This window comes from Podarcis pityusensis (genome assembly GCF_964106645.2).
Source record: "Podarcis pityusensis genome assembly, chromosome: 15".
Classification (NCBI taxonomy): Eukaryota; Metazoa; Chordata; class Lepidosauria; order Squamata; family Lacertidae; genus Podarcis; species Podarcis pityusensis.
The window spans coordinates 28,534,576-28,606,401 of record NC_138040.1 but is presented as its reverse complement, the minus strand read 5'-3'; the positions used below and the strand labels follow the sequence as shown (position 1 = coordinate 28,606,401).

Here is a 71,826-nt window from a genome sequence, read left to right as displayed (position 1 = left end):
CCAGTGGTCAGCATTCTTTTTAAAAAATTGCACAAAATAGGATGGAACAATCTATAATGGAGCACCCGTGAAATTATAATTCAGTGGAATTAGGCCTTTGGAAGGGCCATGTTTTGCATGGAGAAGATTCCAGCTTCAATCCTAAGCATCTTCAGCTACGGCTGGGAGCAGCTCCTGCTGAGAGAGCTATCCTGGAGAGCTGTTGCCAGTCAGTGTGGGTAGCAGTGAGCTAGATGAACCAATGGTCTGATTTCATATAAGCAGCTTTCTAGTTCTGATACTCCTATGTTCACTCCATCTCTATCGCTGAAAAGTTTCCTTCTCCAACTGTGCTGAGGATATAAAACAATGGTGGTCTGATCCATGCATGCATGCTCAATCATCACATGATGACTGCAGCATTCGGCGATGCCCTCTTTGTGCAAATGTGCCATCTTCATGTGGTGCACCAACACCGTTTGAAGAATTTCTATACCACCTCATATGGACTGCTTTTCTGGGTCATGGTCTCACACAATCTGCTCACACATTCAGCTGCCAGCGTCCAAGTGTAGTGAGACTGAGTTAGGTATGTGTGAATCAGTCCTCCATCAAGGTTCAAATGGCTAAGATGAGATGTGGTAATTGCAGTGATCATGGTCGTCTGGATTTACACAATTTATTTGCTTATTGAAGACACACACACACACACTCTTTTCTCCAAGGAGGTCCTTCTCATTTACTACAACCTTGTGAGATAGGTTAGGCTGAGAGGCAGTGGTTAGCTCAAAGTGAACTTCATGGCTGAATTGGGATTTGAACATTGGTCTCCCAGGTCGAAGTCTGACACTCTAACCAGTATGCCACACTAATGTTCCACTTTCCATGCAGACCTCACATGGCAATTTTATTACAAGAAGCACTGATTTTTTTAAAAAAAGTTACAGTAAATCTGAAAGATGAATGTTTGTTTGGGAGATGCTGTAACAGTGTCTTCTCCCCTTCCCTTGGAGCAAGACCATCTTTTATGTGTCCCTTAAACATCCAGGCCACCAAGAGACAACTGCAAGCCCAGGTTCTGCAGCATCTCCAGGCTGAAATGTGTTGGCTTGGCATTGATTCTGACACACAGGCTAGACTCACTCCCTTCCACCTTACCACAGTTGGAATGGCTGTGCTCCTAAGACTGGCAGGTGCCAATCAGTTTGCCATCACCTGGAAACATAATTTGAGGGACGAGGTTTTGGCCTGACATTGTTTCAGCAAAAATGAAAACCAGTATCTTAAGCATCTCCCTTTGCAACTGCAAGACTATCAGTGTAATTTTGCAGGAGAGAGGGTGGGAGGGAAACAAAATCCTGGGTTTTGAAATGGTACTCCCTCCCCCTTGCACACACATCAAAGGTTCACTCGCCAATCAATTTCAAGCTGTCTCTCAGCTAATCTTCCTCTCATGCATGTGGCGTTACCCCAAGAGCTCCTCCTCAGAAGCTTCTATCTGGCAATCCCAAAGATAATCTCCACAGATGGTGGATACACACCACCTTGTTTTCTCTCTGTCCCGCCTGCCTGCCTTCTCCTCTTCTCAGCAGACAGGGCCGAGCCCCATGAATCTCTCCTAAAAGCTTATCTGCAGCCAAAATGTGCCCTTCCTTCACCCCACCGTGAAGAGGTCTGCTCCTGATGCCAACAAAATTTATAGTTACCGAAAGATTTTTGCAGAGCTAGTTCGGTATCAATTTCTCTCGCATGACCTGTGCTTTACAGAATGACTAGGTCAAAACAATTCATTATATCACACAGAGGCAAGTTGCCAGCTTGGGATGGGGTGGAGAAAGAGGAGGCACTTTGGAGCTCACTAATTTCTAGCAGCCTGGGGGCCCGGGGGCCCAAACAGAAACAACATGCTCACAGAGCAGCCCATGCAAGCAGCAGCAGCAGCAGAAGCAAGTAACTGATACTTTCCTGAGGAATGGAAGACCAACTTTTAGATGGCGAAAGGGCTAGGAGGCTATGCTTACTTTGCAGTGTTTCGCAAACTCGGGTCTCAAACTGCTTTTGGACTACAATTCCCATCATCCTTGACCACTGGTCTTGCTAGCTAGGGAGTTGTAGTCCAGAAACAGCTGGAGATCCAAGTTTAGGGAACACTGTTCTAAAGGAAAGGGGCTCAGTTCTGCATTGGAAAATGCCATCTTGCACCAGATACCCAGAGGGGAACTGATTGTGGTGAGCAAATGCTGAATTTCATATATACAGAAATGCTGCTGAGGTTGGAGCACAAAGGGGAAGTGAAAGAGTTAGGTAAGGTCACATCAGATAAGGTCAAGTAGAGCTGGCATAGCAGAGCAGGTTTAAATGGAGGCATACCTTATCAGGACCACGGAGAGCTCCAAGTGAGCATATTGGCTGTAGCTTTCCTCCTCTTGTAAACAGCTAACAGAGGACTGTTGCCTCAGCAGAGAGCTGGAGCCTTCTGAAGGCTGGTGAGGCCCATTCTGCAGCTGGCCCTGCCTCCCTGGAAGAACTGGCTTTGTAAAGGGCTCTTTCCTGGTTCTGTAACTGCTGGCTTTGATGAGCGAGATGTTGCTGAGGACTCAACTTTGGAAGAAGGCAGAAGGGCCACATCTTCAGGCTGGGAAGGTGCAGGAGGAGGTTTTCTGAGTGCAGCAGCCCATATCTCTTCTTTGTTTGGGGCCATTACAGAGGCCGTTGGTCAGGTGCCATGACAGGAATAGCTCTATAAAAACTTCTACTTATCATTTGCTGCCCCCCCCCCAAAATAGCAGTGAAATAATAATTACAGTGGTACCTCGGGTTAAGTACTTAATTCGTTCCGGAGGTCTGTTCTTAACCTGAAACTGTTCTTAACCTGAAGCACCACTTTAGCTAATGAGGCCTCCTGCTGCTGCCGCACCGCTGGAGCACGATTTCTGTTCTCATCCTGAAGTAAAGTTCTTAACCCGAGGTACTATTTCTGGGTTAGCGGAGTCTGTAACCTGAAGCATATGTAACCTGAAGCATATGTAACCCGAGGTACCACTGTAATAGGAATTATGCATAGCTCTTAATATTCTGCCCAATTTAACATGATGGAAGATCTTGATAAAACAAGGGCCATGAGTGAGGAAAGGCTACTCTGAACATGTTCAGTCATTCTTGTCTTTCTCATTCCTTTGTGTGCTTTAGGAAGCTTTTGCTCAAATTGATAATACAATGAGTCCTGCTTCTGCACACCAACCATCCTGCTTCTCACCATGGTCAAAGCAGGTCATGAGTGCAAGAGCTTTCCATTGCTGATGTTCCCCAGTCATTGGTAATTCTGAGATGGAAATTGCATAGTCTACTATATTTGTAGCAACTTATAGACCTCTCCACCATTAAATTCTCCACACAAACACAGAGACATGTATGTCTTACTTTTTCTTAGTGCATGTAAAACATTGTGATCATTCTTGCCACAGCCTTGTAATATAGCTCAGTATGATTATTCAGGCAGTACGAAGGCAGAGAGGACATTTGAACCCAGCTCTATTTCTTAAGCACAACATTACATTGGCTCTGTTACATCTGGCTAGAGGGGTGGATATAGATTATTGAGATGTGATATGGCATTTCTGATAGACTCTCAACACAGAATATAAAAGACCTAGCTGGGAAAAACATTACAACTTAACTGGAAATGTTAGTTACTGGAACCAGACACTAGAAACAACAGGAAGTGCCCTCAATTGATGGGTGGAAAAAAGAAATTGTGGCAGACAATATGAATATATAAACTGACACATTATAAAAACAAAACGAAGCAATTAAATGGGATGGCACTTAAGATTGCTGGAAAGTGTTTGCTTTGTACTGGAAGGAACAGACCTCTTCCTTGCCAGAGTCCTTGCAGCTGAGGCTGGATGGTCATATATTGAGGGTCTTCTGGTTCTCAATTTTCTGCACCAAGCAGGAGTTTGACTTAGAAAGGTCCCTCTATATCTGTGTCTATCAACTTTGAAAAAAGAAGCAGGGTAGTTATTGCTGTCATTCAGTTTAGCTATTCAAAATACACAGATGTTGCATTTAAGAATTACCATCTGAATGCCAGATATCTCTTTTTATTGCATGCTCAAGTTTAAGGTTTGCTTCTAAATGTAAATTAATTGCAAATAATAATCATAATTTGGAATAGTTGGTCTTAACTTTGAATCCAGAAGTTGTGATCCATCCCTCATTTGTGCTCACCATTTCACTGGTCCCACAAGTGGGGATCAGGGCTGTATCACCCCCTCCGTATCTGAAGTAACACATATTGGATTGAATCTTTTGGCAGAAGTACAATCCCGGTGTCAAGAGTAATTCCTCTCTTTCCTGCCGTGATGCATTAGACACGCGGACTGGGTTGTGTGGCTCGGCAGATGCATCTCAAATCAATTAGCTACAGCTCTTTTCTCCACAAGTGACTTCCAGTACGACGCGGAAATGCATATTAATGATTTGACTTCAACGCATAAACCATTGTGGAGAAGAGACACCGCCGTCTTTTTCTTGGGCTTTCTTCTCGGCTGCTTTTGTGATTGAGTGAGTCACGGGGAAGCCCCCATTCTCAGCTTGAAAATCTGAAGTCTCCTGGAGTGCCCTATGCCTCAGGACCTGTTCCACGATCAGGGATACTGCAAAGAAAAAGGAAAGACAGCCACATGGGGAGGTAGGGTGGATGGCATAGCTGTCAATGTTTCCCTTTTTTAAAGGGAAATTCCCTTATTCCGAATAGGATTCCTTGCAAGAAAAGGGGAAAGTTGACAGCTAATGGTGGGTGGAGATCTCATTTTTTTGTGTAGAGAGAGCTGGAAACTATTAATTGCCCTTTCAAGCTACTCTTTCTTTCTTTAGGGAATGACTTTGTTGTCTTTCAAAATATTAGAGGTACAGCACTTGGGAATATTGTTTTGGGAACAACTTCCTTTTTGGGGGGAACAACAATCTTTATTAGTCACTTCCATCACACATTGGCTGGGCTCACTTGTAGTGAATTCTTAATGGTACTATGAACCCTCTTGTATGCCCAAGAAAATGGCCATGATCTATTGAATATATCTATAGGTGTCTATGGATGGATACAGATATAGATATTAGAATGTGAGTTTCAAAGCACCACAATGCCAGGGGTTCTGAACAAGCCACCAGCCTAATGCAGATTGTGTTTGTTTGGTTACATTGTTTTAAAGTTATTCTCCCCCATCTTCAGGGGATTTCTCTTCAGGAAATTCAAGGCAGCTAACAACAACACATCAATAAAACCCAAACAGAAGGAAAATATAGCAGTAGCAGCAGAAAAGTGTTAAACCAATCAGCAAAAAAAGTGGAGCATGCCCCACTCCCCAGAATAGCCTCAGGGAAAATGCAGTGACAGTCTGCTTCCCCCAGCATCACCCTCCCCTCCGAAACCCCCCCTTGATTTAACCAGGTGACTAAGTGAATTTCAAGGTGGGGATTCTCAAGTGGGGAAGGGAGCATTCCAGAATCAGAGCACCATGCCTGAATGAACCCCTCAATGCTTCATCTGCTGCACTCAATTGGAGGAGAGACCCGGAACAGGACCCCTGGTGTTGATTGACTTGAGTGCAAGGCAGGGGGCATATTGGAGCTTGTAATCCTCAAGGTATGCAGGTCTTAAGCCATCTAAGGCTTATTAAGATAAGAACTACCATCTGAAAACAAGCAGGTAGCCAACCGATGGAGATTAAATGGTATATGAGTTATATGCTCCAGCTGAAAAGCCTGGTTGTGGTATTCTGAACCAATGCATTTTTTCCAGACACTTTTCAAGGGCAGGTCCATTTGAAGCACATTACAGTAGCCTAGTCTGGAGGTTGCTGAAGCCTCCTCCCTTCAGAATAACCATCACCAAGCCTGTCAGTTTATGGAATCCATAATACAGTGAGCCAACAGGAGAATGCAGAAGCCCTGGAGAAGATGCTTGTGGAGCAAAGAGCTCCCAATGGCTCAAGCTAATGGGCCAAGCTGTATGTTACAGGGGGACAGGGGAAATGAAACTAACCCAGAGCAAATGAATTGTTTGTGGGAATGTTGTGGGTAGCAGGAGAGGATATATTGTTTAAATATTATCCTTCCTAACTCATGCTAGTGAGTTTATTCATACAGCAGAGTACATCCCCCCTTTTACACATCAGGAAGCTAGGTGCAGATTCATTAGAATCTCCTAAATTCTATTATTCCTGGTAATACCCCTTTGATTCCCTTCTAAAAGAATAAAGACACAACAGTCTTCTTTTAAAAGTAATAAGTAGTTTGCTCACATTCAGTTCACAGTTGGACCCCTGAAGGCAGGCTTTAGCTTAGAGTTACAGAAGAGGTTTTGAGTTCATCCCATATGGGAACTCATCCCACATGCTGCTGGCTAAGAGCCAGCAGTGCAGTCCAAGAGAAGAAAAGGCATCAAAAGAGGAAGGTGGCTGTGTAACTGGACCATTTGTGTGGGGTCTGGAAGGGTGATGCCCACCTACCTGATCACATGCAAAGGAAGGATGCTCCAGACCAGGTATAACAGGAAGTTCAACTGGCTGGACCTACATTCCCCTGCATGTCCACTCTAGGCAAACAGGAAATGTTGTATTTGACTGCTTAGGTTACATCCTACATTGTTCACCCAGGGTCCTGTTTATTCACATTCATCTGATTTCATCCTTTTGACTAGGAGAGCCCTTAAATGAAAACTGAAGGTGAGTGCCTCTTCCCTGGGTCTCTGACATTCCTAGGCAGAGAAAAAGGTGGTGATGCCTAAGGAGCATGCCTGAATGTTCCCAATTTGTGTGTCCACGTGCAAAATAGGGTTCCCCTATTTTGGATGTGGTTTGCTGTGTACAGATCCATCCACTCCTCCTGCAATACAGGGGACTGTCCTTTTCTTGCTTCTGACTTTGCTTGCCGAGTCAAAGCCAGACAAATTTCTCCATCCATTTATCAAAGTGCCTCTCTATTCCCATCTCAGGGCAGGCAAAACAATAAATACACAGCAAAGAAAGTTAATCTCTATCTGGAGCATTTTAACAAATGAGAAGTTAAACAAAAATCAATACTTGCTGGGTAACTTCATCTAGCTCAGCCTTCCCTAACCTGATGCCCTTCCGATACTCTGGACAGCAGTTCTCATCAGCCCCAGCCGGCAAAGCCAGCTGGAGGGCAGCAGGCTGAGGAAGTGCTTAGACTTTGGGGAGGCCCGTGAGGGACATAGTGCAATCGGCTGGGGGCTTCATTCTCCTGGCTCTGCCAGCTTGAGAATTCCAAGAAGGCTGGGATGCAGAGTCCACATGCTCAAATGCCTAAGGAGCAAATTAGAGAAGGCTGGTGATGGTAAAGGGTTTTCTGGTGGGATGAGTTAGTGTAGGTTAGTTGCTGGCTAAAATGTTGGGTAAGGATATGGGGACTCCAGCAATTGATAGACTTTTGCAAGTTGCTCTTGCACGGAATTGTTACAGGGCCAAAACACCACTCCTGACTCCTTGGGGAAAGAATGGGATTTTAAAAAAGGTAATTGAGAGGTTCATTTTATTGGATTTATGTGTTGCTTTCCACAACAAAAGTCCTGAAGAGATTTGCAAGAAGAATAAAATGCAATGATGATGATGATATTTTATTTCTACCCCACCCATCTGGCTGGGTTTCCCCAGCCAATCTGGGTGGCTCCCAACACAATTAAAAGCACAATAGAACATCAAACATTAAAAACTTCCCTAAAGAGGGCTGCCTTCAGATGTTTTCTAAAAGTCAGATACTTGTTTATTTCCTTGACATCTGAGAGGAGGGCATTCCACAGGGCTGGCACCACTACCAAGAAGGCCCTATGTCTGGTTCCCTGTAACCTCACTTCTCGCAGTGAGGGAACTGCCAAAAGGCCCTCGTAGCTGGACCTCAGTGTCCGGGCTGAACGATGGAGGTGGAGATGCTCCTTCAGGTATACTGGGCCAAGGCCGTTTAGGGCTTTAAAGGTCAGCACCAGCACTTTGAATTGTGCTCAGAAACATACTGTGTAAGTCTTTCAGGACTGGTGTTATATGGTCTTGGCAGCCACTCCCAGTCTAGCTGCCACATGATAAAAATAAACATATTAAAACATAGGGTTACCAAAAATAAAAAAATTAAAAACCCTAGTCAGGAAAACAGAAGTAATGTTGCCTGGTGTTGAAATGATGAGACAGTTGGCATCAGATGGGCCATTCTATGGAGAGTATCCCATAAATGAGGAGGGACTACTACAGAAAAAAACCTGTTGTGATTAATGAACAGTCACTCTGGCCTAGGTCTTGTCGTTGTATGGCCTATCACAGGCTGATCACATACCCTCCAACACGTTGAAGGGAAAAACCAGGAGGCAATTTTCTGGGGCGCTACCTCCCCATTTTTACTCTTGAGAGCATGGCAGCCATATTGGGCACTGTGATCTCATATGATTTTGTCCTGTGATCCCAGCCCCTCCTGGAAAAATGCTTTATGTCTCTAAAACACACATTTTGAGATGCCATGCAAGATCGTGGCCCCCAAAAGCACATTTTCGGGGTGAAATTGCAGTGCAAAATTGCATGACATCACAGTGCCCAAAATGGCTGATGTGGTCTCAAGAGTAAAAACAAACAGGATGTTCCATTTTTACTGGGACATTTGAGGGGCATGTGATCTCAGGCAAAGATTCAGCTGGTTCCTCCTGCTCATTTATAGCACCAGATTAGTTCCAGCTTTGACTAATGGATCTGAGGGCTCCTCTCCTGGGCTAGCTTTTCACGGGCTTTCTTAAGGCACATTCCAAGATCCATTGAGATCCCCAAGTGTAGCTCGCTCTCCTGCAGTCCTCAGAGGTGGTGGTGATGGAACGTTCATGGACATTGCTAAAGGGGGTTGCACTGAAACCTTTTCAAAGAGCACCTCTTTCCCACAAAGCCTTGCTTCATGCACAGGGGTTGAGAAAACACTTCAACAGCTCCCAATGTTTCTGCAGTAGGATTTCTGGCCCCGAGAAAACGCATCCTCTCATTTTGAGGAGGGGGAGGGTGGTTATTGCCACCATGCTGATCCTTAGGGATGGCTGGAAAAACTTTGGACATTTTCACACGCACAGAGAAAGCCAAAGAAAACACACCTCCAAGCTGTTGTTTCACAAGCGGAAGCAAAAGGCAAAGGGGGGAATCGATAGTTCTCCTCTCATCCTTGCCTGCTACAGATATTTTTGCCCCGGAAAGGGGGATCTGAGAGCTAGCTGCTCCCCGCAGAAGTCTTCACTCCTCCGCCTTGCTTCTTCCTCGCCAGAATGAAAGGCGAGGGTCCCGAAGCTCCCAGGGTTTTTGAATCCATCTTTCAAGGGCTCTTGCAGCCCACAGGTGGTACATTACATTACAAACACCTCCCTCCAGCAGCTTGCTTCTGTGATCACGAGCTTGTTGCAAGCCACGACATTCTTGGAAAGGCCTTTTACATGGGGATCTGTTTGAAAAGCAAGAGCATTTGTCTGTTTCTCTGCCATTTGACATGCTGCTCAGTCCTTTCCTACCCCAGACATCTCATTCTCTCTGAGAGACGGGCAGTTATCTTGGAAGGATCACAGCATCCTTTTGTGTATGTTTATGTCTCTGTAGGGGGAGTCATCTTTGCCTCTCCCCCTCCTCCTTCTGCCCTCCTCGTGTTATTAAATCACACTGTTTCTTCCTCTAATTAATCCTCCCTCTCCAGAACTTTCCTGTTGGGAATGAGATGAGACATGGGCAGACCCTTGGTCCATTTAGCTCAATATTAGCAGTTTAGAGGTTTTGGAGTTCTTTGGAGTTTCAGGCAGGAGACATTCCTGGCTCTACCCAGAAATGCTACTGGAATTGATCCTGGAACATTCTGCCTGTGATGGATAGCTTAGTCGGTAGAGCAGGCATATGCAAACTCAGCCCTCCAGATGTTTTGGGACTACAACTCCCATCATCCCTAGCTAACAGGACCAGTGGTCAGGGATGATGGGAGTTGTAGTCCCAAAACGTCTGGAGGGCCGAGTTTCCCTATGCCTGCGGTTGCAGGGGGTCGGACTAGATGATTCTCATGTTGTTGTTGTTGTTTAGTCGTGTCCGACTCTTCGTGACCCCATGGACCAGAGCATGCCAGGCACTCCTGTCTTCCACTGCCTCCCGCAGTTTGGTCAAACTCATGCTGGTAGTTTCAAGAGCACTGTCCAACCATCTCATCCTCTGTCTTCTCCTTCTCCTTGTGCCCTCAATCTTTTCCAACATCAGGGTCTTTTCCAGGGAGTCCCTTCCAACTCTACAATTCTGTGGTTCTGTGAAAGCATATGCTATGACAATAAGCTGAGGGAGCTAACGATCCTCAAGGTATCCAAGCACCAACCATCTAGGGTTTTGAAGGTAAGATCTAGCATTGTGAATTGGGTCTGGATAGTTCTCTAATTAATTTCTCTCCCACCCACACATATACAATATTAGCATTGGTAATGCTAGGATTTAGGTTTGTTTTTTTTAAATCATGTGATAATCATTGTGGCAAGTTAACAGTATTCTGTTTTTGAAAGGGTCCCTCTGTGTGGAATTTAAAAATAAATAAATAAAAATCAATAGGGACTTGTGAAAATTTATCAGATATGGAAATCACCCCTCACTCCCTGACTCAAGAAAGGAGAACATGATTGTGTTGAACTATTTGGTCATGATTTTATTAAAATTCATTTTTGGGTACATATTTCATTAGCCACACATCAGTGCACCACTTAAAATCAAGTTACGTTGTTTTAGCAGACAAGCTACTTGCTAAATTGTACTTAATTTAGACATACATCATCAATATGCCGATGAATAAAGGACCCTGGTGAAAGACAGGGAAGGAGAGATCTCTCAGGGTGAGAGGCTGGGAGAAGAGAGGAGTGTCCCTAGGTGACAGCTGGCAGGACACACCTTTCTCTGTAGGGGACCAAAGTTAAGATTTATTTGCGAGAGAAGATTCTATATTCTTCTATCTCTTCTATTTTCTTTCTTTTCATTATTCTTTGTGAAGATTAGCTTGTCTTTTAGCGTATTGCGAAAAGTGTTAATCAATGCGATTTTCCTAGAAAAAGAGGTGCCAGAACTCACCAGGAAGGCTAAAAACCTGATGCTGGGACTTGAGAGCCCCTCTCTCACCCCACAAATAAAACAAGATGTGTCTCACATTTAACAAAAGCTGTAAAAGCCTTACCCGTGAAAGAATGTCTCTTTACATAGCAGACCTGGGCGACAGAAGGTTTGGGATTCTTCACAAGAACATAAGAACAGCCTTTTGGATCAAGCCAATGGCCCTTCTACTCCAGCATCTTGTTCTCATGGGGGGCAACCAGATACCTGTGGCAACCCACAAGCAGGATTCGAACACAAGAGCCACTCTCCCTCCCGTGGTTTCCAGCAACTGGTATTCAGAAGCATTGCTTCTTCCAACTGTGGAAGCAGAGCACAGCCATCACGGCTAGTAGTCTTCAGTAGACATTTCCTCTACAATTTTTTCTCTTCAAACAAAAATATAGCAGCAAGAGATAGGAATAATAGTAAAAAGATCAAGAGCCATATACAGTAATAGAATACGTATAAGCCTTTATGCAGAACTTGTATGGCAGAATGTAAAGGTAAAGGTAAAGGGACCCCTGACCATTAGATCCAGTTGTGGCCGACTCAGGGGTTGCGGCGCTCATCTCACTTTATTGACTGAGGGAGCCGGCGTACAGCTTCTGGGTCACAGGGTCAGCATGACTAAGCCGCTTCTGCCAAACCAGAGCAGCACACGGAAACACCGTTTACCTTCCTGCCGGAGCGGTACCTATTTATCTACTTGCAGTTTGTGCTTTCGAACTGATAGGTTGGCAGGAGCAGGGACCGAGCAACGGAAGCTCACCCCATCATGGGGATTCGAACTGCCAACCTTCTGATTGGCAAGCCCTAGGCTCTGTGGTTTAACCCACAGCGCCACCCGCGTCCAATGGCAGAATGTAATGATAGCTAATTCCAGTTTCAGGGACCTGTTTTTATAAGTAGCCTTGCTTGATTTAATTCTATCAGTGTTTAATTGTTTTTTAAATGGTTGTTTTTTCTATATTTTTAGCTGTTTTTATTTTTAATCTGTAAACCACCTTGAGTCCCTGTCAGGGAAAAAGACAGGGAATGAATGAATGAATGAATGAATGAATGAATGAATAAAATAATAGAATAGAATAGAATAAAAAGTCAGTTCCTCTAATCAAATATCCTAACTCCCACTCCAAACCAAAATCCTTATGCTCTAACCTTGCTTAGCTCCAAACTCACCTTTTCTTCAGCCCCTCTTCATCATCACATAAAAACAATACAACATTATTATTAGTAGTAGTAGTATTAGTGGCTTCCCCTGTTCTGTGGGATAGCATTCCTTCTGAAATACGAGAGGCAATTACTATCTACACTTTTCAGAAACAACAGAAGACCCATTCTGTTTCAGGCCTCCCCAGCTGGGTGAATGGGCCATATATCAGGTTTGTTGTTTAATTAATTTTCTGCTAATTCTTTTGCTGTTTAAACTGGGGTTGTTGTTTTTTAGCTGTTTATGTAAGTACCCTGGACATCGTCTAGAGATGCATGTGCAGAAGATTGTAAATGAAGTAAGAGATAAAATAAATAATAAAAGGACTGGCTCGTCTTTGTGTCTCTGCAGGGTAGCTTGTGGCAATGGACCTATCTCATTGTCTCCTTGGAGAGGAAGCTTCTTCCTCCCTTCTTTCCCAGGAGATCTGTGTCACTCTCTTCTTCTCCCAACCCAGTTTAGAATTTTCCTCCTTGTAGGAGGAGCCCAAGGCTGCCTATTATTTAACTTTAGCAAAACAGGAGTGACTGGGGAATCTTTTCTTTGTAGACACACAAAGGCTCTCCTGCAGAGGTCTTCTGAATAATGATGGCGTGAACATTAGCATATATTTCCTTGCGAATGGGCCTGTAGTCAGGATGGCCGTGAAAGCGATTCAATGCTTTTACAGCTTTTATGAACACTCCCCACCCACCCCAGAGAATAATCCTAAAGTACTGCAGTCACAGCATGAAAGAAAGAGAAAAGAACCTTGCGAAAAACATTCAATTGAGGAGCAATTTTGTCTCTGTATAACGTTTGTTGTTGTTAGATGGTGCAGTGTTTTCTCTCCCTCCCTCTTTTTTTGTTACATTTTTCTTCGTTTCCCTTTATTGCTTTTTTAAAAAGTTATTATTATGGCATACCAGTAGGTCTGGTGGAAGTTGCTGTGATGTCACAGGTGGGGTTCAGGTGTGGGGAAACAGGTAAAAAATAGAACCCTGCCAAGGAAGATCCACTTCTCTGTAAATAGCCATGGAAATGAAGCTCAAGAAGGGAGATTCTTCATGCACAGCAAACCAGCTGAATGGTCTCTAAATAGAACAGTTTTCCATGATTTCTGCAGGAGGCATGAGAAGCTTTTAAATACAATAGCCAGGGGAGTGTTGGGTCTTATTATCACATCCCAAGGATTGTGTAATCATGTCATGTGTAAAGAAAGGGGGGGTGGGGTGGGCAGGAGACTGACAGCAAGACCATCTCCTGGAATAGCTAAAGCATGCAGGTACTTGATCCACCCCACTAAATTATAGAGTTTTACAGCCTTCTGCTTACAGTGGGGTGTCACAAAGTGTAATGATCTGATATATCATTACAGGAGTAGATGGCAAACTTAGAACTCTAAATGTTTATGGAAAGAATCTCATTTTGCCGTTCTGCAGGAAATGGGATTCTGGCTCTTATTACAGGCGAGAAGAATAGAATGTATTATCTGTGAGGGGAGGGGGGAAACATATTCAGTGGTGATGCACACCTGGCCTCCAGGTGAATGGGCATCGAAGGACTCTTCCAAGGCCCATCCAGCCCAGCTCCCTCTTCACATGCCTGCCCATTTAGCAGCCCCTCCGGATGATGGTTGTCCCCAAATACACTAGAATTATTTGGCTGCTTTCCTTAAAGACAGGCCCTGCTGTCAGGTCCTCATGGACTGAGGTGACTAAAGTGAAAATTACCAGAGAGAGTGAAATTAACAAAGCCTAAATGAAATTAACATGCTCTCTGACAAGCTGACAACCCAACAAGCTGATTACTGCATCCCAGTAGTAATTAACACATAGCTGAAGCTCAGGCAACACCTAAAAGCAGCTAAGTAACTTTGCGGGGGGGGGGGGGGAAGGCACCTTAAAAAGCAGCAAATGGAGCTGGGGGGGGGGGAAGGCACAACACATTGAGCTAGTGAGCAATTAAGTGCCTAAGCTGTAGAGAGCACACTGCAAAGTGGAGCAGGATGGAATTAATTTAGAACCTCTTTCTGTTTTAACAGCCCCTGACAGATCCATGTCACCCAAATAGCATGGCTTGGGGTGCGTATGTGGAATGCATCCTTTGTCTTCAATCTGAATGAAAATTGCAAATTGGGGTTCTTATTCAATGTCCATGTTCCACAGTGCACATGCCCACAGGTGGACGAGCTTAGAGCCTAGCTCTGTAGAGCTTGACCCCAATATCCAAATTCTAATTCTCCAAGTTTGATCATTCAAAGTTTGGTGATTCAGATTTGCTGCAAGCCTCTCCTGTAGCAGCCGCCGAGACCACATAACACTGGTCTTGAAAGACCTGCATTGGCTCCCAGTATGTTTCCGAGGGCAATTCAAAGTGTTGGTGCTGACCTTTAAAGCTCTAAACGGCCTTGGTCCAGTATATCTGAAGGAGTGTCTCCACCCCCCATCATTCAGCCAGGACACTGAGGTCCAGCGCCGAGGGCTTTTTGGCGGTTCCCTCACTGTGAGAAGCCAAGTTACAGGGAACCAGGCAGAGGGCCTTCTCGGTAGTGGCACCCGCCCTGTGGAATGCCCTCCACCAGATGTCAAAGAGAACAACAACTACCAGACATTTAGAAGGCATCTGAAGGCAGCCCTGTTTAGGGAAGTTTTTAGTGTTTGATGCATTACTGTATTTTAATATTTTGTTGGAAGCCACCCAGAGTGGCTGGGGAAGCCCAGCCAGATGGGTGGGGTATACATAATAAAATATTATTATTATTATTATTATTATTATTATTATTATTATTATTATTGCAGCTCTTCTGCCTGTTGAAGATAGATTACATGGCTGGGTTACTGCAACGAGCTCTATGTGGGGCTGCCCTTGGAGTTGATCTGGGGGCTGCAGCCAGTGCAGAACATAGCAGCTAAGTTCCCTGTGGCGGTGAACGACCACCAGCACAGAACATCTTGCTTTCAGAATTTGCACTGGATGCCAATTGGCTGCTGGGCGAAGTTCAAGGTGTTGGTACTAGCATATACATCTTTACAGTATACACCTTGGAACCAGGTTATTGAAGAGACTGCCTTAGCCCATAAATACCCATAGATTGTGAGAGAGTCTCTCCTGCAAGTTCCATGGATCTCAGAAGCCTGCTCTGCAGACACTTAGAGCAGGGCTTTTAGTGTGGCTGCTGCTGTTTGGTGGAATAGCATTCCTGTTGGGACACTTTATTGAAACAGCTGAAGACATTTTTGTTCCAATAGGCTTTCCCAGTTGGATAAATGGGGCTTTCTCTGAGTTTCCACTTCTTAGGGTTCTAGTTGAGTTGTAAATGTATTTGTTGCTTTTTTTGTTTTGTTTTTAATTTTATGTACATTACATTTAAAAAGGCATTTAATTGTAAGAAGAAGAATTCCTGCCTGTTACAAGAACTGAGTCTGTGGCTAGCACATGTTTAAATGTAAAGGGACCCCTGACCATTAGGTCCAGTCGTGGCCGACTCTGGGGTTGCAGTGCTCATCTTGCTTTATTGGCCGAGGGAGCCGGCGTATAGCTTCTGGGTCATGTGGCCAGCATGACTAAGCCGCTTCTGGCGAACCAGAGCAGCGCACAGAAACGCCGTTTACCTTCCTGCCAGAGTGGTACCTATTTATCTACTTGCACTTTGAATTGCTTTCAAACTGCTAGGTTGGCAGGAGCAGGGACCGAGCAACGGGAGCTCACCCAGCCGCGAGGATTCAAACCACCAACCTTCTGATCGGCAAGTCCTAGGCTCTGTGGTTTAACCCACAGCGCTACCTGCGTCCTTAGCACATATTTAGTAAGCTTTTAAAAAAGTGTGATAGCCAAATGGCCATAGGGATGATTATATTTGAGACCTTTCAGCAAAATTGTTTTAAACTGTTTTAAATTGACACTGGAAGTAGTATATAGCAATCCCGATAGCCTTTCCCTCAATGACTTTGTCCAACCCTCTTTTTAACCTACCCATTTTAATTTTTTTAAAAAATAATTTTTATTAAGTTTTAAATTTTACATCTTAAAATAAACATTTTATATACTGTTAAATATCCAACGACTTCAACCCTTTACAACATATTTGCAGAAACAAAACAAAAAACATGGACTCACTGGCAGAATTTAAATAAACATTTACAACTTTATTTACAGAGAACAAGAAATATAACAATGGGAAAACAGAGTATCATATACAAACAGTATCATATACAAACAGTAGATTGTATCATTTGATGTAACAAACCAGAAATGGAGGTTGAAGGAAGTCAACAGGGAGGGGGGAAATTGGAAAATGAATGTTTAGTAATGGTGATGGATATTTGTTGCAAGAAAGAAAATCAATAAAAATTATTTTAAAATAAAATAAAATCTAACGACTTCCCTCATTTTATTTCCTTGGTTTGTTTTATTAATCTTTCATTCCTACATATTTTGCTATAACCATATTAATCTGTTCTCCACTTTTACATCACTCAAACATTAATTGCACTGTTGATTTTATCTTAATGCTGCCAGCTGTGTACAATTATTTTCCATATACTCAATAAATATTTTTCAGTCTTCTTTGAATATATGTTCTTCTTGCTGTTTGCATATTCTACCATCTTAATTTGCCAGTCCTCTTTGCCTGGGACCTCCCTCACTTTCCATGTTTTGGCTAACAAAACTCGGGCCACTATTGTTGCATGCATAATTGTGGCTTTTTTGACACTTGGGAATAATCCAGACTGAAATCCCTAATGAAAAGGACTCCAGTCTTTTTGGGAAAGTTATTCTAAACATTCCCCCCCCCCCAACTCATTATAGATCATTTCCCAATATTATTTTACCTTTTTACATGTCCACCACATATGAAAAAATGTTCCCTTCATTTCTTTACATTTCCAACACGTGCCTGATTCTACTTTCTACATTTTAGCCAATCTACTCGGAGTTAAATAGCATCTGTGAATCATTTTCATATAGGTCTCTTTCAATGAGTGACATGCAGTAAATTTCAAATCATTCTTCCAAGTTTCTCCCAGAGGTTTAAATCTATGTTGTGTCCTATATCTATTGCCCTAACCTACCCAAATTGGTGGCCATCACTTCTTGGTGATAGAAACTTCTGATTAGGTTTCCTCATTTTGGCAGCCTGAAAAGTCATTTTGATGTTGTTATTGTTAGCTACTGGGAGGCAGAATTTATTGCTGATCAGCTGCAGAAGTCCCAGAGATCTAACTGGTCCACCTACTTCCCACTTCTCCAACAGAGAGTGGATAGAGAGTTTATCTTGGCAAATTTAATCTGATTTTCATTTTCTTATGTTTAAAAGCTCCATTGCTTGTCAGCCAAGGATCAATACACGCATATTTCCTCAGCCTGAGATGTTGGTGGAGTGTGAGTGTCTTTGTGTGTGTTTGAGAGTGTGAGAACAGCAACACTAATGATGTCTATCACACACACAGACATGCCTGCAAAGGCCAGCTTGGATTTTTCTTTCTGATTCCTTTTTTTTTAGTGAGTGCAGCCCTCTGGAATTGTGGAGTTCCAAGGGCCTATAAAAGCAGAAATTGATTCAAAGCGAGTCTCTCCCAACTCATCTCGGTTTGCTTCTTGCCCCCATGCAGAACATAATTCTGAGCCTGTCAAGTGGAATCTATGTACAGCTTACGTTTGGGCTAAGCCGTGTCTCTTGCATTTACACTGGGAATCAGCACTGATAACCTGAAGCATTAAGGGTAACTCGAGCATGCAGGCTGGGTGGGAAGTGCTTGGCGGCCCCTGCAAGACAGAGTGTCTTAGGCTTTTCATGAATGAATAATAGTGAAGCCCGGCTTTGTCGTTGCCATTGTCACTTTTTCAGTCTACTGGGTTCTTTTGGGTTGTTTTTTTACTGATATAGGCCTGCCATCTCTCTTCCCCTTTGCCTGGAAATCACACAGCCTGGGGTACTTCCCACTTTTGGATGTGATCATCCATCGCATGCCTTTGCTCCAACCACATCCACAAAGTTATCCCCTTCAATATTACCGGCAATTATGGAAACTTGCCCAAGAGAGCTGATTTTGCTGGATCAAAGCAAAGCAGTTTGCAGAATAACAAAAAACACACAAAAAAACAAAAACCCTTTGCAAATGAATGAGCCTAAAGGAAACTCTCTGTTTTTCACAGATCTGAGAGACTTGACCATTGGGCCACTTATCTTTATAAGTGTGGGGTGTGAAACATAGAGCAGTCAAATACAACATTCCTAGAGTGGACAGAAAAGGGGGATGTCTGGACCAGCCAGTCAGAACTTCCCGTTTCCCTCTGGGCTGGGACAAACTTCCTCTACATGTGACCAGAGATGGGCGTGGCCTCACCTGTGCAGGTAACAAAATAGCACAGGGGAGGCAGCCATCTCTCTCTCTCTGACTCCATTCCTCGAAGAAGCCACATCTCCTTAGCCTGAGCTTCCAGCCAAGAGAGGACAAAAGAACTATCTCCTTATGGGATAGATTACACGTATATATATTTTGTAACTCTAGTCTGCCTTCTGGGATCCTTCTGTGAACAGAATGTGAGTAAACTATTTTATATACCAGGGATCAGCAAACTTTTTCAGCAGTGGCCCAGTCCGCTGTCCCTCAGACCTTGTGGGGGGCCAGACTATATTTTGAAGGGGAAAAAAATGAACAAATTCCTATGCCCCACAAATGATCCAGGGATGCATTTTAAATAAAAGCACACATTCTACTCATTCTACTCCCTGGTCCTGAATGGGGCAACTGTGCCCCTGAAGGACCAGGTGTGCAGCTTGGGAGTCATTTTGGACTCACAGCTCTCCATGGAGGCACAGGTCAGTTCCGTGTCCAGGGCAGCTGTCTACCAGCTCCACCTGGTATGCAGGCTGAGCCCCTACCTGCCCACAGACTGTCTCGCCAGAGTGGTGCATGCTCTGGTTATCTCCCGCTCAGACAACTGCTATGTGCTCTATGTGCGGCTACCTTTGAAGGTGACTCAGAAACTACAACTAATCCAGAATGCGGCAGGTAGACTGGTGACTGGGAGTGGCCTCCGGGACCATACAACACCAGTCCTAAAGGATCTTCATTGGCTCCCAGTGCATTTCCAAGCACAATTCAAAGTGTTGGTACTGACCTTTAAAGCCTTAAACGGCCTCAGCCCAGTGTACCTGAAGGAGTGTCTTCACCCCCATCATTCAGCCCGGACACTGAGGTCTTCCTCCGAGGGTCTTCTGGTGGTTCCCACACTGCGAGAAGCGAAGCTACAGGGAACCAGGCAGAGGGCCTTCTCCGTAGCGACTTTTAGAAGACATCTGAAGGCATCCCTGTATCGGGAAGTTTTTAATGTTTGATGTTTTATTACGGTTCAATATATGCTGTAAGCCACCTAGAGTGGCTGGGGAAACCCAGCCAGATGGGTAGGGTATAAATAATAATAATAATAACAACAACAACAAATAAATAAAACCAACAGGGCTGCTTTCAAAATGAAACTAGTGTGGTTCTAATGAGGTAAGAGCATAATAAAAGTCTTGTTGGATCAGGCCACAGGCCCATCTAGTCCAGCGTCCATTTCTCACAGTGGCCAACCAGATGCCCCAGTGGAAGCCTGGAAGGAGGATCTGAGCACAAGAGCACTCTGCTCTTGCAGTTTCCAGCAACTGATATTCAGAGGCATTGCTGCATCGGACATTGAGATAGCCTTCATGGCTAGTAACCATGGCTAGTGTATCTGGAGTGGGAGCCATGGCCACAGCCTTTATTTACCAGCCACTGACTAGGAATCTGCAGACTCACTTAATCAGCTACTGTCCTCCCTGATTAGCCAGGGCTAATTTACTGTTGGCTAAGGTGAAAGCCGTATGGCAAAGTGATCAGGTAAACACTCTGTGTCTGGTTAGCTTTTGAGGAAACGCTAGTTCTCTTCACGGCAGCCTGAGACAGAGTGTTAATAAAAGAGCCCAGTTGTTCTGGAGGCCCCTGGAGGCCTGTCTTTTTGTTTGCTTTCCATATCCTTCATGAAAAGAATAATTCTTCCTTCCCAGGGCACTGAGTTTGTGTGTGCCATTTAAAGCACACAGCAAGAGATGGGGAAACAAAATGTTCACTGAGCCAGGGGGAAGAGGGCTTCCTATAAATTGATTCCACCCTCTCCAGCAGCTGAGGTGAATCTCCATGATCAGCTGGCACTGCTGTCTGTGCCCATGGACAGAAGGGGATGGAGGGAGAGACAGCTAGTCAATGTTCCCATCCAAGTGGAACCAAATGGCTCTGCCAGGAGATAGGGAGATAGGCTGAAAGTTAGGTCCATTGTGCAGGTGACTCTCAAGGAGGATAGTGTGACCGATCACCAGCATTGGTTTCTTGCAGATCATTGTAGGTGAGCTCCCTACCTATAGGGAGCCTATAGATTAGCCTCAGGGCTGCTAGGAAAGTGTTGCTTGAACTTCAGATATGAACCACTGAAATGGAGCCAGGTCTGGATTCACAACATGTTAAAGAGATGAAAAGCAACTTGAGCAAAAGAACAGCCTAGCTGGATCTAGTCCAGTTATTCCTGGTTCTCACAGTGGTCAACTGATGGAAACACTGCAGTTAGGACATGAGCCATTTCCCCACATCGTGCATAATTTTTATAACTTCTGTTGTAAGAATGTAAGAAGAGTCTGGCTGCTGAATCAGGCCAACAAGGGACCAGCACTCTGTTTTCATGGTGGCCAACTGGGTGCCTATGGCAAGCAGGACAAGACCTGACCACAACAGCATTTCTTCCCAGAAACTGATATTCAGAGAAATGGCTGGGGCACAGGAGGGCGCCAGGTTGGCAAAGGTTGTTTTGTTGTCATCTCTAAACTGGTCCAAGCTGGATGGCTTGCCTTTAGCAAGAAGGACTTACGTGGCTCAGTGCGGTAGAGCAGAGGCATGCTTTGCATGCAGGACGCACTGGCTTCAATCCACAGCATTTCCAGTTGGAGACGGTTTCTCAGCGAGCAAGACGGGACTGAGGCCGTGGTGGGCTGCTGTTGATGCTGCTTTGAGTCAATGCAGACAATCCTGGGCTCGGTTCTGACTCCATATCAGGCCGCTCCATATGTTGAGATGAAGAAGCTTCTGCCTGAAAGATCCCTAATTATCCTTGCTTATCGCTTTTTCTCTGGTAGGAGCAGGCCTCTCTGACAGCACAGAAGAAGGCCTCCTGTGAGCGAAGCCGGCTGCTCCCACCGTGGAAAGTGATTTGAGAGTGAAGGCTTTCAAAGTTGGGTGAGTAATGGGTAGGATGTGGCAGGCATGTTTGGCAACGATAAATCAAAAGAGAATGGGGGAGCTGGGTTGAGGGAATTTGGAGCCAGATGATCAAAATGGGAGGGCGTCCAAGCAAGTCTCCCCTTCACTTCCAAACTCCGCTAGGCAGTCTTCGGCATTTTCATGTCTTCTCGGTGGTTCTAATGGAGAGAAAGAAAGAAGGAAAGTAGATTTAAGGTGAAGCGCCATGTTTGTGAGTGTGTGTGTGTGTATATGTTTAGGGAGAAAGAGAGGGACTATCTTTGAACATATGCCTATGGCTGCCAACTATTTTGAAGCCATTTCCAGAAGAGCAGCTGGGTTCCAGAGCAACCTTAACCCATGATCTGTACTGCTGCAAGGATAAGGATAGGAAAAAAGAAAGCTGCATTATACTGAGTCAGATTATTAGTCCATCTGACTTAATAATGGCTACTAAGTACTGTAAGCCAACCAGTGTGGTTGGGGAAACCCAGCCAAATGGGCAGGGTATAAATAAGATAAAATAATAATATATATATTTTAAAATCATCATTATTATTACATTGTCTGGCAGCAGCAGCAGCAAGAGGTGGCTTTCCCAGCCCTACTTGGAGATGTTGCTGTGGACTGAACCTGGGACCTTTTGCGTGCAAAGCAAGCACTCTACCATTGAGCCCAGCCCTTCCCCAGGACTGAAGAGGCTATATGGTTCAATGGTAAAGCAGAGCTGTTCCTTAAGCAGAGGTGTTGCTTCAACCATGGGGGGGGGGGGGCTACTAACATGGAAGCCCCCTCTGTACCCCCTCTGCTACCACTGGCAGTATTCCTTGGAAGGTGTGGTACTGGGGGTGAAACAGGGCTGGTGATCAATCCACTAGATCCAAAGCTGGCCCATTTCTTGGATAGGGGCCACATCTGAGCCTTTCTTCTGCACCAGCCCAGAGCTGGCACAGCAAAAAAAGGAAAATATAGCCAGCTGGTGCAATTGGCTAGGCTCCAGGTGCATCCGTAGATCTGCCAATTCCTTATGCCCCACTGCTCCTGGCCGGGGCTCTTGAGTGTTGTCTAAGCCTGTTGTAGCAAAAACAACAAAGTGTCTTGTGAAACTTGAAGAACTAGCATATTAATTATGACATAAGCTTTCGTGGACTAGAGCCCGTTTCATCAGATGAATTAAAGTGCAATTTCAGGGTTGCTGGTATATCTATTTATACATGGTTGGAGGTGGGGGAATTGGAACAGTGTGGTCAGAAGAAAATGAAATGCAGACCAACAGAGAAAGCTAATTAAATTATTAACACTGGCCACCCCCCAAAAATCAGCTGACAATGCAGCTATCCCAGCACTGGATAGACAATTAACATATATAGATAAAGGTAAAGGGATCCTTGACCATTAGGTCCAGTCGTGGCCGACTCTGGGGTTGCGGCGCTCATCTCGCTTTATTGGCCGAGGAGCCGGCGTACAGCTTCCGGGTCATGTGGCCAGCATGACTAAGCCGCTTCTGGCGAACCAGAGCAGCGCAAGGAAACACCGTTTACCTTCCCACCGGAGCGGTACCTATTTATCTACTTGCACTTTGACGTGCTTTCGAACTGCTAGGTTGGCAGGAGCAGGGACCGAGCAATGGGAGCTCACCCCGTCACGGGGATTCGAGACGCCAACCTTCTGATTGACAAGTCCTAGGCTCTGTGGTTTAGCCCACAGTGCCACCCGCATCCCATGCGCCACCCGCATCCCATATTAACATATATAGTGCGCTTTAAAAAACAAAAATTGTCCCCGGTTAGTCCCTGAGTGATAGCATTAAACCACCCAATGAGTTGCAATTCATCAGTCTCATGTTGCTGTATCCCTTTGAAATGGTTTGCTTTCATAGTTTCCTGCGATTGCTGTAAAAGAAAAAGGAAAACAAAGAGAAGCAGCAGCACAGGAGCCTTGCCAGGAAAATAGTTGGCAGCCCTGTACCCATTTCTCTCTCCCATGCCCCTCAGACTCAGTTGGTGCTTCATCAGTGCATGTTGTAATCGGCAAACATGATTAAATGACGCTTCCGTGGACAAAAAGAGGAGAGAAGATTTAGTAGGCACGCTGTGGTTTCATCAGGAAGCTCAAGAATAAGCGGAGAAGATGAAGGAAGCAAGAGGGACCCAATCTCTACAAGAGAGAAATGAAGGAAGGAAGGGGAGGGGAGAGTTTATGGCTTAAATTTGCCAAGGAGATTCTTTAATAACGTTGTTCATCTTTCTGTCAAATGTGTCATATTAATGTACTGAAAGGGGACCAGGAGAGGATGAATTAAGACTTAAATGTGCTAAAATGACTTAAGGAATATTTAAATACAATACAAATTATTTTTATAGATTCGCTTTCAATGCAAACGTCTCACGGATGCTTCCCAGGCAGATGAACAATTTGCAAGGAGAGAGGAATTGCAACGGAAATTTGCCATTTCAAACAGGGCAGTCCTAGCCTCGAGTTATGACAGCTGGGTGAAGATAGGATTGCAAGAAAAAGAGGCACAGGGAGATTCTTTGGATACAGAGTCAGAGCATTCCCCCCCCCCCCACTATTTTTTGAACTTTGGACAATACTGCTACAGGAGCCTCAGGAATCCCCAAAGGTTGCACTCGCTTAACTTCCTTCTTTGTAGCAACCGTCTTAGCTCACCAGTGAGTTTGTCCTGCTTGTGAGCCGGAAGACTCCAAACCATCTTTCCTTTGGCACCTGAAGATATTTTTGGTATGCGGAGTGTCATTAATTATGAGTATCATTTAAATTGACAACAAAAATGTGTCCAGGGCCTAAAGGTCTCAGGGCACGTGGGCATAATTTAAACACATCCCGTTCATAATTAATACAACCCACATAAAAACAGAAGGTTGATGAAAGAGAAACCCACAGAGACCTCCTTGTACAAAAGCATGAGCCAGGATGAGGAAAGATCAAGAACAGGTTGGGTGGGTGCAAGGATTTTCAAACAAGGGAGACCCTGGATGTTGCTCTGGAGCAGCACTTTTGGCCCCTGCACTGCCAATCAGTGGGACATTCTGACTCTAAGAAATACCCCTGAGCCTCCCTGACACTGTTGGTGTTCTGTCTCAATGCTGTGAAAGTAGGAGAGAGTTTGCAGGAGAACATCAACTGTGCATGCCCCTCAGTGAGTCTTGTGAATCTGCACAAAGAGGACTGATGTGATGCTGTTGTGTCTAACACAAGAAGAGGCATCTGGCCCATCTACTCCAGCATCCAGTGCCTGGCCTGTGGGAAACTTGCTCGCAGGATTCAAACCACTCCTCCATGTGACAACCCTTCAGATATTTGAAGATGGCTATCATATCACCACTCAGTCTTCTCCTCTCCAAACTAAACATACCGAGCTCCCGCAAATGTTCCTCATTAGGCTTGGTTTCTAGACCCATTGTCATCTTTGTCACCCTTAAGAACTTGCTCTAACAAGCTCTTCAGAGAGAAAGAGAACCCATAAATTAAATATGGAGTCATAGAGAGGTTGTTGGAGCCTGTTAGGATCTCTCAAGCTGCTATCCTCCCAGTACGTGCCAAAGTCCCTAAAGTTCTGGGTTAGATGAAATGATGGCGCAAGGAGTGCCATTTGAGAGTCTGCTGTACTCCACAGGGCAATGGCACATTATCAGTTCTCAAATTTCAGTGGTGCCCTGTGTGATGCTAAACTGCAGCACCCTCCTGCCTTGTGTTCTGTTCTGTTGTAGAGCCCCCTGCAGCAAGGTGCCCAGAGTGGCTGAGCAAGTTGCACTACCCTCAAACCACCTCTGTACAGGGCACCTGACTCTAGGAACTAAAGCAAGGAGCAGTTGTGGGGAGCTGAGAAGGTCTCTCCCCAACCCTGTCAGTTTCACCCACTTCCTATTTCCACAAATTCAAAGACCTCAAGGCTATGCACACACTCCTTTACTCTGCATCCCATTCATTCCCATCACAGAATTGCAGAGTCTGAAGGAACCCCAGGGGCCATCTATTTCCACCCCCTGCAACAATGGAATCACAGTTAAAGAATCTTTGACAGATGATCATCCATCCTCTGTTTAGATGATGGAGAGTCCATCACCTTCCAACCCCAGTCTGGGAAGGGGTGCACTCATGAGGTTAGCCACAATCCAGATCTATCCTGTCGCTTCTTATGAAACACTGCTTTTTGACACACCTTTTCCTGAAACCAGCTCCGATCCGAATTGAGAAAAAGAGGGACCTAGCTGTGTTTTAAGCAGGGCTGGATTTCGATGAAGAGAGGCCCTAGGCTACTCCACTTGTGAGGCCCCTCCCCACCCCCCACCCTCACAACTAGAAGAAAATGTAAGAGTGTTATAAACAAAATTGAGTGGACCCAAGGATGATGACGGGTATTTAAAATTCTACAATTCACAATTTCTCCCATGCCTTGCCCTTGCATAAAGTCTTGGGTTCACAATTTTGGGAGAGGGGAGACTGCTCGCTGGGGAGCGGGCTGGCTGGTGAGACCCCCTAGATGTAGAGGTCCTAGGCTTCAGCCTACTTAAGGTAAAGGTAAAGGGACCCCTGACCATTAGGTCCAGTCGTGACTGACTCTGGGGTTGCGGCGCTCATCTCGCTTTATTGCCGAGGGAGCCAGCGTACAGCTTCCAGGTCATGTGGCTAGCATGACTAAGCCGCTTCTGGTGAACCAGAGCAGCGCACGGAAACGCCGTTTACCTTCCCGCCGGAGCGGTACTTATTTATCTACTTGCACTTTACGTGCTTACGAACTGCTAAGTTGGCAGGAGCAGGGACCAAGCAACGGGAGCTCACCCCATCGCAGGGATTCGAACCGCCAACCTTCTGATCGGCAAGTTCTAGGCTCTGTGGTTTAACCCACAGCGCCACCCGCATCCCACTCAGCCTACTTAGCCTATACATAAATCCGGCACTGGTTTTAAGCCACCCCCACATACACAACGCAGGCGCCTGCCCTTTCCTCTGCACATCCTCCTTTGCAACAGGTGTGAAGGAAATTGCTGCCTAAGCAAGCGAGCAGGAAACAAAGACTAAGCAGATAAATCTCCCCCTCTATTTCTCCTTGAGAAATATCTCCCTCTTCGATCTGCAAGCAACAGATTGGAGAAAGCAGGAGGACCACCCTTCCCCCTCCCCGTTGCAATTGCTCGGCCCCTCGTTAGCTTTACGCAGAAATCCGCCTGGCTGTTTCTGGCGAGGCCTGGCTGAGGCCTCTTTCCCTTTGATTCCCCCCTGCCCCACGTTTTCTCTTTGGAGAGATAGCAAATTTTTGTTGCTAAAGAAAAGAGGCAAATTAAAACTCGAAAGCTAGAGAAAGAAGGAGGCATCACTTTTGTCTGTTTGTTTATTTATTTCCCGGCCAGTGTCCAGGTCGATTTTGAGATCGTTTCTCCATCTCTTCCCCCACTCCCTCGCATAAGTGCTTTGCCAGAGACAAACCAGAGAGGGAGTCATTCAGCTCCTCTGCTGAGGGAGAGAAACACATAACCGAGTCACGAAGCTCGGTCAATGCAGGGAACACTCCGATGCCAAATTGAACTTTCCTTGCCTCGCAGTGGTCTTTGAAAGCATTCAATTATCTGCCTGCACCTATAGAAAAATGTTGGAATTGCTTCCCAGGGCCTTTAAAAGGCTCGGCACATGAAAAGGCACTCGCGCACTGGCTCAGCGGCAGCAGCCCCACCAGCTAGCAAGAGAAACAATCCGCCTGTTTGCTTCGGATGGAGGAGAGGCACAATCTGGCCCATTTCTTTCTTTTTTTTAAAAAAGATATTTATTAAAGTTTCAAAGATAAAAAAAGAAGTTACAATAATAATAATAAGAATAAGAAAAAAAGGGAAAAAAAGAAAAAAAAAGAAAAAAGAGAATACAAAATGCAAAAAAGTAAAAACAATTAAAAACAAATCAATCTTTCCATATCTTGTCTTTCATTCACTTGTTTCCCTGACCTCCTCACACCTCCCCTTTTTGTATTCCAGTTCAGTAAATTAACTTCAGCAAATCCTTTCCCTCTTTGTTTTTATCTTAAATCTTTGTCTTAATATATAATAACTGTATATTCTCATCTGTTAGCAGTCCATTTTTACATACTCCTTGTAGCATTGCTACTAAAAACCCCTTAGCTTCATTCCAACATCATTCTAACATTCATTAATTTTACAATATTTCTGTAGATAGTCTTTAAATTTCTTCCAATCTTCTTCCACCAACTCTTCTCCCTGGTCTCGGATTCTGCCAGTCATTTCCACCAGTTCCATATGGTCCATCACCTTCATCTGCCATTCTTCCAGGGTGGGTAGATCTTGTGTCTTCCAGTACTTTGCGATAAGAATTCTTGCTGCTGTTGTGGCATACATAAAGAAAGTTCTGTCCTTCTTTAACACCGATTGGCCGACTATGCCCAGGAGAAAGGCCTCTGGTTTCTTCAGGAAATCCGGCCCATTTCTCCCTCTGCCTCCATTCACTCCTCTCTGCTCCTGGAGTAGCCTTCTTGTCCGAGATGCAGAATTCTGTTTTTGGGAGACAATGCATGCAGCCAGATCAAAGGACAGGTCACAAAGCTTGGGTGTGGCCAGGATTTATGTTAGGGAGGGGCAGGCAGCCAGGATTTATCTTTGGGGGGGAGGGAGTGGCCGTTGAGACCACATAACACCGGTCCTGAAAGACCTACATTGGCTCCCAGTACATTTCCGAGCAGAATGCAAAGTGCTGGTGCTGACCTTTAAAGCCCTAAACAGCCTTGGCCCAGTATACTTGAAGGAGTGTCTCCACCCCCATCGTTCAGCCCGGACACTGAGATCCAGCTCTGAGGGTCTTCTTGCAGTTCCCTCCCTGCAAGAATGAGGTTGCAGGGAATCAGACAGAGGGCCTCCTCGGTGGTGGCGCCCGCCCTGTGGAACACCCTCTCATCAGACGTCAAGGAAGTAAACGACTATCTGACTTTCAGAAGACATCTCAAAAAGCAGCCCTGTTTAGGGAAGTTTTAAATGTTTGATATTTTATTGTGTTTTTAATATTCTGTTGGGAGCCACCGAGAGTGGGCGGGGTATAAATAAGAAATTACTATCACCACCACCACCATCATCACTATCATCCTCATCCTCTGCTGTCTGGCTCTGTCTAGCTGATTCAGAATGAAATGTCTCAACAACAGTTGCTTTAAATTACTTTCTTCTGACCCCAAGTGCTCAGAAAAAATCTGTCAAAATCTTTCTACAATTTCTACTTTTAGTTAAGTATTTTTATTTATTTACTTGATTTGTGGTTACACCCACGTCACAAAGGAAGAGCACTGGGGGATTAACAGATCCATTTCCCTGGCTGCAGGGGCATAAGAAGGGGGGACAGTGGGGGCAAACTACCCTGGGTGCCCTCACTGAGGGGAGTGACATTCGGCGTGCCACCCTCCCACAACTCCCAGGCCTATCCCAAACCGTCGGGGTAAGGGGGGGGGGGAGCTGTGCCGCTTGGCCGGCTGCATTCCCCCCTTCCCTCTTTGTTTTGACAGCTTGGGGGAGGCTTGGGAGTTGCGGGCGGGTGCCAAATGTCCGCCATGGGTGGCTTGCTCTGCCCCTGTGAGTGGCTTGTTCCGCCCCCATGGGCAGCTCGCTCTGCCCCTGGCTGCAGGACGCACACACCACTCCAGACACCCAAGCGGCTATCCTGCGCCTGGGAGGGCACCCTCTGCGCTACGCCCCTTTGGGAGCGAGCCTGTGCTGGGCAGTGCAGGCATATGTTCCACTGCTGCCTGGTTGAAGACCCCCAACCCAATTCCTCAGAGCAAAGCTAAGAGAAAGAAACCTAACCCTGCAACTCTCCAGCTCGGTTAACCCTGTGGCCTACTTCCCTCCTCGTTCCCAATTGCATGTTGTTCTGTGCCTGCTCAAAAATTGAAAAAAATCACAAATCCAAATATTAGAACAGGCTAAAGTGATCTTGTGGGATCAGAGGCATCAGGGGACCATGTGTAGGTCTCTATGCTTCCAAATACCAGTTGCTGGAATCCACAGGAGGGGAGGGCGCTGTTGTGCTTGAATCCTGCTGCTTGCAGGTTTCTCAAAGGCATCTGGTTGGCCTGACCCAGCAGGCTCTTCTTGTGTACTTATTCTGGATTACTAAATTAGTTTATTTGTAACTGTATTCCTATACTGCTATACAGTGGTACCTCGGGTTACAGACGCTTCAGGTTACAGACTCCAGTAACCCAGAAATAGTACCTAGGGTTAAGAACTTTGCTTCAGGATGAGAACAGAAATCGTGCTCTGGCGGCGCGGCAGCAGCAGGAGGCCCCATTAGCTAAAGTGGTGCTTCAGGTTAAGAACAGTTTCAGGTTAAGAACGGACCTCCAGAACGAATTAAGTTCTTTTTTTTAATAAATATTTTTATTAGTTTTCCAACACAATTATACATTTTTCTCCATGTTTTAACAAATTAATCTTTTTTGACTTCCTTCCGCTTCTCTGGTAATCATCCATATTTACTCTTCAATACGCATTCCCTTCATTGTATTGCCATTTGTCTTCCCTCCCCTTTCTATTTCTTTTTGACATCTCAAACTTTTACAGTGCTTCTTGAAACCCCACTAGCGTTGGAACGAATTAAGTTCTTAAACCGAGGTACCACTGTATCGTAAAATACTAGGCTGGTGTTCAATGTTAAAAGAGAAAGTGCCATTTGAAAACTACAGATAAAAATCAGTGGTGTGGCTAATCAGTGGTGTGCGCTGAAATTTTTCATAGGGGCACAGTTAGGGTGACGTCCTGACAACATCACACCAAGCCTCGGACAGTATGCTAGAACTCTCTTGCCTCCTTCCCCAAGTCAGGTGGGCTTTGAGAATGTGCCAGGAAGGCTCTTGGACCCCTCAGAGCATCATGCCTCACTCCCTAAGCTGGGCAGAAGCTTCCTGGGCTCTGGGAAGGAGACGCCAGGGGAACATTTAAGAGACTAGCCTAGTCCCCCTAGTCCACTGATCGCACACCACTGTGGGCAATCAAAAATAAAAATCATGCAGCTGCACAGGCCTGCCAGCACAGAAAAGTCTTCAAGAGACACCTGAAAGTCAAAAGGGAGGGTACCTGCTGTGTTTCTGCTGAAAGAGTGTTCCACAGAGTGGGATCAGCAGTGACACTAAATGTCCAGCTTCTGGCAGAGGCCAAACAAGGTTCAGCAACACAGAGAACCCTCTTCCAGATGATCGCCGCGATCCTGGAACCAAGTTCAATGGAGGGAGGAGACAAGAATGATGCCCCATGCATGATAGACTTTAATGAAGGGCTTCTTGTCGCAGGGTGCTTCTAGCCATTTATAATCAGTCTGAAAAGGTAATTTGAAAGTACTAAGAAATTATATACATCTATACGTTTAGTATGTCGGTCTGCCTGTAGGAGAGCCAGGAGTAGCTTTGCTCCCTTGTTGAGTGAGTGCTTGGATTTCTTGCTGCTTAACATTTGAAGGGGCAACCAGCAGAATGAGACCTAGAATTTATTATTATTATTTATTTAATTTCTATTCCGCCCTATAACCGAAGGACTCAGGTTCCAGAAAAAGGGGCAACCAAATGGATCAAGGGAATGGAACAGCTCCCCTCAGAAGAAACATTTGAGGCTCTGAGCAAGAGGTGATATGATAGAAGATTATAAGATTATGCGTGGCATAGAGGAAATGGATAGAGAAAGGGTTTTCTCCCTTTCTCATCAGAGGAGAACTCATAGGCATCCAACAAAGCTGAATGTTGGGCGATTCGGAAGAGACAAAATGAAGAAAGGCCTCTTCAAACAGCATAGAATTAAACTATGGAACTCACTCCCACAAGAGGCAGAGATGGCTTTGAAATAGGACTGGACAAGTTCATGGAGGAGAAGCCTATCTATTAGTATCTACTAGTCATTTGTTTATTTAAAACACTCTCTACCACCTTTCATTGAAAATGCTAAGGTGGTACCCAACAGTAATTTAATAATAATAATAATAATAATAATAATAATAATAATATACCCCACCCATCTGGCTGGCTTTCCCCAGCTACTCTGGGTGGCTTCCAACAGAATACTAAAAGCACAATAAAACATCAAACATTAAAAATTTCCCTAAAAAGGTCTGCCTTCAGATGTCTTCTAAAAGTCATCATTTAAAAGAATTTAAAAATCTGTAGAACGTTTTAATACCAGCTTTTGATCCTAGCAAGACCCATCAGCCCATTCAGCCCTCTTCCTACAACAACTAGGCATGTAAACTAGTCATAAGCCAGTTGAGATGTCATCGTGGCTTCCACTGCAGGACTCTGGAAGTTGTGGCCTTAGGAGTTGCAGAGAACCCATCAGAGAAGTCTTTCAACACCTTTTGGCAGCTTTCTCTCAGCTGCTGCTCCTGTCCCAAATGCTTAGGTCTACATCTCCCATCAGCCCCAGCTAGCCAGCAGGACTATTCTGACTGGGGATGGTGGGAGATGCAGTCCATGATGCCTAAGGCTACACCCATTTTCAAAGGTGCCCTCAAGGCAGAAATGGTGCAGAAGCAGTGGTCAGGGAAAACATGGGTTTGAATGGGATTATATATATTTTTTAAGGGCATATTTGTACATGTAAGCGGTGGCGATGGTAGTGGGCTGTTCTGCCACTAAAATAGGTGCTGTTTTAAGTCAAAAATTGAAACCGGAAAACATTCTGCAGATCCTCCGCAGAGCCTAGCACGTCCCTCCTAATGGTCCAGCGACATTGTGATTCTGAATCAATGCAAGACAATGAAATGTCAAGATGGCTGCAGCCGACGTCCCAGCTCTCGGTCTGCCTGACCTTCTCACTGTCAGAAAATGCATCTCTCCAGCACGCTTCCCCCTCACAAGCTTTGCCCGTAGCCGGCTTAGCTGAGATGAGAGGCTCTGCAATTGTTCGGATAATGCTCAGAGGGCAAACTGGTTTTCCAAGAGTACAATTCTCCATCTATTAACCCACAGGTCCAGCAAACTCCAGCTTTGTCCGCTTTCCCAGAGCCGGCTATTACTGTGCACGCTCATTATTGCCCTGTGCTGAAAAAGACCGGAGGGGGGAGGAAGGGGGGGTTGGATCCCTTGGTGTTATTCTTGTCCATAATACATGTCAAAATGCAGAGGTACAAGGTGTCTCTGGGAAATGCATATGGATGAGATGGGGTCAAGGAGGTCGGCCGGCAGCCAGCTGAAAGATGGGGCACTGGCTAAATCTCCAGCGATTACCTGCCCCATCTTCAGCCCGATAGCTTGCACATACCATGCTGGCTCAAAGCTGGCACCTGCCTGTCAAATGTTTGCAAGTGGCAGCCAACATTTGCTAAGATACTTTGGAGGCAGGCAGGGGACGGAGAAACGGGACAAGAGGAGCAGAACCAGGTAGGGGGTGTGGGGTGAGGGAAAAGGCCCAGAGGCAGGAGGGACAGTAGATAAGGTCCCAGAAGGTCTCAGGTTCATTCCCCACCATCTCCAGTTTGAGACAAGAGAGATCCCTGCATGAAATCCTGGAGAGCCACAGCTAGAGAGCATAGGAAGTTGGCCCTTCCCAAAGAGGAACATAGGAAACTGCCTTATAGGAAGACAGACTGTTGGTTCATCTGGTTCAGTACTGTCTACACCAGTGTTTCCCACACTTGGGTCTCCAGCTGTTTTTGGACTACAGTTCCCATCATCCATAGCTAGCAAGACCAGTGGTCAGGGATGATGGGAACTGTAGTCCAAAAGCAGCTGAAGACCCAGTTAGGGAAACACTGGTCTACAGTGATGGGCAGCGGCTCTGCAAGGTTTCAGGCAGGGGTCTCTTACTGGGATTTCAAAGGCAGAATTGATGTCTGGGTGAAAGGTGATGTCTTGTCCTGGATCTTAGCATCTTCTTCATGCAAAGCAGATGTTCTACCACTGAGTTGTGGTTCTTTCCCGTAGATGGAAAGCTGAGGAGGACTGGCCACGTCTTGATTCAGTACACCTAGCTAAATCCTTGGCCACATATTTCTCTTCTGGCCTAGCCCCTCATATTTCTGCCCCACTGTCCCTAGAATTGTTTAAAAATGCTTTCATTATGGGTATGTTTAATGCCCTAGGCTCCTTCAGGAGGAAGGGTGGGATATAAATTCAACAACAACAATAAATGATAGCTCCTTGCCCACCCCTGTGTACATTCATGCCTGGGGGTTTACTGGCAGCAACCAGCAAAAAAATGGGGGGGGGGTAGGAGTTGGGGCTTGAAAACTCCAGTTTCAATAGGCATAGTGGGCCTGAGGAAGAGGGCTCCAGGCTCTTCTGTTTAGCCACAGCATCATGCTTGATATAGAAAGGATAGGACTTATCTTTACCATCCAGTCTGGAGCTGCTTTCATTGTGGGATGAGTCACCAAAGCAGAGCCTCCAATCCAAGCATACAAGAAGCTGCTCTATACTGAGCAAGATTATTGGTCCACCTAGTTGACTGTGGTTTTTCTATAGTATGGAAAATATGCACATTAAAATGCTGAGCCAAGAGCAATAGATAGATGATAGATAGACAGACAGATACAGTGCTTTTTTCTGGGGGAATGTGGGGGTACGCATAACCCTAAAGATTTTGTGAATCTAAGTTTAGCCTCATTGGGTGGCAGTATTTCAATATGAGTAGAAAATTGAGAGTAGCCTTAAACATATTTTTTTTAAGAAAAAAAGCACTGGATAGATGGATAGATGGATAGATAGATGATATAGGTATAGATATAGATATAGATATAGATATAGATATAGATATAGATATAGATATAGATATAGATATAGATATAGATATAGATATAGATGATATAGATATAGATATAGATATAGATATAGATATAGATATAGATATAGATATAGATATAGATATAGATATAGATATAGATAGGTCCGCTCACCTTCCCTGGTGGGCGGTGTTGCTGCCAGGCGTTTGGGACCAGGCATTCCCAGTGACTTGGCTGGGGTGTGGAGAGATGCTGCCCACATCATGGGGACTCCCAGCCATGTCATGCTCCTGGCTGTCCAATTGGCACAGCTGAGGGCATGGCTGCTGCCTCTGTAAACTGTGGCGTCCTCCTTTTGTCTCCTCGCCGCATCTCCCAGCCCACCTGCCCTCTTTTTATGAGTTGCTATAACAGCAACCTTGCTATGGACAAATGTCGGCCGCCATATTGGTGGGACTGGGGAGGAATTTTTCCACTTGGAAAATTGGCACCAGCCATTTTGTTTTTGCCTACCTTGTAGCAATTGTCACAACTTTGTACGGTTAGGTATTGGGTAAGCCTTTGTTTATGGGAGGGGAGCTTGTAGCCTCCGCCTGCCCCTCCTTGACAAGAGTACCTTGTTAAAGTGATCCGGGGGTATGGACCCTGTCTGAAGTCTAGACGTGGGCTAGGGCCATGCCACGACCCCAGTGGGGACCCCGTGGGGGAGTCCTATTTGATGTATGTCATAAGGCTGCCCCTAGTGGTGGTTTACCCTTAGTGAGACTCCCTTCAGACGGGCAGGAGTCGTGATATGGTCTGGTTTCACCCAATGCCTAAGCCAAAATGCTTACATCTGTAACCAATAAAGTTGTGGCCTATTTTATCCCATTAACCTAAAATATTTGTGTCTGTGTGTTTATTACCTAAGGGAACTGGGGGGCCCAGGGCCTTGGCATGCAAATAGATAGATAGATGGATAGATGGATGATAGAGCAAACTGATTTTGGAAATGTGAGGAAGAACATTTGGCCCCCACTGAAGCCCTGCACTGGAGGTGCAGAGCTCCTTTAGCAGTCACTCTAAAGCCTCTCCCTTTCTCAGATCTACTAGAGAGGAGGCAGCAAGTGTTAGTGCATGCTTTGGATTGGGGCCTGCTGAGTTCCAGGATCAGGTCCACTATGGACACCTCTGCCTTTTAGCTGCTGGTGCAGCATCTTAGTGACCTGGCTTTGCTGATGCAGCTCTGGATCCTGCTGGGCAGCTCTTCTGCCGGTCCAGGCTGCCAACTCAGCCCCTGCTCTGGCTCCTGTGGCTCTGTGCCATGCTCAGCATTGGCAAAAGTGAAGAGCAGGTTGGTAAATCCAAAGTGGGGGGGGGGGGACCCTGGCACCGATGTCCTGCTTGTGCGCCCTCCTCTAATCTCCATTTCCAACCCATATATTGTTTTCTCGCTTTCTGAGACACTGAGGCTCCCCAGGGGGCAGAAATGAAAGGGAGCCTTGAAGATGTGAAGTTCTGGGAAGGAAGAGAGGTGAGGCTGCCAGAGGATGAGCCGAACAAAGGGCTGGGATGGAAAGCAGGGAGGGTGGAGAGAGAGGAAGGAGGGCGGCGGAGGAGAACATCAAGCAGGGCAGGGCAGGATGTGGGTCATCTGAGTCAAGTCCATCATTTCTTATGCCAAGATGAAAGGTCTGTGTGTGCATGTGCGCTTTTTTTAAATGAAGAGACGATCCTCCTCTTCTCTGGCTTGCTGTGACCCCTGATAAATAAATACTGTAGTGATGTTAGCCCTCTTTAGATGTCAAAACAGGGCTTTAGGAATGCAGATTGAGGGTCCATAGTTTAGTGGGGGAGGGGGAGTGCAAGCCTTGAATGCACAGCAACATAGGAAGGTCTATCTAGCCCAGTATTGTTGACACTGATTGGCAACAGCTTCCAGACATCACCAAACTTGCAAGCTTCGCTAAGAAGCAGTCTTACCGTGGAGGGAGGGAGGAAATGAAAACAAGCAGAGAACACTCCAAAACCCACCGAATGAGCATCCACGGGATTCTTTAACCTGGCTATTAAAGTGATGTACAATGGATAATGTGCCTCCTCCCCGCTTTAAAAACATGCACAATGTTCATTTTTGAAAACTGCCATTTGTGTCAAGCATTTGCTTTGAACTTCTCGGTAGCGTGTTATTATCAATCATCCACGAACTCCTTATCCTTCATCATGGACTGAATGTGTCTGCCTTACACTTCATTTTCAGGACCCTGTTAGTAGCACCTGAATAATGGGATGTATAATGAGGGTGAATAATGGCTGGAACTGGGAATTTCTGGTTGGACCATTAGGACGAGGTTATGCTACTCCTATTTTGTAGGTTATCCACTGTCTGTCAATACATTGCCAGATTTAAAATGTTAACACTGAAACATACGGCCCTAAACAGCTCAAGGCTCCAAGTATCAGAGGAACACCCTTCCCTGGATCAACCACCCCAAGCCTTGAGGTTGGTGGGGGCTTTTGCTCCACTGGCTCTTTATGGCCAAGTATGTGGTTAGACAAGACAAGGCCTTTTCTGTGGTGGCACCTTGCCTGCAGAACTTTGCCCACTATTAAAGCTTTTCTACTGGACTTTGGATGCAAAGTTAAATCATGCATGTTCCCCCAGGCCTTTGGTGTAAATGGTTAAGCAGTCTAGAGCCTGGAAGTGGGTCTCTTGCCCTCTGCTGGATCCAGGGCAGTCTTTAGCATATCTGGTGCCGTGGTGCAAATATTCCTCCGGCGCCCCCCCATTCCATTTCTCAGAGTTGTCTACCTTTTTTTAGGGAGGGAACACCAGCAGTGACGAAGGAAGCCTCTTGGGACAGGACGGCACTGCCGGCGAAGCGCCCAGCTTTATGGGGCTAGAAGAGGTGGGCAGTGGCTGGAGGGCGGCTCCTCTGGCGGGGAAGAGGCAGAGGCTGGACGTGGCACCACCCAGCTTGGCTGGCCGCTTCATGTCACAGTGGCCATGGCAGGCGGAGGCTCCGGGCACGGAGCTGCTTCGGCGTGGCATGGTGAAGATGGGCGAGGGTGGCGAGCAGGCCGAAGGAGCTGGCCCCATGGAGATCCACGGTACCTGATGCCTGGCTCGAAGACAAAGACGGCTAGCAGAAGGGGCGCCGTGCACTCCTGCGCCTCAACCCATTGGGTGAGCGAGCACACCGAGTGAGCAGGCCTGCGCCGAGTGAGCAAGGGCGTGTGCTTGCCAAGTGTCAGCTCGGTTTTTTCCCTTTCAGCCTTCTGGCACCCCGCAGAATTCGGCGCCTGCAGGCTAAAAGGGAAAAAACCGAGCCGACACTCAGCGGGAGCAGCACACACACCCTTGCTCACTCAGCATGCTTATTCGGTGTTCCCCAGACTCTTGCCTGGCACCCTCCAGAACTTGGTACCCAGGCACCCCACACCACTAGCCTCTATGGGTAAGATGGCCCTGGCTGGATCCTGCTTATTGTTTTATTCTGTTGTTTAATTGTTGACTTTATCATTTAAATTATTGTCTTATTACTGATTGTAATAATAAGTAACTAAGTTAGCAAAAAGTCCCCTACCCCAAACAAAGAACCAGATTTTCTCAATACCTTGCACCAATTCAAATGGAGGAAAGGAAGGGTGGAATAAATATACTGTGAAAGCAAGCATTGTGTGTCTGGGGGGAAGAGGGAGCACATTCCCCGGCCCAGCCAGGATTTTTCCTTCTGTAGTTCCATTAGAATGAACCACAGCTCTGCGAGGCTCCCCGCATACTCTTCTGCCAGCCCTCATTCATTCTCAAGTTCCTGGTGAATTGTTTACTCTCCCTCCCCATCTCCAAGCAGGCACCAATTATGCTTTTTTTTTAGGTTGCAAAAGTCTTCGCCAGGGGAAACATAATCCAGGCTTTGCCATTCTTGGACAGCAATCTTTCCCTCTCTCTTACTTAGTGAATCCTCTGGTCTCCATCCCATATCCAAAGGCCAATAATTTGCAAACTATAAGGTCACTTTCAGCTCTGTTCCAGATGGGAAGGATGAAAAGGGAACACACATTGCCATTCTGTGTTTATTCTCTTCCAAGCCCAGGCTGGCATCCAGAATCGTTCTCTCTGGCTGGCACCATCTACAGTAGGCGAAGCAAGCAGCTCTCTAAAACTCCACCTTGACAAGCACAAAGGAAGCAAATCAAGAACATCTAGTTATTGGTACTGCAGAGAATGCATGGAAAGCGGGGAGCACACATGCAACCATTTTCAAATATCAACAAGCAGAGCCCCACATTAACTCATAGTGGGTGAGAAAGATGGGATGAAGCAGGGAAGAGAGACTTCATCTCTTCCTTTGCCCCTCATTTTGGGTATTTTTGCCCCTTCGTATGAGTACGTTCTTGGATTTTTCATTGTAAATTGGACTAGTGTGTCCTTGTGGCTTAACTAAACAATAGGTGTTTAGTTGTTGTCTCTTAGTTTATTGTAGGAACTACATAATTTGGGTAGAAAAGTTTCTAGTTCTAACCTAGAAAAGAAAAAAGCAACCATGCTTGCTCCTTTGTTCTCAGAGGATAGCTCCAAGATGAATGCCCACAGAACTGGATGTCCTGTAGCTGGAGATTCTCCCATAGAGACAGATGGGAACAATCATTGAGCTTTGATCTGATATCCAGAAGCCACATTATTTTCTCTGCATCTTATGCAGGAAACGTGGGCTCCATTCTGGTGCCCAAGGAGTTCATCTAGGCATCTTTTGCTGTGCCCTGGGTCTGGAACAAAGAGTGGACATTCTGCCGTGCCGCTGTATGGGTGTGCAACAACTTGGTCCTCAGTGTCCACATGTATTTACTCTTGTTTCTGAGTTCATGCATTGTGGATCAGGTTGTGATGCAAGATGAAAATGGAAAGGGGTGAGGGAGCAGAGAGGTACCAGGCCCTTCCTGGTAACAGTTTAGCTTTAGCATCATCTGCGGTCCATTTGTATGGCGAGGAATTAAAAGAGAAGAAAAGGTATGTGTGTATGTGTGTTCTTTTTGTGTGGTGTTTGTATGTTGTTGCAGCCATTTGCATCTCAGTGGGTGTTTGTGATGGATTTGATTTCCATCAGCTTCCTCCCCTGTTTTCTTGGTAAACATTTGCCACCAATGCTTTTGCAAATCTTCGCACTGCAGAGAGGAAATAAGACCCATCCATTTGTGCCGGCGCTGTTAAAGATTTTCTATAAAGTGCCTGCATTTCCAGTACAGCTGAATGGATTTCATTACAAGGGAAAAAATGTTAGGACAGAAAAGTGCAGTGGAGGAAAATATTGTCTACAATAATGATTCACAAATGCACAAGACCATCCGTAGCCTTGTCTCCTCTATGCCAACTGTGAGGCAAAAAGTTGTTTGAAACAGACTCTAATGTATGGATTTGTTTGAAAAGTCAGGGTGCTTTCCTACATTATTCATCAAGGAGGTGGATTAGCTCACCTTGCTGAAGTATTCTGAGGTGCTGAGCAAAGCAAGCACAGAAAACCTCCCCCTTCTAAATAAGAAGGCAAATTGTTTCCTCATATTGGGGTAGATTAGCATACAGCTAGGAAGTGTCTATGACCCTTGTGGTGGTGATCACTTTTGTTACTATTTATTATATTTTTTGTTTGCTCATCTCAGTGAGGTCCCAGTGAGGTTCACAGTAATTTAACCATACAGGGCTATTTTTGGGACGTGGGTGGTGCTGTGGTCTAAACCACTGAGCCTCTTGGGCTTGCCAATCAGAAGGTCAGTGGTTCGAATTCCCACGATGGGGTGAGCTCCTGTTGCTCTGTCCCAGTTCCTGCCAACTTAGCAGTTCAAAAGCATACCAGTGCAAGTAGATAACTAGGTACCACTGTGGCGGGAAGGTAAACAGCATTTCTGTGCACTCTGGTTTCCATCATGGTGTTCCGTTGCCCCAGAAGTGGTATAGCCATGCTGGCCACATGACCTGGAAAGCTGTCTGTGGACAAATGCTGGCTCCCTCGGCCTGAAAGCGAGATGAGTGCCGCAACCGCATAGTCGCCTTTGACTAGACCTAACTGTCCAGGGGTCCCTTACCTTTACCCTACCTTTACAGGGCCTTTACCTTTACCCTACCTTTACCAGTTGGTTTTAACCATGGAGGCAAATGAAACCTCCTTGTTCAGAAGAAGCATGTTGAGAGTCCTGCATTGTGATTCCTGCATTGCAGAGGGTTGGACTAGATGACTCTCAGGGTCCCTTCCAACTCTACAATTCTATGATTCTAAGTCCAATTGTGCGATTGTGGAGACACTTAACACCCTGTTAGAGGCATCTGGTTGGTTGCTGTGGAATAAAAGATACTTGATTACATTTACTTTTATTCTGATCCACCAGAGCTCTCTTTGTGATAAAAGTTAGGTGAATCGTAGAATTGTAGAATTGGAAGGGATCATGCAGGAATCTTATCTAAAGCATCCATGGCAGATGCCATCCAGCCTCTCCTTAAAAACCTCCAAGGAAGGAGAGCCCACCACCCTCCAAGGGAGACCACCCCACTCTCAAATAGCTCTTGCCGTCAGAAAGTTCTTCCTGTTTTTTAAGGTGAGTCAGAAGCTCTTGTTCTTCAACAAGGCTTCATGACGCTCTGTTTTATCTCCTGAATGGGTAAACAAGTCAAAGGTTGGAGCAAGCCCAGGTGTGCATGTCCTGTGATAACAGAGTATGAAAAGAGTCCCTAGGAGGCTATGGGGGATAAAATTTTGCGTTCTCAGTTACATGGCATCGCAGCTTAACCTTAAATTTAATGTACGCAGCTGAAAAATAACATATGGAGCGGCTCCACCATCAAATTATCAACACAGCACAGAAGAGAAAACAACAACCTTTATTTTTGGCATATCCAGATAGCTGCAAAGACCAAGGCGTCAGGTTGACGTACAGAAGAAATGCAAAGTTTTGATGATTAACAAATAGATGGAGGCTGTTTCCTGTAGAGTGGCTGTGATCTGAGCATCCTTGCAGTGAGGAATAATAGGAATTGAGCTGTTAATAAAGAGAGGCAGCAGAATTATTTATCCTCAGGCACAGAGGGAGAGAAGGTCTTTCACTGTCTGCATTAAGTCCTCCCCCACCTGCCCAAAGCAGAAGGTTTTTATGCAAAGCAGTGGCAGTTCAGAGATTCTTACAAAGTCAGTTTGGTGGGTGGAGGGGCTCCCTGAATAATTTTTCATGTTGGTGCAGCTAAAGGCACTGCTAGATAAGAACCAAAGAGACTTGTGAGGGGAGGTGGACCAGCATACTCAGTTACCTTGGAGTTTTTAAACATATTTTCCTGATTTGTTTTATTGACAATACTCTCAGTTCATGACTGCTGTTCAGGGCATTTTTAAATAAAGGGAATTTAGGTGTAGAAACACATAGCTTTGTTGTCATGCCATCAACAACACTTGACATTCAGGCTTTCTTTCTATAATTACTAATCAAAAGAAGAATTTTAAACTTAGAATTTTGAATGCTAACCACTTAGTATTCAATTGAATACTGAATACATAGTATTGAAGAAAAATGTCTCACATGCAAATCTGTGCATTTTCGTGGGGTGGGGTATCTCTGCTCCAGTCTGCATTGTTGCTATGCATAAGATTACTGATCAAACCATGCCCATCTTAGCAGATTTGGATGCCACCTTTCTATCTAGGGCCATTTCAGGTTGCTGGTTTTAGATCTTCTCCGTGGAATAGGGGTTCACATCTTTCAGACTGTATTCCCACCTCCTTGCTCAGAGTACTCCAGTGCTTGACCTGGGGGTGGGAGTCATTCAAGGAAACTGACCTGTAGTCTTGTCAGGACAGACAAATCAGACACACAATTAGCTTATGGAATTCATTGCCACAAGATTTGGTTCCAATGGCTCTTTACCTCTCTGTGCTAACAATTCAGTTATGTCTCCCTCACCCACTCTGGAGTTTTTAGAATGTGTTCTGCCTCCTGAGTTTGATCATTCCATTGACATGGTGTTTTTAGGGGAGAGGGATTTGCAAGAAAATAGCAAAACAAAGAGTTTCGCTGGTATTGTGAACTATATTCAGTTCTGGGGCATTTAACATTAGCCCAAACATTTCCGGTTTGGACATGTACTCTCTCCTTGCACATCTACCTGTAAACCAGGTAAAAAGTAAGTACGGTACCTTAACTGTGTGACTGCTTGTATGGTGGAACCCCTGGTTATAGGGCTGCCACCTGTCCTGTAAAATCAGTGCCATAGCTAGCTGTTCAGGTGTCCGGGGCAGTGTGTGTTGGGTGTAGTGAAGGGTTAACCTTCTGTGTCTCGAGGCTGAGAGGAGGCGCTTACAAGGGAAGTAAGCCAGGACGTGACGAAAGCAGCTTGGAATGCTGTGAGCTGAGTGAAAAGTGAAAGCAGCTTTGTTCCGCAGCTGCAAGCTGAGAGAGACGCAGAGCAAAATGCAGCTCCAATCTGATGGTGTTTCTGAATTGTAAATATGCTATTTTTGAGCAAATAAAGTGCTATTAGGAAAGAAGAAACGTGTGGGACTGTTTTACTGCTCTTTCTACACGAACTGCTGTGCAATTCTGCTAATTGCTTTACGACCTGCAGAGGCTTGCAGGGGGAAGTGTGCTGGACGACAAGAGTAAAGCAATAAATCTTACCTAACATGGTTATGGGTCAACGTGAAGCGTGAGAAAGGGCTTTGAAGCTTTATCTGCTGGTCGTCAGCTTGATCGACTGCCGGAGACTTCAAAGAGGCAGATCGGAGGAGGCTGACAGAGAGAGGGAGCCAAGAGCCATGACGTCCGGAGTTCCCAGTTTGGCTGAGTGAGTACCTTTGGGAAAAGTCAACAGAAGGGAGAGGCAATGGCTCAGCCCTGTGAACATGGCTTTGAGTTTAAGCTGCCATGTCAGAGACTGACTAGCCAAAATTGGCTGCAGTGGAGCTTTCAAGTGGAGCTTTTGCTAGTTGGGGAGCAGCTGTGGAATGTAATTCACCCCCCACAGAATGCAGCTGGGAAAGCAGAGGCTAAAAGGGCTGCAGAGCAAAGTGAAGTGGAGAAGCGTGTGCTTGCTTTTTTGGCAGAAAGTGTGGATGCTCATCTGGTGCCTGTTGTCCTGGGTGCAAGAAAGCCAGAGGCCGCTTGGCTAGCACTCCAAGAAGCTTGTGGAGCTGGAGTGGGAAGCAAGGGCCAAGAAGTGGCTGCATCTGAAAGGGAGAGGCAAGATGGCGCCGGCCACATTCTTGAGTGCCCATGCACAGCTGGGAGTAGCTGTGAGCCCCCACAGGGGGGTGAAGGGACTGTTGCTGTTGCTGTTGTTGTTGCTAGCAATGCTGCTTGTGCTTTTGCTGAGCCTGGGAGCTGTGTGGATGCTGCAACGTGTCTGTGTGAAGAGAGGCCAAGTGTTGGGAGCCCTTTACCCTTCAGAGGGGGTGCAGAAAAACGTCCTGGAGACCCCATGAGCAGTGGGGGGGGGGCAGTGAGCAGTGAAAGCTCAGAGACGCCTCTTTCTCCAAAAGCTGCCAAGAGTTGTTTACGTCGTGAGTCGGAGCCTGGGAAGCTGAAAAGGGCTAGAGGCTTCAAGCCACCTGCAGCAAGTAGAGATAAGAGCTTCAGAGTTGTGTGGGAACGCTGAGACAAGTCCAGTCTCCATGGCAACTGAGAGAGTTGCATCTACGGAAGCTGTCAAGGTCGTGGGCAAGTCTTCCTGCCGGGGGGAGTCTGTTGCCGTGACAACCAGAGAGGACATCTGCAGAAGCCCCAAGGAGGGGGGTAGTGAGGAGATTGTTGCCCTGGCGACCCAGGAATGTAAACAACAAGACTTTCTCACTATAATAATCGACAGTGGTGCCTCAAATTCGCTAGTGCCATCTGCTGATCTTTTGAGGAATTGCAGGACAGTAAAAACTGAGAAGTATGTTACGTTTGCAGATGGAAGCAGAAAAAGGCTAACAGAAACAGGACTGTTCTTCTGTCCTTTCCTTAAGCATGAAGTCAAAGCTTATGCAGTGCCCGGTCTAACTAACTGTTTGTTAAGTGTGCATGATCTATTGATTGATAATTTTCAAATTTCTTTTGCAGGTGACAAATGTGAAGTTTCCAAGGATGGGAAACACGTGTACACAGTGCAGTCTAAAGATAATTTGTTTGCTGTAAATGTGCCTTTTTCCACAGGGGAAGATGACACCGAAGATGCGAAGGGCCAATGTGTGAATGTAGCGCCCCACAATGGTTGTTTACATATTTGGCACCGACGCTTCGCTCATTTAAATTGGAGATTTCTCCAAAAAGCACCAGAGCTGACACAAGGGTGCAAATTTAATGTTTGTGACAAATTTTTAGATTGCAATGCATGTAAACAGGCGAAAGTTGTGACATGCTCATATCCAAAGTCAGAGAGGCAGACCACGCAACCCTTTGAATTAATTCATGCAGATTTGTGTGGACCCATGTCTGTTGAGTCACTGGGAGGTTCGAAGTATTCTTTGCTTTTGATTGATGATTTTTCGAGGTCTGCTTGGACCTTCTCTCTGAAAACGAAAGGGGAGGCGGCTAAAATGATCAGGGATTGGATCACCGCAATTGAGGTAACTTTTTCCACCAAAGTTCGTGGTTTTCAAAGTGACAGAGGTGCTGAATTCACTGGTTCTGCTTTACAGGATTTCTTTAGGGAGAAGGGGATTAGCCACAGACTGACCGCTCCTTACTCTCCGCAACAGAATGGGGTCGCAGAGAGAAAGAACAGGACGGTGCAGGAAGCTGTGTCTGCGATCTTGTGGGATGCAGGGCTACCCCAGAAATTTTGGTCGGAGGCTTGGCGATATGTGGTCCATACCGAGAACAGAGTGTACAACTCTAGTGTAGGAAATACACCGTATTTTTTACTTCATGGAGAGAAGCCCAAGGTACACTACCTTCGTGTGTTTGGTTGTGAGGCTTGGGTGCTTATTCCAAAGGCTCTACGCAAGAAAGGTGAGCCAAGATCTAAGAGAATGATCTTTGTAGGGTATGAGCCTGGCTCAAAGGCCTGGCGGTTTGCGTATCCAAGTGGAGACCAGTCTAGGTTGGTTATCAGCAATAGCGCTGAGTTCTGTGAGCAAGCTGGTTGGAAGCGTCTGCACGCTAATCCAGATGTGCTTCCACAGCAGTTCTATGACTCAGACGAGGAGGAAGAGGAACTTGTTGCTGGGGACCACGGTCCAGAGGGACAGAGTCCAAGGCAGGGACAGCTCAGGATCCCTCAGAGGGGGGAACCTAGAACACCTCCTCAGGCAAGTGTCAAGTTTGAGCCAAAGAGTGAGCCTTCTTCACCTGCTGGACCAGCTGTAAGGCCCAAGAGGCGCAGCAGGTCAGAGGGGGAAGACACTGAAGTTGAGGATGATTTAGCTGGACCCAGTGAAGCGGCAGGGTCACCAGGAGTCACACTGAGGAGATCAGCGAGGACAAGGAGGCCTCCTGATCGGTACGACGCTTCAGGCGTCTGGGTAGGTTCTGCAAGATGTGAACCTGAATCCTTCGAGGATATTCAGAGTTTACCTGAGGAAGAAGCAGGCAAATGGCACAGGGCAATGGACAAAGAGATGAAGTCCATGAAAGATCTAGGTGTGTTCTCACTCACAGAGTTGCCACCGGGAAAGCAGGCTGTGAGTTCCAGATGGGTTTACCGTTTGAAACCCACTGACACTGGAGAGCCGCAGTATAAAGCCAGGTTAGTTGCTCGAGGGTTTACTCAGAAGAAGGGAATACACTTCACGGAGGTGTATTCGCCAACGTCACAAGCGGAGACTCTGAGAACGCTTTTAGCTTGTGCAGCACAGAGAGGCTGGAAGGTAAACCACTTTGATGTGGATGTTGCCTACCTTAACTCAGATCTCCAGGAGGAGCTGTACATGATTCCTCCTCCGGGGTTTGAGAACTCAAGGCAGGATGTTGTGTGGAGATTGCACAAATCCATCTATGGATTACGTCAATCTGCTAGAAACTGGAACATGTGCCTGAATGAAGCTTTGGAGAAGCTAGGTTTCAGGAAGAGTCTTGCTGACAGTTGCCTGTTCCTTAGAGGATCAGGAGACTCACAGGAACTGGTGCTGATTTGGGTTGATGACGTGCTTTTCTTATCAGAAACAGATGAACAGGCGGAGAAGTTTGCCAAAGAGCTAGGTAAACGATTCAAGCTTAAACAGCTTGGTGCTGTCAAAACCTATCTAGGTGTCAATGTTGAGCGTGCACAGGATGGAAGTTTTTTGCTCAGCCAGAGAGGTAAAATTGAGCAATTGCTTCAGAAAATGAGGATGAGTGATTGTGCAGGAGTGAGAAGTCCTATGGAGACTAGTTTTGTGAAGGACAGCCAGCAAGTAGAACGCGCTGCGTTCGAAAATACTGAAGTGTTTCAGTCAGCCCTTGGGAGTTTGTTGTACTTGTCCCAATGGAGCAGACCTGATATAGCGTTTGCTGTCAATCTGCTCAGCAGGGAAGCCTCAAACCCTAGTGTGCAAGCCTGGAATGGCATCAAGAGAGTTCTGAGGTATTTGCAGGAGACCAAAGACTTTTGTCTTAGGTTGTCAGCACAAGGAGAAGTCAAACTGACTTGCTTTGTGGACTCGGATTGGGCTAATCTTGAGGATCGCAAGTCTGTGTCTGGCCTAGTGGTGAAGTTTGGGAACTCAGTAGTTGGATGGAGGTCCAAGAAGCAAAGTCTTATAGCGCTCTCATCCACTGAGGCTGAGTTTAGTGCTCTTTCAGAGGTGTGCAGAGAAGTAGAGTTCTATGCTTGTTTGGTGCAGGAACTCTGCGAAGTGGATTGTCTGCCGATACGTGTTTTCGAGGACAATCAACCATGCCTGCGTTTGGCAGAGTCAGGTCAGTTCAAGGCCAGAACGAAACACCTAGACATTCGCTTTCGGAATGTGTGCCAGAGTGTTCAGGAGGGATTAGTTGCGCTGAAGTATTGTCCCTCTGCCAAGAACCTAGCTGATGGGTTCACGAAGCCACTCACCTTCCAAAGACATGGAGAGTTTTGTGAAGGTCTGGGTTTGGGACGACCAAGGGTCGATTCTCCCCTCAGGCGCGAGACAAGAGGGGGTGTTGGGTGTAGTGAAGGGTTAACCTTCTGTGTCTCGAGGCTGAGAGGAGGCGCTTACAAGGGAAGTAAGCCAGGACGTGACGAAAGCAGCTTGGAATGCTGTGAGCTGAGTGAAAAGTGAAAGCAGCTTTGTTCCGCAGCTGCAAGCTGAGAGAGACGCAGAGCAAAATGCAGCTCCAATCTGATGGTGTTTCTGAATTGTAAATATGCTATTTTTGAGCAAATAAAGTGCTATTAGGAAAGAAGAAACGTGTGGGACTGTTTTACTGCTCTTTCTACACGAACTGCTGTGCAATTCTGCTAATTGCTTTACGACCTGCAGAGGCTCGCAGGGGGAAGTGTGCTGGACGACAAGAGTAAAGCAATAAATCTTACCCCTGCGCCCAGGGGATGGGGTGAGTCACCCATGGGGGCGGGGCGGGCTGGGGCAGGCATGCTGCGAGGAACCTTGCTACCTCCTTCTCAGTTGTAGGACGGCAGCCTGAAGGGGAGGTGGCGGGCAGACACAAGCCGCACATTGCCCTTTGGGGCAGCGTGGAGCCTGCAGGCACCCGAGCCACCGTGTCACTCCCAGGACAGACCCTGCGGTAAGTGCTGCCCCCCGCGGTGTGGTGCCCAGTGACCCCCACCTTCCCTAGCTATGTCTCTGTTTATTATACAGGCTTGCCCCGTATTCCACTTAAAAATGCTACGTCCTCTATTGACAACAGTTTTGTCCTGTATTCGAGGTCTTCTCTCTCTCTCTCTGCCAAGCTAGGGATCCTCTCCAAATGCACGTGTTTGGAAGGGTGTGTGAAAGGTCATGTGTTTAAGCCATGGGTAGGCAAACTAAGCTCCGGGGGCTGGATCTGGCCCAATCACCTTCAAAATCCGGCCCACAGATGCTCTGGGAATCAGCGTGTTTTTGGTTTTTTTTAAATAATTTTTATTAAAGTTTTGAACAACAATGAAAGAAAAGAAAAACATACACAATACATATAACAAACACACACACAAAAAAAACAAGATTCAACAATAAAAGAACAAAAAACAAAACAATTAAAAACAATATCTCTTTTCCATTTCCGTTTTTTAGTTACTTATTTTCTGGACTTCCTCATACCTCCCTCTTTTGTATTCCAATCCAAATTGTTTGTCCAGCAATTTCTTTTCCACTTTTTTAATCCCAATCTTTAGCTTTAATAAGATATTGAAATATATAACTTCAACTTCTTTAAACCTGATCTTTGGTCTTAGTATCATATAACGTTAAAATTTTTCCTCTTAATGTCAAATTTCCATTTCTTTAAACATCTTTAATCCTAATCTTTAATCTTAGTCTATCATTAACTTTAACCTGTACAGCTGGAAACCGCTTATTTTCAGTCCAACATCACTCTAACATTCTTTAATTTTGCAATGTTTCTGAAGATAGTCTTTAAATTTCTTCCAATCTTCCTCCATCGACTCTTCTCCCTGGTCACGGATTCTACCAGTCATTTCCGCCAATTCCATATAGTCCATAAGTTTCATCTGCCATTCCTCCAGCGTGGGAAGTTCTTGTGTCTTCCAATACTTTGCAATGAGTATTCTTGCTGCTGTTGTTGCATACATAAAGAAAGTTCTATCCTTTTTTAACACCATTTGGCCGACAATGCCCAGGAGAAAGGCCTCTGGTTTCTTAGGGAAGGTATACTTAAATACCTTTTTTAATTCATTATATATCATTTCCCACAAAGCCTTAATCTTTGGGCACGTCCACCAAAGGTGAAAAAATGTACCTTCAGTTTCTTTACATTTCCAGCATTTGTTATCGGGCAAGTGATAGATTTTTGCAAGCTTGACTGGGGTTATGTACCACCTGTATATCGTACCTACGGGACCGCCTCTCCTGGTATGCCCCACAGAGAAACCTACGGTCTGCAAATAATAACATCCTCAAGGTCCCAGGCCTCAGAGAGGTTAGGCTGGCCTCAACTAGAGCCAGGGCCTTCTCGGCTGCGGCTCCAATCTGGTGGAATGCTCTGTCACAAGAGACTAGGGCCCTGCGGGACTTGACATCTTTCCGCAGGGCCTGCAAGACAGAGTTGTTCCGCCAGGCCTTTGATCAGGGCGCAGCCTGACTCCCTCCTCTGGCAACCTGCACAGAACTTTGCTTAATTGGTTGCCATCAATTTGATTTAATTAATTTTTATAATGAAATATTTTTAGACTGTGTGATTATTTGATTTTTTGATTATTTGATTGTTGTTAGCCGCCCTGAGCCCGGCTTCGGCTGGGGAGGGCGGGATATAAATAAAATTTATTATTATTATTATTATTATTATTATTCATAATATTCTCTCTTAAGGCATTACATGCCGTAAATTTCATACCTGTGGTCCATAACTGTTCCCAGTCAGCAAACATAATATTATGTCCAACGTCCTGTGCCCATTTAATCATAGCCAATTTTACCGTTTCATCCTGAGTATTCCATTTCAGCAGCAAGTTGTACATTCTTGACAAATTCTTAGTTTTGGGTTCTAACAATTCTGTTTCTAATTTGGATCTTTCCACCTGGAAGCCAATTTTCCTGTCCAATTTAAATGCCTCCATTATCTGATAATAATGAAGCCAGTCTCGCACTTTGTTTTTTAGTTTTTCAAAACTCTGCAATTTCAGTTTATCTCCGTCTTGTTCCAAAATTTCCCAATATTTCGGCCATTTGACCTCCATATTGACCTTTTTCAAGGCTTTCGCTTCCATTGGTGACAGCCACCTTGGGGTTGGAATCAGCGTGTTTTTACATGAGTAGAATGTATCCTTTTATTTAAAATGCATCTGTGGCTTATTTGTGGGGCATAGGAATTTGTTCATATTTTTTTTCCAAAATATAGTCCGGCCCCCCACAAGGTCTGAGGGATAGTGGACCAGCTGACCCCTGGTTTAAGCACAGACTGGTTTACAAATTTGTGCGTGTGCATGTGTGACAAATTCCAGAAGGGCTATCCTGTTAGGCTGCAGTAGATTGCAATGGATTACTTTGAAGTCACTTTGGCACAAGATGAAAAAGAAAAAGAAAAGTCCCCCAACCGCACTTCCCTGCCCTGTTCTATATTTTGCCAGAACAAAGGTTGCAACCCTACCCTGGTACCTCCTTTCAATTTAAAATGATTGGCATGGTTGGAGTATCAAGGAAGCAGACGGGTGAACTGGCACCAGGGTTCATGGCAGAGCAAACAAATTGCTCGGATGTTTGCTGGTTACATTTGCTCTCATGGCAGCCATTGTGCTTTCAGACTCTTCCCCACTTCCCTGTTTTGTGCTGTTCCAACATTCCATTTAGAACCTTGGCGTTGCTCTCGGGGTCGTGACCCATTCCACTTTTACTGTCTATGTCTGGTTTATGAATCATCTGTTTACAGCCTTGAGAGTGCTATCTGGGTAGCTCGCACGCCAGCAGGAACAAAATGACATATACACGGCCATGCAGAAGCCAGCATTCTGCCCAAAGAGCAGGATGCACATGCAAAATGAACCCAGCAGCATTTAGAGGAGTGAGGTAACCCCACCGAGGGCATTTGAGCCCCTCTGGCAGGATATAACATGTGAAGCCCTGCATAGAAGAACATGAAGCTGCCTCACTGCGTCGGGCAAACATTTCATCTAAACCAGCATTCTTCTTTCCAGGCGTCTCTGGGTCCTCACACAAGCAAGACACAAGAATGATGTCCTTTCCCCCAACATTTGTCCCCAGCTTCTGCTGTTCTGAGGCAGTCCTGTTGCCTCTCCCGACAAGAAATTCCCACTTATCTATCACACTTAATTGCCTCTGATTTGCTATCCTTCTCTGTGGCAGGTGAAATAAAGGTTGCTTGGAATTCTCTAATTGTGTAGAGAAAAGTGAGAGGACCTTTATAAATTCCATAAGCCCCTCCTCTCTGGGCTCACCCAGATTTTTATTTAATTTTAGCTTTCATTGCATTTTTAAGTAATTCTTATGCTGTCAGAGCGATTGTAAGCTGAGCTGTACATTGTTTTATTCAGTCTCCCCTAGGGAAGGTTTTATGCTGTTTTTAATTGAAAATTGTTTTAATTATTGCATTTTGTATTTTTAAAAAATATTGTATGATTATTTTTGCTTTTTTTGTGAGCTGCCTAGCAAATTATATCATGGGTGGCATAATATTGTCAATTGTTTCGGGATGCCTTGTGGGAAGCAGTTCATGAATGAATGAACAAACAAATAAATAAATGATGTTACCACAGTACCAAAACAATTTTTCAAATAAAAAGAATCCCCAAGCTCAACCTAATCATTAACAAACCGAAACTAAAAACGCACAGCCAAATCTGGCTCTCTGTAGCCTTCTAAAACAATAGATAAGGGTATCAGTGCAATATTTAGGGGATCCATCCTCTCTTGGCTGCCCCCACCCCACATAATTAAAGCACTAGGCATCTATTGGGATAGTCTATTAACTTAAAATTGATTATTGCTGTCAGTTTTTATTTTCTTAATTTTTTGCAGGGTGACTTTTGGATTAAACAGATAAATTGTGTATTTGTTGGTCTTTTATAGTTTGTATATAAGTTCACCTTGCAACCACTGAGAAAGGCATAGAAGACATGGAAATGGAATTGAACGAAAGGAGATGAAAGAATGCCCCCAGATATAAACCACAGAGTCTGGGAGCTCTTGATGCTGACTCTACCCCACCCCCCTACAAAAAAAGTCCCATTACTTGCTCTTTATTCTGAAATAAAGCCAGGTTGGCCTTGCAAAGGCACCACTTTAAGAATAATAGCCCAAAACCCTAGCTGCTCTGAGGCTAAAATGGTACTAATGGGCCTGGATGCAGATGTTAAGTGGCAATCGATTGCTTGGTGTGGCTCGCCTACTTTTGCTCCCTCCAGCAAGGTTACCGGAGGGGAAGTGAATTTTCAGAGACTACTTATGCAAAAACAAGGGGTGTCAATAGCAATGTCTGTGCTGCTTATCACAGCCTTGATGTTGAGGAGCACACCCTTGTTTCCTTGGAGTATTTCTCTTCGTTTCTCAAGGTAGGAGGTGATGGACGAGTCTGAGCACCACCTTCCTACCCATCTAGTTTGGGGCTTTAAGCATTGTGTCTTTAGCAAACACCTGCAACAGGCTTCCCCGGGTTGGCACTGTCCAAATGTTATGGCGTGCAACAGCCACCACCCCCTTCCAGCATTGCTATGCTGGCCAGAGGTGATAGGAGGGTTGGCACTGTTCAAATGTTATGGCGTGCAACAGCCACCACCCCCTTCCAGCATTGCTATGCTGGCCAGAGGTGATAGGAGGTGTGGTCTGCAACATCGGGATGATGCCAAGTTGGGAAAGGCTAGTCTAAAAGCATCGTTGGAGAAGGCAAGGAAGGCATCCTAAGGAGATCCTGTTTAGCCACACTGGTCCTGCAATGGACCCCTGCAAAAAATGAATCAATTCACAAGGGGATGAATATGAGCTTAAGCTGGCTGCTGCCACCTCCTCTCCACCACCACTACCCCAGCCTGGTGCATACCTGCTCAAAAATAGGTGCTGATGTATCTGATGGCCAATGAAACCATGCGCCACATGAATACTTCTGGGCAGATTGGGAGCTGCTACCAAAAACAACATAGCCAGAGTCTGGAATGAGTCAGCATTGCACAGCTCTGTCAAGGGATGGGTGGACTTTTTGGGTCTCTAGCCAGAGTATTCTTCACTTGACCAGTGCAAATGCAACTGAGAAGCTCTTGAACCCGGTGGACTCCTTCCTGTTTGCATTTCTGAGCAGCTGCCCTTTTCCTGCACTCCCTAGAAAATCTCCCTCCCTCCTCTTTTTGCCTTTGCTTTCAGCTACAGTCAAAAGCAAGCACTGTTCCTATGCCCAACTCATTCCTGCTCTCCTTCCATTAGTCCCTGTGCTCTCTGATTTTTTAAATTATCTGACTTTGAGCCTTGGCTTTGATGATATGGAACTCTGAGAACCATCATGATCATTTGAACCACTTAAGATCCAGCCCACCAGTAGCACCCAGCTCCTCTCTGGAGTGGACCTGGCCTCTGGTAGTATCTAAGAGGCCCGTGCTGCTGGGAGAGGAGCCCCAAACCTCAGAGGGTTAAGCTGGCTGGAGGGTCCTGTCAGAGACTGGTTGCTTTTTTGTTTGAGTTTATAATTTTATTCTAAGAAGACTGCTGCCCTGGGTCTCAGACAAGCTCCGTGCCAGCCTGGCATCTAGTATCCATGTGTATGTTTCATAAGTCACCAAGGGCCCTCATTCATCTTGCTCATGATGACAAGTATCTGTATGGAATAACTTTCATCTCCTAGCTTAACACAGGGGTGGATTAATTTCATTTACTCCATCAGTGGCAGAAAGAAGAGAGAGAATGCTAAGTCAAACAAGAAGGGAAATTGTTTCTTTGTGGGATCATGGGTTCACTTCCATATCTTGCCATATATTGTGGTATCTTCTTAATTAAGTGACATGTTTCTCCAGTTTGCTACAGGGTCACCATATCAAGTAATTTGCTTCCCTCCCTCCACTTCTCCCACTGTGTGTGATCAATGGCCGCGCCGATGGTTTGGGGGGTGATGTCACCTTGATCAGCTATTCATAGGCTAGGAAGCTTTTAAATGGGCCAAGAGGGGCCACTCAAACTACAATTAAAAGCACTGCAATTTATTGTCAAAGTTTACCCAAACACTTTAGACAGCGACACCGCCAGGATGACGACAGCGTCTGAAGAGCAGGAGGCAAGAAAGAGGCCTTTGAACACTTCGTATCTCCACTCAGCCTCTGCGATCATTAACTCGGTCGACTTGAGACTCCTAAAGGTCACCACACAATACACATTGTTGCAGTCTTTAATGGATTTTCCCAAGATGTGATTATTTCTCCACTCAAGAATCTGCCGCTGATAATACAGAGGTAGGCAGAGCAAACCCCAGCCATCCTTCTAACGTGGAGCTTAGCAACTTGAGAAACCCCAGATAGCAGTCATAAGGATTCCAACAGCTTAGAAAAGTTTGTATTTTTGTACTTTGGTTAACTCTTAGCAGCGGAAGTGGCTTGGGCCTTGCCTCGCTTCCTTTGGAGAACACCTCTTGTGTTCCTAAGACCCACATGGCTGTGGGCACAGCTTTAGGAAAGCAATTAGCACTGTGCTTTCTCTCCAACATGTAAGCACGTAAGAGGAGCCCAGGAGCTGTATCAGGCCAAAGGGGGTCTATCAAGTCCACTATCTTGTTATTACAGTGGCCAGCCTGATGCCCCCGATGCAAAGCCTGCAAGCAGGACATGAGCACAACAGCAGCAGGTGTTTGGTTATTTGCATTGAACCAGAGAAATCTTACAATGCTGTTAAAAGTTCAAAACATACCTCAGATGCTGTAGTGTGTGCAACAACAGATTGCCCACTACATGATGCCTTAGGATGGCTTTACCTACATGGATGTGTGCTAGCAACAATATGCATCCCTTACATCAGAGATTCCACATCTAGAGTGGTGTGGGAGTCAGTGTGGTGTAGTGGTTAAGAGTGGTGGACTCGTAATCTGGTGAACCGGGTTCGATTCCCCGTTCCTCCACATGCAGCTGCTGGGTGACTTTGGGCTAGTCACACTTCTCTGAAGTCTCTCAGCCCCACTCACCTCACAGATTGTTTGTTGTGGGGGAGGAAGGGAAAGGAGAATGTTAGCCGCTTTGAGACTCCTTTGGGTAGTAATAAAGCAGGATATCAAATCCAAACTCTTCTTCTTCTCTAGAGAGCTTGCAGAGTGTGATAAAGCTTGAGGAAGAACAATGTTGGCCAACCTCACTCACTCGATCAGATCTGGCCATCTCCCAATGACAAAAAGTAGGGATAAAGTAAGGATCATGATGTAACAGGGACAAGGACCAGAAAACAGGAAATGTCCTGGATAAACAAGGACAGTTGTGGCAGCACATGCACTGTGTGGAGAACAGCTACCCAGGGGTCTAGCCAGGCTCCTGGCACAAATGAGAGAGGTGGGAAGATCCAGTTTGTTTCTCCACCCCACCTTCTAGAACGAGACACACATCTGCTACCTGCCTGACCTGCAGGTTGAAAGGACAGCTCCTGATGTGAGGTGACATTAACAGCTGCTTAGCAACCGCAGCTGCATAGTTGGTCACTGACCAATCAGGCAACAGGGAAGGGGAAATGTCAGCAATGTTCACCTGCATCCTTCCCGTCTGGCATTTTGAACTATGAGATACTTTGGGAAAGAAGGGGAATGAGAGGGCTGGGGCATTTAATCCAAAGTCCCCTTTATGTAAAGGTAAAGGGACCCCTGACTATTAGGTCCAGTCGTGGCCGACTCTGGGGTTGCGGCGCTCATCTTGCTTTATTGGCCGAGGGAGCCGGTGTACAGCTTCTGGGTCATGTGGCGGGCATGATTAAGCCACTTCTGGCAAACCAGAGCAGTGCACGGAAATGCCGTTTACCTTCCCGCCGGAGTGGTACGTATTTATCTACTTGCACTGCATGCTTTCGAACTGCTAGGTTGGCAGGAACAGGGACTGAACAACGGGAGCTTACCCCGTCGTGGGGATTTGAACCGCCGACCTTCTGATCGGCAAGTCCTAGGCTCTGTGGTTTAACCCACAGCGCCACCTGCGTCCCTTTATGTACATAACTTAATAAGAGTCCTGCTGGATCAGGCCCATGTAGTCCAGCTTCCAACTCTCACAGTGGCCACCTGGATGCATGTGAGACACCGGCAAGCAGAACCCGAGCACAAGTGCGCTCTCCCCTCCTGTAGCTTCCAGCAACTGGTATTCCAAAGCATTACTGCCTCTGACTGTGGAGGCAGAACATGGCCATCATGTGGGATACTTCCTCCCTCTCCCCCACCTCCCGAAACCCACCCATCTTCTTTTCCCATAAAGGCTTCTTTTCATTGCTCATTACCTGCTTGATCAAAACTTTCAAATTATGAAGGCGGCAGCAGGAAGTCCAAGCTGACCTGGAGAAGCCTTTTGGCTGCCTGCCTGCCTGCCAACCAGAGCAATGGGACTCGGCGGGGAGCTAATGGCTGTTAGTATCTTCAAAGGAAGTGCTAAGAGGCCAACAATGTAATTACCATGTATATGTTATGCTAAGTGGCCCTTGAGTTTTCCCTGCTACAGAGAGGACTGGGGGACATTTCACCTTCTTCTTCCATTGGGTACCAACCCCCCAGAACATACTGTGGGGTGGGGAAGAGGCATTTAATGCAGGAAATGAGCATTTCTTAATTTGCAGGGTGCTCTGTAGTAGCAGTAATAATAATGCTATTAAATTAAAATGAGCTAGTGGTGGCTACACTTTTTTCCTCATATTGTGAAGCCATTAACACAGGGGTAGCCAACATGGTGCCCTGCAGATGGTGTGAATTATAACTCCCATCATCCCTGAACATTGGCCATGCTGGCTGAGGCTGATGGGATTTGTAGTCCAACAACACCCAGAGGGCTACCAGTTCTCTGCCTTAAAACAAGACTTTACCAGTGAGTTACCAATTGCCATTCTTGTGATACAGAAGGAGTGGCTGCTCTCTTCTCTAAGGACATGACATGTCCTAATATAGCCCCATGGTTCTTCTGCCCCATTTGTCCAGCATAGGTTGCTTCTTGAGATCTGGTGGTACAAACCTCTCTTTGCTCCACAGTGGCTGAAGCAAGCCAGTGAGATCTAGCTCTAGGTCAGAATTTGACAGAAGGTTAAGCAGGATCACGCTCAGTCTACACAATCCAGAACTTTGTAGGCAAACACATGATAATTGGGGGCTGGGGATTCAAGCCTGTCTGAATCAGATCCAGGTGGGAACTGGCTTAGGACAGACTGATGTTGGTGGGGCAGTATCCTATTTGCCCTAATGGACCAGACTCCATTATTTATGAACAAGTGCTCATTGCCACTTGCACGCCCCAGTCTGAGCCCTGAATTAATCTGAGCCACATAGAGTTGAAAGAGGAAGTGACAAACAGCACCCCTTCTCCAACTTCCTCCTTCAGCTCTATGTACTTTTCAAGGGAGAGAAAGCTATCCACTACGCCACCTCACTGAGTGAGGGGTCATTCAAAGGGTTTGTGGGCACCAGGGAAAGACCTCAAAGTTACCACACAGGTAGTCCCCTATCTGGAGAAAGCTGCTGCAGCAACCTTACAAAAGCAAAGCTGTTCTAGATCTGGTCAATGTGTGACTGGGATGCTGCCTATAAACCAAAGAGGAATACGGTGATTATGATAGTAATATGCTGCAGCATATGCATCTGATCTTTTGGTTTATTTGTGGGGGGTTTTGGGGGGAAGGGGTTCACCTGAAAGTCCCCCTCCTGCAACTGCTGGTTTGTTTTTTTGTTACTGTTGATATGGTTTGAATTTGCAACTTTTGTTTGAATTTGGGCCTTTTGTATTGCTCATTCTTGCATTATTTTGTATTTACGTATATCTGTTTATTCATTGTGAGCCACCTTGGGAGCCTTTGGGGCTTAAAGGCGGCATATAAATGAACAGTAACATAACAACACAACACAACATACTTCTAGTCCCCAGATCACAGAAATAAGAGCTGCCAGCCCATGTGTTGAATGGACCAGCTTAAATTAGGACTGTGTGTGTGTGTGTGTGTGACGTACTTACCTATAGCTGTGCAGAACACCAGTGAAAATACATTTGTTTCTGGGTGAGGGCGATAGTATTTGTGCAGAGGCAGAGACTGGAACAAGGAGCTCATCAAGTGAGAACGTTAATAAAATGAACATCTGCGAAGTTTCTGTCACTTGTGGGAATTGTAGCCATAGAAAGAGAAAGAGAGCGGGTGTGCGAGAGAGAAATTAAGATTCATGAATACACATCTTAATCCATCAATGATCATTACACATTTATTATTTGGTTAGAATAGCGACTCTTCGATGGCAACAGAGATCAGGACTTCAGCACTGCATGTTAAGAGTGACACAGCCAGGGGAATTGTCCTTATTCGCTCACCCTCCTAGCTATTACTATTCAGTTGGGTTTCTGATAATATTAAACCTGCTAGGTCCCATAAGGCTCCTGGTGGGGCTATGATGACACAGGCAGAACCACCTCAAATTCTTCTTTGTGACTCTAGAAGGCATATCCAGTAATGACTTGTGACAAAAGGCTGTGGCTCAGTGAAAGAGCATCTGATTTGCATTCAGGTTCAACCCCCAATGATATGTCTAGGTGCAGCTTGGAGAGACCTGCCTGAAACCCTGAAGAGCCCCTGCCAGTCAGTGTAGGCAATACTGCGCTAGATGGACCAATAGTCTGACTCAAATAAGGCTGCTTCCTATGTTCCTACATGTAATTACCAATTGCAAAATGGCAGGCTCAGAGCCTGGTGAAAAGAGATCAAGAAAAGATGGCGGTATGCCTGCAATTTTCCTCTTATGTATTTTCAGAAACAGGAAAATAAAGTTTAAAGACTAAAAGAAAAGGTGGTGGCACCCATGCCACCAGTCCTGACTGGAAGACTTCCTGAATTTGTTCAGATCAGCTGGCAGGAAGGTTTGGAGAGAGCTTTGATGGAATCTTTCTTGAGCTTGGCCAAAGAAAATGACAGGGTGGGGAGGAGGGAGAAAACTCTGTGTATTCAGGCAGGGAGATTGAAAACAGAGAGTCAAATCATAGAAGTGAACCAGGCAGTTCTTGACTCTTTTTACACAGTTTACACATTTACTTGCACTTCCCCCCATCCCAGAATAGAAGCAGAGGAGACCCCGCCCCCATGCAACAAAAACCTCTTCAGCACCGTGTTGTGTGTGGGCATATAAATCAGAGGAGTGAAATCAAAACATTGCTTGTTTTTTTAAAAAACCTTCCCAATAATCAGAGTAATGCAGCAATGCTGGCTGTCCAGGGGAGCTGTGGAGCTTCTTAGCTTTGTGACCTCCAAGGTCAGGTTGGCCAAATACAGCTAGCTTTCAGAACACCTGTCTAGGATGCTGCAGGTGCTAGGTACATCTGTGTGTGTGCGTGCACGCGCACGCATGCTAGATTGCCCACTGGGTTCCCACCAACACTTCTAGGGTTCCATCATATTTCCACATGCACCCTGGGAAAACAATCTGCTATCAATTACCAAGTGCTTGGAAAGAGAGGTAGCTGCAGCCCCCGGTACAGGTGGAAAAGCAAAGGGCACAGATGCTTTCCTTCCTTCCTGCTAATTTTCTCTGTGTCTCTAGCCAAGACCCTTGGCCTAGAAAGGCTGTGTGCAGAAGGACATGAGGGCAGGGAGCCACACAGGTTGGCTCCGGCGCAGCATTCGGGTGGGTGAGCACCATGTGACCTCCTGCACACCTCTCCATATGATGTCAGGATGACTCAATGGCATCAAGCGCACTCGCTCAGGAGAATTGGTGCTATGCTTGATCTGGCAGGGAACGGATTACGCGTGTTCCTTCCTTCTTCCTCCTTCCCCGCCGCCCCCAGCACTTTGACTGGCAGCTGGGGGTGGGGGTGGGGAGAGAGAAGAACCCAATCTAAATGTTCCCAGGGGTCCAGAGAAGAACTCATTACAGCCAGCCTGCCAGTAGCCAGCAGTTCTGCTTTGTGAGCTGTGAAACTAATGTTTATCCACCACTCAGTTAGATTCAGTGCCATTTAAGAGGCAGAGGGTATTAAAAGGGAGGGATGGAGCACTCTGTTGCCCAGGGGGTTTCAGCAACCAAGCCTGTGCACAGGAACCCAGTGCAGTTTGCTTAAGGCAAGGAGATAGCTGGCTAGGGCAACCAGGCTGAGCCAAGAGCAAGGAGTAAGGGATGTGTGCAGCCACTGTGGCTCACCTACCAGCCATTTCCTGCAGTTGGCTGCTTGCAGGCATCTCCCTAGCCCAGACAGAACCAAGGGGTGGGGGTGGGGGTGGGAATCTGCTCTCCATGCTTGCCCATCTGATCTCGATAAATGCTCCTTTCTTGCCAGAAATCTGGCAATTGGTTGCATTCTGAATGAGTAAATCAGAGCAGCGAATTGCCCTGTAGAGCAGTCCTGGTGTCCAGTCCTGGCCATTCATGATGCCTCACAGTCAATCTAGGGCTGGTTGGGGGCTGATGGGAGACATAATTCAAAATATCTGGAGGGGGCAATGTTGGCAAAGGTTTCCTTACAGAAAAAGGGAGGTGGGGGCACCAGAGGATAATTTGGGAGGGGTGCGCAGAGGACCAGTTAATCCATTTGCTAAAGTCATAACACAGTGGTCTTCCTATCCAATTTGTTGTAATCCTGGCTATTCTCCCTAGCTGCCAACACACCACCCCATGGCTGAACACACCAGGGCTGCCATGTTTGCCTTCAAATTACTCCTCAAAACTTTCTTTTTCTTTGAAGCTTTTGACACAACTTATCGGTCCTCAGGTCCACCTGAAACAAAGCCTAAATTCTGCCAGTGGCATTTGCTTGCTTGCCCCCATCCCTTGAGACCCTTCTCTCATCCTCTCCATCTCTCTTCCTTTGTTGTGTCTCCTCCACTATTAAAATCCCAAATTGAAGCTTCCTCAGGAAGGTTATGTTACTTGGGAAACCACCATGTTCCTAGCTAGTCATCTGTGAGATTAATTGTAAGTAACAAGACCCGCTTTCAACTGGATCTACTCAACATTAGACCAGCAGCACCCAGCCTTTCATCTAGCCTTTTTATTTCCCACTGTATTCCACCCTCCTTTATCAGCTCATATTCCTATTGTTAGTTCTGTTTTGATTTTGACAAGGTTTCTACCAAGGGGAATGGTAGTGGCTCAATGGCAGAGCACCTGCCTTGCAAGCAGAAGGTCCCAGGTTCAATCCCTGGTGTCTCCAAATAGGGCTGAGAAAACTCCTGGCCTGAAACCCTGGAGAGCCACTGCTGCCTGTCAGTGTAGAAAATACTAAACTAGATGGGCCAATTGTCTAACTCAGTATAAGGCATCTTCCTGTGTAGGGTCCAGCTTCCCTGCTAGGCTTTGTTTCCAGGCACCTTCCAGGGCAAATTATCTCTCTGTGGGACATTTGCCATGTATTTAGAGAGGATCTCCCCTGTCCTCTTGTAATCTTGTGGGGTTGGAAGCTCTTTTGCTGTTCTGCTTCCAGTGCCCCACCCCCTTCACTTTCTCTGGCACTCTCAGTCTGCAGCAGCTCTGTGCACCTCAACAATAGCTGAGCCATCTTTCAAGGAAAAGTGAGAAGGTAGACAATGACATTTTTCACATTCTTTCCAGTAAGGGGGTAGCAGGAGGGGATAGTCCAAAGCATTGAGTACGTGGGAGGGAGGTCAGGCTTGAGGTGAATCATAGAACTGTAGAGTTGGAGGGGACATCAAGGATCATCCTGACAATGCAGGAATCACAGCTAAAGAGTAGATAATAATGATAATAATTGCTGGACCTCAGCATCCTGGCAGAACGATAGGGGTGGAGATGCTCCTTCAGTTATACTGGGATAGATGGCCTCCCAACCTCTGCTGGAAAACATCCAATGAAGGAGACTTTACCACCTTCCAAGGTAGTCTTGTTGAACAGCTCTTGCCCTCAGAAAGTTATTCCTGATGTTTAGGCAGAATATACTTCTTCTTTTTTTTGTAATTTGAACCCATTTGTTTGGGTCCTACCCTCTGGAGCAGAAGAAAACAAGTTTGCCCCAACTGCTATGAGACAGGTATTATTATTTTTTTCAATGTTCACAACCACCTTTAATTGACAATAAGGACATGAAGGAAGAGCAACAGTGGAACAAAAATATGCTTCTACTGGTCTTTTAACTCCTTCAGTCTTCTGATGGCAGATTTCACTGTCACTGCTGAAGTGGTGTTGTATGTCCAGGCGCCACCAGCTACTGTTTTCATACAAGAGCCACAGTGCCAGATACCCACAGCTTTCCTCTTCATTTTGGTCTTGCCACAGAAGGAGCAAGTATATTTAGCATGCTGGCTAATTTCAATCTTCTTCACCATTTTCCTCAGGGAAGCTCCATATCGGGTACCATATTTACCCACAATCCCAACCTTCTTGGTTTGTTTGGCCATCTTGTTACCGCTGCAGGCCACAGGGAGAGAGAGAAGGAAGTGCCCTCTCATGAGACAGGTATTTGAAGATGCCTACTACCTCACCTCTCAGTCTCCTCTGAGGCTCAACATACCCAACTCCCTCAATTTCATAAGGCTTGGTTTCCAGATTATTGATCATCTTGGTTGCCCTCCTCTGCACATGTTCCAGCTTATGAATATCCTTCTTACATTGTGGTGACCAGAACTGGACACAGTACTCCAGGTGTGGTCTGACCAAGGCAGAATATAATGGGACTATTACTTCCCTTAATCTGGACACTATACTTCTGTTGATGCAGCCTAAAATACCATTAGCTTTGCATTAGTAGGAGGAGAAACCATAATTAAGACCCCCATACCCATTTGTTTTGGGAGGGGGCAGGAAATAGCTACATCATGGAGACCTGGGAAAGAGGAGCATAATTAGGAGGGTTATGATAATTTTAGGTAAAAGGGTATACTTCCTACCACCTCACAGAAGAAAACAAGCTCATCTTATAAGAACCCAGTTTCAATAGGAAAGCTGTTGAGTGCCTGAGCTCCCCACCCACACTGTTGCTCCTCTTCAGATGTTGCATGCTATTTTCATGCACTTGACAGTGGCTGATTCAGAGGCCACAAAGTTGTTTATCCTTTGGGGGAAAGATGTGCAAGTAAAAGGCTAAACCTTGCACAATGTGTTCTCAGCAGCTACAGGGTTGGAAACGGCAAGCTGTGTGGTGCATGGTGCTTTAGGGTTCATGCACAGGTGTTTACTTTGATGTGCACCAGAAGAAAAGGGGTGTGTATTGCAAACTCACTCACTCAGAGATGTATTGATTTATTAAAACAATTATATGCCGCTCTTCATCCTATCGGATTTCAGGATATGTACCATTTAAAGCTAATACAATAATAAAAAAAGGTAAAAGCAGCCGATGAAGCCTAAAAGCAGACCAAGTTAAATCAATTAAAAGAGGGATAAAGATCCTGCAAGCCACCAGAGGTGACCATGCCATTGACTATAGGAGTTCTTCCCTAGGGAAGAGGGAGAACCGAACACACAACTAGCTTTAACTTCTAGCTCCTATTACAAATGGCAAAAAGGCAACTTCAGGTAGTTAATGGCTTCCTTTCAGTTGTGGCGTTAATGACTTTATAACTAGAACTGATCCAAACAGTCAAAGAATCCAGTGTGTTCAATTGATTTAACTGGATTCAATTTATTTTTAATTATTTCAATTTTGTTTTGAGCCTCATGACTCCCAATGGCTCGGTCGGTGGCGGGGGTGGCGGGGGCTCTCTGCAGCCGCACTAGAAACCATCTGGATATAAATAAAGGTTTGGACTTGGTAAGGAGTTTGGCCCTGGTGGCGGCTGAAGAGCAAGCAGCAGCTACTGAATTTATTAGACTGCATTCTGTCATCAGGAAAGCTTAATACCAGGGGATCTGAAACCATCAGGAAAATGCTGGGGGGCGGGGGAGGGAGGGAAGACAGCAAAAGGCTTTTTGTTGCCTTATTATTTATTTAGCTTTTTTTTTTGTCCATCGATCCACCATGCCCCAAAATGTTTACTCTGCAAATTTAGTCAAGAAGGGAGCTTAGCAAACACCAGTGCCCAGAGGATTTGAATAGCATTGCCCAGTCAGGCTGACTGCCAAGTTTGCAAAGGGACAGAAGCACTGCAGACCATGTGGAAGGGATGGAAGCAACACCCAAGCAGGGAGGAGCAATGGGGAGCTCCTTCGGGAAGAACCCAGGAGCCTGTCTGCCAGGGATTGGTCCACCTGGAACTCTTTTATGCATAATAATGAATGAGTGCTGGGACAGAACAAGAGCATGTTGGTCTCACGCTGTTTCAAGGTTCTAGTCCATATTTTTAAAGTCCTGGGCCCTTCTACTCCCCTGATCCCATGAACAGAGTGATGATGAGTGATGTTGACAAGGGGCTGCACAGATGCAAGGGGACAAGGTGTGGCAATGGGAGACCCAAGAAGACTCTGGTACTGTCATTTTAGCAAAAACCTCCAGAGGAGCTCGTCTGTTGCTAATGTTAGTCTATCGCAGTAAAAGCTGTCTTCAGCAAAGACCTTCCTGACCTTCCACAGAACTTATTCCTCCATTCCTAATTGATGACCCCAACCCTGCAACTCCAGTCCAGATCTTCTCTATCTAATATAGACTGTGAAAGCTCAACCATGCCTTACATTCATGGTGTGATGAGAAATCACATTATGAGTTTTTGAAAAAATAAATGCCAGACCTGGAAATGGGGGTGGGGAGAGACAATTGTCACTGGGGGGCTTTTAAAGCTGCAAGATGGGAAAAGATGCAGTATAAAATTCATGCCCCTCCCCCGCACTGCAACCATTGGTGCCAACAGGAGCTCCCCACTTGCGTAATGCTAATTGCTGCTTAGTGGGTGAGTGAGATTTCTACTGAGATCTCAGCTAGGGAGGGGACAACATAAAATCATCCCCCTCTCTGCATGCTACTGTGCTCACACACACACATCAAATACACACAAATGCTGTTTAATTTTTAAAGCACACACACACACACACACACACACACCCCCCATGGTTTTTTTTTAAAAAAATGTATTGTTCATGTTACGTGCAATCAGGCCCTAAGACTACTGAACATGGAGAGAGCATCATTTGTGCATCACACTTAGGACATTAAATACTGTACTTTTCTGTGTATAAGACAAGGTTTTTCACAGAGAAAACAATGTAAAAAAACTGGGCTCGTCTTATACATGGGTAGTACAGAGTGGGGATGGGGGATTCGTTGCTGGCGCGAATATTAGAACATCAGCGGTGACTCTGCGGGTGATTGGTGGCTGCGGCAAGGGCTGCTGTTGATTGGCTGCTGTTGCGGCAAATGGGAGGGCTAATGGCGGCGGCTGGCGGCGATCAGGCAGAAGATTGTTGGCTTCCGCGATGCTTGGATTGGTAAAGTCAGGTGAGCGATTGTCGGCACCCCCCCAAATTTTCTTAATTTTTAGTCTCCCAAAATAGGGTGCGTCTTACACATGGGGGCGTGTTATGCACGAAAAAATACGGTAATATTTCAAGTGTTTTTCGGTGTGATGCTTTGGATTTTAGTGGTGTTTTACACACACACACACACACACACACACACTTTCCTATTCATTGTATTAACGACTTCTCTGTAGGATGTGAGTCATTATTCTCATTATGCATCCTATAATATGCTCTGCCTCAAATGCTCTGTCGATAATCGTGTCTCCCAATAATTGGCTGTCTGTGGATATTTCGGGAGATGCGCACGAGGCACGCACACAGGGTGCATTAAACAAAGTGCAAGGAGGTGTGAAGCTGGCAAGCAGCTTGTGCATATCCTCCGTTCTCCTGTAGGTGAAGAGAAGATGCCCTCTCTCGGGCATTTCTGTGGCCATCAGCTGGGCATTCCTTGAGCAGCAGCAGCAGCCCCGTCTTTCTCAAAGGGGGATGCAGTTCCTCAGCCCATCCCTCCAGGATGGCAGGCGACGGAAGAGCTTAATTGGCGCTCCAGCCAGAGACGCGATGAATTGTTCTGTTCTAAAGCTCCCGCAACAGCCGCAATCAAACTCCCTTTACAGCTGTGTCTCACTTGGCTGAGTAAGAGGCCAGTCTTTCCGAGGATACTTCCTCCCTTGCACTGTAAATGTTATTAAGAAGGTTGTATAAATGATTGGGGGAAAGGGGCCCGCTGCAAGCCTAACCACCATGCACCGCGGCATCCGTGCCCTCGCCGTGCTGAGCAAACTATATGTCTTCATAATTTGATTGTGCCCTAATCCCAGAGGCTCCTCGTGGCGCTATTGAACACCGATGGAGTTATTTCAAAACATAAATAATATTATCAAAGAGGGTCCACTGGGTAAACAGAGCCAATGTGTAAATTGTCAGAGCGTGCTATCGATTGTTCTGTGCTGACTAATGAATTATTCTGTTTAAGAGCCCACGGAAAATGGCATTCGGTGGTTCCAAGGGAAGGGGGCCTTTGAAGGAATCCCCCAAAGCCCTCCTTATCTTTCTGTTGCTCTGGCCACCGCAGCTCCAGAGAATTCTCTCCTGGCAAATGCGCTGCTAAAAGTCAGCAAACATAACAGGTGAGCCTGTGGCTGAAGGACCTGGGAGAGAGATTTATTAAAGATGGCAGCCTGTCACGGGGCATTTCCAGAACATTTTCCTAACCTTTGATCCTTGCGGATTTGTCATTTCCTCTTCATTTCTCATCACCAAACCCTTTGATTTCCTCTCCTTTCCCACTTTTGCAAAAGAGCTGCCTCAGCGTCATCCATGAGCATGTGTGTGTGTGTGTGTGTGTGTGTGTGTGTATCTCAAGCAGAAGTTGTGTGGACGTTGGGCTGACTCTGAGCCTGCAAAGGGTTAATAGGATCAGCTCCCTGGCTCCTGACCAGCCAACCCCAACTGATGGGGGTCGCCTTCACCCCTCTCTGGTTCTGGAAGGCTGATTGAGGTCAGCAGGAATGGAAGCAAGCAGGCAGCTAGCCTTACCCTGCAAAAACACAACCCGGAGAACTTTTAAGTCTCGCGGAAAAGGAGGCAATAGCAATGCAGACTAACAGGTAGGATAGAATGAACGGACAATGGAGGTAACAAGAAATAGCATATTCTCTCCACCACCACATAGACCACTGCCTGTTTTTACCCTCTTGCACACCAGGGTCCCACTTCCATTAAAAAGGAAGCCTTTAACTCCTCCTTTTACTGGGGATTTTAGACTCAGGGGGAGTGTTCTGTCCCTGAGGTAGCAGCTTCCCAAATCCTCCCAAAAGCTACCAAACAAACCAACAATGGCGGAAGTTAACAAAGCCATTTTAGGAGATATCCTGTGATGCAGTTGGCATCTCCAGGTTAGACTGGGAAAGATTTTGTGCCTAAAATCCTGGTGAACTTCTGCCAGCCAGAGCAGACAATACTGAGCTAGATGGTCAATGGTATGACTTTCCATCTTCTAACATAATGGGTCTCCTAGGGGTTTGGGATTTTTTTTGGGGGGGGGGTTGTCTGATGAGCATTTCTATTGAAAACTCTCCACACCCCATACCCAGCAGCCATAATTTATATTGTGGCTGATGTCCAAACCTTCCCGCACCTGTTCCTGTGTTCGTGAAACATTTTGGCCATGTTAAATTTACTGTTCTCCAAGTAAGGCTGAGAACTTAAGAGAAGTTGTCCATAGCAACGCAGGATGCAACCCAAGAGAGGATGGGGACCAAGATTGAAAAAGACAAGTCAGGCAGGGATGCAGCAGACCTGCCATGGTTGTCAGGAGATGGGGCAGAACCAGATTGTGACTTGGGGGAGGGCCATAGCTTAGAGGCAGAGCACCTCCTTTGCATCCAAAAGATTCCAGATCCAGTCTTTGGCACCTCCAGGTGTGGCTGGGAATGTCCCCTGACCAAAGCCCTGGAGAGTCGCTCTGCCACTCAATGTAGATAATGCTGAGCTAGATGGATTCAGTGGTCTGGCTTGCTTCCTTTTTGGGGTATCAACAGCCAAACTCACGGTTAGCTTTCCATTTTTCCTAAGGCTTTTGTCTCCCAAGGCCAGCGCAAGACATCTTGCTGCCTGAAGTTATGAGCAGGATGGTACCCTAACCATTCCTCATACAGAAGCCAACTAGACCAGCATCTGCCATTGCAACCAGCATGACCAACTGGCAAAACACCTGTTTGGTATGCAGAAACCACCGGTTCAATCTCCGGTACCTCCAGCATCACGGACTGGCTGGATGAAGAGGTGTGGTTGGTGCCGCCCATCCAAGAAGAGGAAGAAGACTTTGACCCAGGTCAGTGGTGATGGGGTATGGGGACCAGTCTGTGGAAGGGACAAGCTGGGAGATGCTAGAAGCAAGAGGTCTAAGCAAATGCAGGAGGGCAGAAGAAGAAAGCCATTCCAGGACAGGGCAAAGAATCCAGCATGTTGATGAGCAAAGAATATTGGACGTTGCTGAGTAAAGGGTCGGACAGGCCCAGAGGGCAAGCCCTCTGCTTTGCCAGTATACCGTTGCTTGAGAGGAGTCATGAGTGATGGGGCTAGAGAGGGGAGAGAGGGGCCAGATGCCAGTTCTTGCAACATCTTCAACCAGGGGAGATAAGCCTAGAGGAACTCTGTTGCATTTTTACTTCTGTGAATAAAAGTTAACTGCATTTCACTCACATCTCAAGTCCTTTTTCCTGACCTGTGAATGACCTGCATTCTTCTGACAGCCCCTTGACATCCAGGTAAGGCTGAGAAAATATCCTACTCAAAAGTCTGGAGAGTCATAGCTGCCAGTCGGTGTATAACATCACTGATCTAGATAGACCAAGAATCTGACTCTGTAGAAGGCAGCTCCCCCTGTTGCTATGAAACTTCCTCCAACACTGGCATTGGGATGGTGCCCTCCACCATACCAGAGAACAGCAATTTAGGGGCCACAAGGCAGGCTGAATAGGGGTATGTCCAGCACTGCCCTCCAGCCTCTACCTGGTGCCTGCATTGTGTTCACTTAAATGAATGCTGCAATGCAGCAGTGCCAGCATGGAGGATTACATGAGCAAATGCACACAAGATGCTTTCTGGAGTGTGTAGCTTAGACTGGCTCCCTCTCTGCCTGGTCTCTCAGCCAGGGGCCTTTCCCTGGGCCTGTGGCATGTGGGGAGAAGGCAACTGGTTGAGACAGCCAGACTTGCCCAGCCCAGCAAACAGTGCCACTTCAGGAGGACGAGAGTGGATAGGGCAGTGGTTTTCAACCAGGGTGCCTCGAATGGTGGTCAGGGGTGCCATGGGCAACACTGGCCTCTGTCCCTCTTTCCTTCCCTCCCTCTTCTGATGCCTTCTTATGTCTCTGCCTCCCAAAGGCTTGCACAGCTGTTTGTTGCAGCAGCCCTGGCTACAAGCTCCCCAGGTGAATGGTGCTTCTGGGGCTGGCCAAGGGGTGCTGGTTGCCAGGAGGTGAGGTGGCCTCAGATTAAGCAAGCAAGCAAGTGAGGGAGCCCAGCCCTTGCTGTTGGGAATGGACAGACAAGTCCCAGGCCCCTGTGGGGCAATGTGAGGAGGCACCTTTCTTTAGGGCAGGGCAGCAACGGCTGCCCAGAGGACTCCCAAGGAGGGTGGAGGAGGCTGAGGAAACAGTTCACAAAGGAGTGTGTTCAAAAAAGGGTGAGAGGCTGCCAGCTCTGCAAGCCAGGGGTGCCACAACTGGGCTCCTGAGCCCCACAGGGCTGCCACAGAAAGAATTTACAGTGGTACCTCGGGTTACATACGCTTCAGGTTACATACGCTTCAGGTTACAGACTCCGCTAACCCAGAAATATTACCTCGGGTTAAGAACTTTGCTTGAGGATGAGAACAGAAATCGTGCAGCAGCGGCAGCAGCGGCAGCAGGAGACCCCATTAGCTAAAATGGTGCTTCAGGTTAAGAACAGTTTCAGGTTAAGAACAGACCTCCAGAATGAATTAAGTTCTTAACCCGAGGTACCACTCTACAGTGCTACCTCGGGTTACAGACACTTCAGGTTACAGACGCTTCAGGTTACAGACGCTTCAGGTTACAGACTCTGCTGACCCAGAAATAGTACCTCGGGTTAAGAACTTTGCTTCAGGATGAGAACACAAATCGCGCCGCCGCGGCACAGCGGCAGCAGGAGGCCCCATTAGCTAAAGTGGTGCTTCAGGTTAAGAACAGTTTCAGGTTAAGAACGGACCTCCAGAACAAATTAAGTTCTTAACCTGAGGTACCACTGTAGTTGGTTAAGGGAGCCGTGGACTCAAAAAGGTTGAAAACCTCTGGGCTAGGAGATACAGAGGGGATGGCATGGTTTGGGGAGCTGCCCCTGCTGCTGCCCCTCATCACTTAATGCCATGCTCTCCTTGATGATAGAGGTGGGCATGTTGGCGTCGGAGCTACTGAAGCCTGATGCCAGCTCCATAGAAACCAGTGGCTGACTGTCTCCAGCTGTGGATTCTGTGCTTCTTTCATACTCCAAAAACTTTTGGGTAGCTAACACTCCTTGCCTCCACCTACAGCATCTTGTAGGCTGCTGTTGCTCCCGTTCCAGCTGCTGCCATTGTGCATTTATTCCTCCAATCCAACTAATTAAGTTAACTTTGGTCACTGCTGGCATTATGCCAACTTGTGTCTTCCCACAAAATGCCTGGATTTTAAGAATTCTTCATCTCTCTCTCCCTACCCCCACCCCTCCCCAGAAGGCATGCTAACTGCGTTAACACCCGCAAGCTCTGAAATTTTAATATTGCTTTCCATTTTTTTACAAACACCTGGGTAATACACCGTTAATTTTATGGCGTTGCAAACCCTTTGATGTAAAGTGCTCAAAATAACTTAGCAGCTAATCTTTCTCTCTCTGCGCAGAGTGGAATGCTCAAGGAGCCAGCGGAAGAATAGAATGCTGAGCCGAGATACAGTTTACAGGCGTCTTAGCAGTGGGGCAATCTGGGTGTGGAACCAATGACAGGTCGACAGAAAGTAAATCATTTGGCAGAACAGCTTGCCTCTTAAAAATAAAAAAAAAAATCCTGTGCCACCGCCCCCCTCCCTCAGCTCTTAATATGAAAGATGAGCAAGAGGGGGCTGCAACAAAATGTTGCATTGTGGAATGCACCGGCTGAGAGTTCCAGCCCGCCAGCCCTACCCTTTCCCAAGATGCTCCATTTCATTCTAGCCAGCCTACCAGCTCTGCCCTTTCCCAAGACACTCCATTTCATTCCCCATTCCTCCAAAAAAAGGGGGGCAGTTCCCAACAGACAGCATTCTATAGCCATTTTTCTTCTGGAAAATGTGCTCTTTACTGCGGAATTGGAACAAGTGGCAATGTGTGGAGCTGTTTCTAGAGAAAGAACAGTGAGGGGAGAGAGACTTTGTGCTGGCCGTCAGGCAATGGCTTTTTCCACCTGCCTTGTCCCAGCCTCCAGCCCTAGGAGCATTTCCCAGACCATGGCTTTAGGAATAGCAGAAGCAGCTGGGAAGAGAGAAGAGGAGTTCAGGGATATTTTTTAAAATAAAATAAAATAAAATTATAAGTTGTGTGTCTTTGCTTCTCAATCTGTATTGTGTTATTTTACACACTGTGACCAGCTGTTATTTTTACTGAGTATCGTTTATAAATTATTTACTGTAATTTTAAAGAGTGAGTTTCTGTCTCATTATTATTTGCCAATCTTTAATTTTAACCTTCTAATGGGTTACTGAATATTGCTTTATTTGATATAAGCTGTTGATTTTAAAGTTATGTTTTTATTATGACATTCTTGCATTGGGTCAGATTGTTATAAGGTCTTTGTTGTTTCTTCAGCTCGTAAACCACCTTGGGTATAGTAACATAGAAAGGCGCTGTATACAAATTAAAAGGGAAGTGAAATGAAATTTAGTCCTCATTTGGTATTTTTGGTAGTTTCACCTCCCTTAAGTTCTTTCCCTCTGAAGAGTTTCCTTAAGGCAGATTTCTGT

At 46.0% G+C, this 71,826-nt stretch overlaps 1 protein-coding gene and 1 long non-coding RNA gene across 2 annotated transcripts; both read right to left on the bottom strand.

Annotated features, from left to right (window-relative positions):
• Positions 1-41,183: 41,183 nt before the first annotated feature.
• On the bottom strand, positions 41,184-58,090 carry LOC308464415. Its single transcript, XR_013980029.1, has 3 exons — positions 57,958-58,090; positions 41,820-42,046; positions 41,184-41,288 (listed from the first exon to the last, which is right to left on the bottom strand). It is a non-coding gene; the product is annotated as an uncharacterized lncRNA (long non-coding RNA).
• Positions 58,091-61,989: 3,899 nt separating this feature from the next.
• On the bottom strand, positions 61,990-62,377 carry LOC308464224 (large ribosomal subunit protein eL43). The gene has a single exon (XM_080983344.1). The coding sequence runs from the start codon at positions 62,333-62,335 to the stop codon at positions 62,057-62,059; it is 279 nt and encodes a 92-aa protein (XP_080839470.1). The 5' UTR covers positions 62,336-62,377; the 3' UTR covers positions 61,990-62,056.
• Positions 62,378-71,826: the final 9,449 nt, after the last annotated feature.

Bases quoted from the DNA above. Each gene is read 5' to 3' on its own strand.
- LOC308464224 (XM_080983344.1), bottom strand. From the start codon at position 62,335: ATGGCCAAACAAACCAAGAAGGTTGGGATTGTGGGTAAATATGGTACC.